General features: G+C 42.2%; 9 protein-coding genes across 9 annotated transcripts; all 9 read right to left on the reverse strand.

Moving 5' to 3' along the window:
- Positions 1-6,142: 6,142 nt before the first annotated feature.
- On the reverse strand, positions 6,143-6,511 carry LOC132225032 (huntingtin-interacting protein M-like). The gene has a single exon (XM_059680239.1). The coding sequence runs from the start codon at positions 6,509-6,511 to the stop codon at positions 6,143-6,145; it is 369 nt and encodes a 122-aa protein (XP_059536222.1).
- A 6,863-nt stretch (positions 6,512-13,374) lies between these two features.
- Positions 13,375-13,743, reverse strand: LOC132225033 (huntingtin-interacting protein M-like). The gene has a single exon (XM_059680240.1). It carries the CDS (start codon positions 13,741-13,743, stop codon positions 13,375-13,377), a length of 369 nt encoding a protein of 122 aa, XP_059536223.1.
- A 6,875-nt stretch (positions 13,744-20,618) lies between these two features.
- Positions 20,619-20,987, reverse strand: LOC132225034 (huntingtin-interacting protein M-like). Its single transcript, XM_059680241.1, has one exon. The coding sequence runs from the start codon at positions 20,985-20,987 to the stop codon at positions 20,619-20,621; it is 369 nt and encodes a 122-aa protein (XP_059536224.1).
- A 6,863-nt stretch (positions 20,988-27,850) lies between these two features.
- On the reverse strand, positions 27,851-28,219 carry LOC132225035 (huntingtin-interacting protein M-like). The gene has a single exon (XM_059680242.1). It carries the CDS (start codon positions 28,217-28,219, stop codon positions 27,851-27,853), a length of 369 nt encoding a protein of 122 aa, XP_059536225.1.
- A 6,880-nt stretch (positions 28,220-35,099) lies between these two features.
- On the reverse strand, positions 35,100-35,468 carry LOC132225036 (huntingtin-interacting protein M-like). The gene has a single exon (XM_059680243.1). The coding sequence runs from the start codon at positions 35,466-35,468 to the stop codon at positions 35,100-35,102; it is 369 nt and encodes a 122-aa protein (XP_059536226.1).
- Positions 35,469-42,345: 6,877 nt separating this feature from the next.
- LOC132224415 (huntingtin-interacting protein M-like) lies at positions 42,346-42,714 on the reverse strand. Its single transcript, XM_059679613.1, has one exon. The coding sequence runs from the start codon at positions 42,712-42,714 to the stop codon at positions 42,346-42,348; it is 369 nt and encodes a 122-aa protein (XP_059535596.1).
- Positions 42,715-49,588: 6,874 nt separating this feature from the next.
- LOC132225026 (huntingtin-interacting protein M-like) lies at positions 49,589-49,957 on the reverse strand. Its single transcript, XM_059680234.1, has one exon. The coding sequence runs from the start codon at positions 49,955-49,957 to the stop codon at positions 49,589-49,591; it is 369 nt and encodes a 122-aa protein (XP_059536217.1).
- Positions 49,958-56,806: 6,849 nt separating this feature from the next.
- On the reverse strand, positions 56,807-57,175 carry LOC132225039 (huntingtin-interacting protein M-like). The gene has a single exon (XM_059680249.1). It carries the CDS (start codon positions 57,173-57,175, stop codon positions 56,807-56,809), a length of 369 nt encoding a protein of 122 aa, XP_059536232.1.
- A 6,874-nt stretch (positions 57,176-64,049) lies between these two features.
- LOC132225027 (huntingtin-interacting protein M-like) lies at positions 64,050-64,418 on the reverse strand. The gene has a single exon (XM_059680235.1). The coding sequence runs from the start codon at positions 64,416-64,418 to the stop codon at positions 64,050-64,052; it is 369 nt and encodes a 122-aa protein (XP_059536218.1).
- Between the last annotated feature and the right edge of the window lie 6,640 nt (positions 64,419-71,058).

Consider the following 71,058-nt stretch of genomic DNA (forward strand, 5'->3'; position numbering starts at 1 on the left):
GATGTTGTTGAGCCTCATTTTTAAGAATCATTTGAAGCCCAGATGTGCTTTTTCTTGGCTGTCCTAGGTGAAGCCAAAGCACCAAGAGATGTTTATTTTTGTTTTGTTTTTTTTTTTATCATTTTCATTTTCCTCTCTACTAATATTGTGTTTCTGCTTTGTTTTTGGTTCATTTATTTATAGCTGATCACAGTCATAAATATGTCTATTCCAAAAGAGAGAATGTAGAAGGAAGAAAGGAGTCTCTGACCCAAGCAACTTCAATATTGAAGCACACAAACCTGCATAGCTTCAAGGCCTGGAAATGATCATTGTTGAGGTGAGGCTCTTCCTTCTGATCCCATGAATTCACCTGGCTCCACAGCTCTGCCCTCTATGTTCTGCACTCAGAATCATCTTTCCTTTTGAATTGAGCACATGTTTGCAGTTGAGTAGTTTATCAGCCCATTTTCTGCTTGTCAACACCTGGAAGTACCACAACCTTCTATCATTTCATCCTCGGTCTATTCTTTCAGTTAAAAATGACATTGTTTCTGTTGATTTAACATATGCAAAAATCCTGTAGTCTCCCATGTATGTCGTGGGGATTCATGTCCTTAGACAAGAAGCTCCTTCCCACATCCCTCTTGGAAAATCTCATCTCTATTTGTTGCTTCTGCTAAGATAGCTGGGAACATCCATGATTCATATCCTATATTGCTTCAAAGAGCCCTCTGAATACTCTGACCTTTTGATTCCTCAGCTGTACTAGCACATGGATGACTAGCTACATCCTTGATTTTATCTCCATGGGACACTTTCCTGACAGTGAATCCTCTCATTTTAATGTCTTTCACAATCTGGATAGGCTGAGAATTTCTTGTATCTTCATGTACTGGTTCTTTTTTGCTTACCAGTTCTTCCCTCGATTTATGTATTTTCTTTAAAATAGCAAGAAAAAGCAATGTCATGCCTTCAACACTTTCCTTGGGAACCTGCTCAGCTACATGTGCATTGTTACAATTCACCTGTGATTTCTGCCCCTAGATAACAAGAATTTCCTCTCCTCCAGATTCCAATATTTTCCCTCTAAATCTTCACCAACAACATCTGATATTCATATGTTTATCAATAGTCTGTTTTTGATGATTAGGTATTCTCTAAGACAGTGGTTCTCAACCTTCCTAATGCAGCGACCCTTTAATACAGTTCCTCATGTTGTGATGACCCCCAACCATAAAATTATTTTCGTTGCTACTTCACAACTGTAATTTTGCTACTGTTATGAATCACAATGTAAATATCTGATATGCAGGATGTATTTTCATTGTTACAAATTGAACATAATTAAAGCATAGTGATTAATCACAAAAACAATATGTAATTTTATATGTGTTTTCCGATGGTCTAAGGTGACCCCTGTGAAAGGGTCGTTCGACCCCCAAAGGGTTTGCGACCCATAGGTTGAGAACCGCTGCTCTAAGACAATAAAGGCCTTTTCAGCTGTGCTCCTCACTTCCTTTTTTAAATTAATCTTTATTAGAGAGACAGAAGATGGCGGCGATATAGGCAGACGCGTCCCAGGTCGTGTCCCGGAGCAAATGGAGTGAGCAGCTGAAACTAGTAACACCCACACCGAATTGGCGAAATTGCTCAGCTGGTGAGACCATTTGCAGCCGGGAAGAGCAGAACTCCCCTGGAAAGGTAAAAAAAAAAACAAAACAAAACAAAACAAAACAAAAAAAAACACAGGGATTTGGGCAGGAAAGTTTGCCAGACCTCTGAGCCAAGAGAGTTGGAGGGAGACCGCGTGGCAGACAGCCGCGTCCCTTGGGACAGGCACAGCCCCTGACTGGGGGAAAGGAGAACCGCGGGATTCCTGGCGCCGCCTGGGGAGTTGAGAGCTGGGTTCTGTGATCACAGAGGACTGAGCCTAAAGGGGGCAGCCTGAAGAGCTGACCAGACCATGCAGTCCTGGTAAGAGAAGAAGCTTACAGAAACCAAGCCTTCCCTGTTTCCGTGGCTGGCATTTGTTTGTTTGTTTTCACTGAATCCTGTTCATGGGACATTTCGGATACAGACACTCACCTGTGCTGAAGAGAGGGAGAGTGTGCAGAGGAGTGGAATCTGGGGAGAGACTGGGGAGAGAGGGGGAGCCGGGAGAGGTGGCAGCGAATTGAGTGCTGAGACACCCCTGAGCCCAGGACTGGGGCAGCCATTCTCTCCGGAGAGTGAGACTCCTCCCCCCAGCCCCCAGGCAAGGAGCACAGCCACACCCAGATTCCACCCTGTAGGAGATCAAGGATTAAAATAACCTGATCAGTCCCTGGGAATTAACAGGGTCTGGCCTATAGAGGGATTTTCAATCCCAGCAACAACATAGCGCCCGTAACTATTACGCAGCCAGCTCTGGGCAGTGAACTTCCACTGGACAGAGAGGCCCTATAGCCTCAGAGGCCAACCCCAGAACACTGCCACCCAGAGGCTGACCCACAAACTGACTCTTTGCTAAACACAAAATAAGGCAGTCTGGGAAACAAATACGACCTGCTTTAAAATAAGGACTGTGGTTTACAACACAGAGGAACAGTGAATTGCAGGGAAACTCAACACTCTCCTGAATACCTGGCAGGTCTAAGGTGAGCCACACTGAAGAATAGAAGAACCGAAGGACCTTCACTACTGCAATTTTTTTTTCTTTTTTCATCTTTTAACTAAGAAACCATTTTTTTTCTTTTTTTTTCTTCTTTTTTTTCTTCTTTTTTTTTCTTCTTTTTCCATCACCTGATTTTACCCTTTTAATTACTACCTTCTTATTTTTAACCAGTATTATTACTGCTACCATTTTACCATTTTTTAAAGTGCCACTTTATTTTCTCTTTATTTTATTTTGGGATTAGTGTTCTCCATTCTATTTTCATCTTTATATTATTGGTTGTTTCTAGTTTGCATTCATCTCCAGGGAGCTGTTGCTGGAATTTGTTGGGATTAGTGGCGGTTCTATAGGAGTCTTCTCCTCATATAAAAAGTCTCTTCCCCTCCTCCACTTCATTCTCTCTTTTCGCTCTTTCTTTTCTTTTCTTTTCTCGCTTTTATTTCCCCCCCTCCTTTTTCCTAATTTCATTTTTGCACTCCTTTTTTTGGTCCCTATGCTTCTTTTCTTTTTTCTCTTTTATCTTATTCTCTTCCTTCTTCCTTATCCCCTAATTCTCTTTATTCGGGTGGTCACCTTTATTTGGGGTTATTAATATCGTGAATATCTTTGTGTATAGTGCCTGGTATGTGGTGCCTTGTTGTGTTGTATTTTGTGCCTTTAAATCAATGCAGCAGATCCAAGCAACAGTAACCTCCTGAGCACCACACCCTCTGCTGAGGAACAGCAGCTGTACATGAAACCTCACCCCACCAGCCAGAAGAGCCACTGCAGCTGTGAACAGCACCCACCAGAGGAGCTGCTGCCAACTGAAGAGCAGCTGCTACCGCAACCGCCCGAAGAGCAACCACAGACCAAGGAGTCACTGCCACCCAGGGAGCAACCACTGAACGACTCAACGTCTAGATATGTCAGTGAGATCAAACATGGGTAGACAAAGAAACCCCCAAAGGAAAGAGAAGGAGGACTCTCCAGAAAAGCAGCTAAGTAATACAGAGGCATGCAACATGACACATAAAGAATTCAGAATAAGGGTCCTAGAGTGCATAAACAGGATAGAGGAAAAAATCAACAACCTCTGCAAGAAGCAAGAAGAAACAGATGAAAAAATCGATAACATATGGAAGAAGCTAGAAGAAACAGATGAAAAAATCAACAACTTAAGTAAGACCCAAGAAGAAATGAAGAGTGATATAGCTGCAATGAAAAACTCCATTGAAAGTATCAACAGTAGACTAGGAGAAGCGGAGGACCGAATTAGTGAATTAGAAGACAAGGAAGCAAAACACACCCAAAATGTACTGCAATTGGAGAAAAAAATTAAAAGACAGGAGGAGAGCCTAAGGGAGCTTTGGGACAACATGAAATGAAACAACATATGAATAATAGGGGTACCAGAACAACAGAAAGATGAACAAGGATTAGAAAACCTATTAGAAGAAATAATATCAGAAAACTTCCCTGAGGTGGGGAAGAAAAAAGTCACACAAGCCCAGAGAGTCCCAAACAAGGTGAACCCGAAAAGACCCACACCAAGACACATCATAATTACCATGGCAAATGTTCAGGACAAAGAGAGAATCTTACAGGCTGCAAGAGAGAGACGGAAAGTTACATACAAGAGATCGCCCATTAGATTGTCAAATGATGTCTCAACAGAAACACATCAGGCCAGAAAAGAATGGACAGAAATTTACAAAGTGATGCAAAGCAAAGGACTGGATCCAAGAATACTCTATCCAGCAAGGCTATCATTCAAACTTGAAGGGGAAATAAGAAGCTTCACAGACAAAAAAAAAGGCTAAGGGAGTTTATCACCACCAAGCCAGCAATGCAAGGAATGCTAAAGGGACTGGTGTAAAAAGAAGAAATAAAAAGCTCAGAAAGAAAACAGCCACACAAAAAAAGAAATGGCTACAAACAAGTACCTTTCAATAATAACTTTAAACGTAAATGGACTAAATGCTCCAACCAAAAGACATCGAGTGGCTGAATGGATAAAAAAACATGACCCATACATCTGCTGTCTACAAGAAACCCACCTCATTAGAAGGGACTCACATGGACTGAAAGTGAAAGGATGGAAAAATATCTTTCAGGCAAATGAAAAGGAAAAGAAAGCTGGGGTAGCAATACTTATATCGGACAAAATAGACCTCAAAGTGAAGGCCATAACAAGAGATAAGGAAGGCCACTTCATAATACTAAGGGGATCAATACAACAAGAAGATATAACCCTGGTAAACATATATGCACCCAATGCAGGAGCACCCAAATTCATAAAAAAAACCTCCTGGAAGATATCAAAGGAGAGATCGACAACAATACAATCATAGTAGGGGACTTTAATGCACCATTGACAGCACTGGATAAGTCCTATAGACAAACAATCAGCAAAGATACAGCAATCCTAAATGACTCACTAGATCAGATGGACTTAATTGACATCTTCAGAACACTTCACCCCAAAGCCAGAGAATATACATTCTTCTCAGGTGCTCATGGGACATCTTCAAAAATAGACCACATATTGGGTCACAAGCAAAGTATCCCCAAATTCAAGAAGATTGAAATCATAAAAAGCATCTTCGCAGACCACGATGGCATAATACTAGAAATAAACTACAATAAAAACAACCCAAAATACTCAAACACCTGGAAGCTGAATAGCATGCTATTAAATATTGACTGGGTTACCAATGAGATCAAAGAAGAAATTAAAAACATTAAGACTTGCTTGAATTTTAAGTCTTAGACCAGAGAGTAGCTTTTATATATTACTGTTTAAAGTAGCAGTATCCACAAAAGAGGACAAAATAATATATTGTAATGGCAGTTAAAGCACTACTTAATAATCCCTGTCTCAAGTCCTTTTTTGTAACGAGGCAGTATATAAATAAATGAAATCAGCGGACTCTAATTCCTTTTATATATGTTTCTTTGTTTTTCCCACCACTCCTCAGTCCTCCTGTAAAGCCCCAATCCCATGAAGTTCATGCCAACTGCTATGCTACCCTCTCTGCCACCCCCGTTGCCACCACTTCCTACGTTTAGACATTCCCAATTAGGAATAAATCCTTTGGCGCCTCAGTCATGGTCTTCAGGCCCACCCCAGTTACCACAATCATTCTGGGAGCCATCCCCGACCCCAGCCTTGACTTGTTCAAAACCCTTGCGAAAGTCTTCTCTTCCCCAACAACCTCCGCCAGTTACTCCCACCAGCGCCCCTCCCCGCGCACCGTCGCCATTAGAAACTGCTCCCTTAAGTCCCTGATTCTACCATTCCCACACTGCCCACACCTTCTACCTTCCAATTCTCCATGAGATATCTCCTGGATGTCTCGCAGCTACTTCTCCCACCAAATGACAGAAACAGCGGAATCAGAAGTATTGCGGTGCTGTTCAGTCCTTTAATGACATTAGTTGACAACAGAACCTGGCTTCCTGAGCTAGGCGACATTTAGCTTGGGCTGCTCCAATGACTCTTGCCAGGCTCGGGGACGCAGGCTTTCAGCCTCTTCTAGATGCACGCTTTGGGTCGAACAGAGTGAACGCTGCATCACGGTAGCGCGGCACTTCATGGCTGTTGGCTGCCCTCTCCGCCTCTGGCTCGGCAGTAGGCGCACTCGGCACACTTGGCGCACTTGGAGCACTTGGCGCACGTTGGTTGTTGACCTCCATGCCCACCATCTCCACGATGTAGTCCGTCAGGGAGTCGAGCATGACCATAACCAAGTCATTTGCGCCGGAACTTTGATCTTGATTCTGTTGATTGTTTTGAAGAAGGCGATCCACGTAGGTCAAAGGAGACTGCAACTCGGCGGTTAAATCGTGGCCTGGAGTCTTGGTGGAGTTCGCAGGGCTTTGATTTTGTGACATGGTTGTTGATTTCAGTCCGATCAGCCCTTCTTAACTGTACGTATAGCTGGACTAGGTCTTTGAAGACACCACCGCTCAGCTCTGCGTCTTAGATCTCTGCACTCTAGCCCCTCATTGGTCAGGGAGCCCTTTATGACATCCTGGACTTTGGGTCGTCATAGGTGTCCATTGTGACCTCATCAGACCTCAGCCTAGAAATGTCCCCTACAGGGACCTGTAACTCTAGCGACTGGCCCCTGACTTTTGAGGGAACTGTCATTTTCTGCTTGACTTTAACATTGTAAAAATAAATGTGTTTCAATAGAAAACTTTTCCCATCTTAAGGACACAATTCCATGCCATCTGATTCTAACCTTACATTGTCTTTAAGGTCCTTTACAACCTTTGATTGGTTGTAGGCTACTGATAAACATGTAAACTGTCTTGTTTAGCAGATATTAAATTGCCCCCCTGTGATGATGTCAGGAAACCAGTTTTACATCCATTTATACATTCATTGAAATGTTCTTGATTAATATTCCCATATCTAAATTTGTTTTCTCTTTTCAACCAGTTATAACACCTTGCCATTCCCTCATTGAGAAAATAGAATCTTTTAACACATGTTCATTTTATATCTGTATGAATGTTTTGGTTTTTTACACCTTTTGAAAAATATATTTTAATCATTTTGGAAGTCACAATGAGTTGCTCAGTAGATTCATCTGTCAGAATCAGGTAGATGTTGTTGAGCCTCATTTTTAAGAATCATTTGAAGCCCAGATGTGCTTTTTCTTGGCTGTCCTAGGTGAAGCCAAAGCACCAAGAGATGTTTATTTTTGTTTTGTTTTTTTTTTTTTATCATTTTCATTTTCCTCTCTACTAATATTGTGTTTCTGCTTTGTTTTTGGTTCATTTATTTATAGCTGATCACAGTCATAAATATGTCTATTCCAAAAGAGAGAATGTAGAAGGAAGAAAGGAGTCTCTGACCCAAGCAACTTCAATATTGAAGCACACAAACCTGCATAGCTTCAAGGCCTGGAAATGATCATTGTTGAGGTGAGGCTCTTCCTTCTGATCCCATGAATTCACCTGGCTCCACAGCTCTGCCCTCTATGTTCTGCACTCAGAATCATCTTTCCTTTTGAATTGAGCACATGTTTGCAGTTGAGTAGTTTATCAGCCCATTTTCTGCTTGTCAACACCTGGAAGTACCACAACCTTCTATCATTTCATCCTCGGTCTATTCTTTCAGTTAAAAATGACATTGTTTCTGTTGATTTAACATATGCAAAAATCCTGTAGTCTCCCATGTATGTCGTGGGGATTCATGTCCTTAGACAAGAAGCTCCTTCCCACATCCCTCTTGGAAAATCTCATCTCTATTTGTTGCTTCTGCTAAGATAGCTGGGAACATCCATGATTCATATCCTATATTGCTTCAAAGAGCCCTCTGAATACTCTGACCTTTTGATTCCTCAGCTGTACTAGCACATGGATGACTAGCTACATCCTTGATTTTATCTCCATGGGACACTTTCCTGACAGTGAATCCTCTCATTTTAATGTCTTTCACAATCTGGATAGGCTGAGAATTTCTTGTATCTTCATGTACTGGTTCTTTTTTGCTTACCAGTTCTTCCCTCGATTTATGTATTTTCTTTAAAATAGCAAGAAAAAGCAATGTCATGCCTTCAACACTTTCCTTGGGAACCTGCTCAGCTACATGTGCATTGTTACAATTCACCTGTGATTTCTGCCCCTAGATAACAAGAATTTCCTCTCCTCCAGATTCCAATATTTTCCCTCTAAATCTTCACCAACAACATCTGATATTCATATGTTTATCAATAGTCTGTTTTTGATGATTAGGTATTCTCTAAGACAGTGGTTCTCAACCTTCCTAATGCAGCGACCCTTTAATACAGTTCCTCATGTTGTGATGACCCCCAACCATAAAATTATTTTCGTTGCTACTTCACAACTGTAATTTTGCTACTGTTATGAATCACAATGTAAATATCTGATATGCAGGATGTATTTTCATTGTTACAAATTGAACATAATTAAAGCATAGTGATTAATCACAAAAACAATATGTAATTTTATATGTGTTTTCCGATGGTCTAAGGTGACCCCTGTGAAAGGGTCGTTCGACCCCCAAAGGGTTTGCGACCCATAGGTTGAGAACCGCTGCTCTAAGACAATAAAGGCCTTTTCAGCTGTGCTCCTCACTTCCTTTTTTAAATTAATCTTTATTAGAGAGACAGAAGATGGCGGCGATATAGGCAGACGCGTCCCAGGTCGTGTCCCGGAGCAAATGGAGTGAGCAGCTGAAACTAGTAACACCCACACCGAATTGGCGAAATTGCTCAGCTGGTGAGACCATTTGCAGCCGGGAAGAGCAGAACTCCCCTGGAAAGGTAAAAAAAAAACAAAACAAAACAAAACAAAACAAAAAAAAACACAGGGATTTGGGCAGGAAAGTTTGCCAGACCTCTGAGCCAAGAGAGTTGGAGGGAGACCGCGTGGCAGACAGCCGCGTCCCTTGGGACAGGCACAGCCCCTGACTGGGGGAAAGGAGAACCGCGGGATTCCTGGCGCCGCCTGGGGAGTTGAGAGCTGGGTTCTGTGATCACAGAGGACTGAGCCTAAAGGGGGCAGCCTGAAGAGCTGACCAGACCATGCAGTCCTGGTAAGAGAAGAAGCTTACAGAAACCAAGCCTTCCCTGTTTCCGTGGCTGGCATTTGTTTGTTTGTTTTCACTGAATCCTGTTCATGGGACATTTCGGATACAGACACTCACCTGTGCTGAAGAGAGGGAGAGTGTGCAGAGGAGTGGAATCTGGGGAGAGACTGGGGAGAGAGGGGGAGCCGGGAGAGGTGGCAGCGAATTGAGTGCTGAGACACCCCTGAGCCCAGGACTGGGGCAGCCATTCTCTCCGGAGAGTGAGACTCCTCCCCCCAGCCCCCAGGCAAGGAGCACAGCCACACCCAGATTCCACCCTGTAGGAGATCAAGGATTAAAATAACCTGATCAGTCCCTGGGAATTAACAGGGTCTGGCCTATAGAGGGATTTTCAATCCCAGCAACAACATAGCGCCCGTAACTATTACGCAGCCAGCTCTGGGCAGTGAACTTCCACTGGACAGAGAGGCCCTATAGCCTCAGAGGCCAACCCCAGAACACTGCCACCCAGAGGCTGACCCACAAACTGACTCTTTGCTAAACACAAAATAAGGCAGTCTGGGAAACAAATACGACCTGCTTTAAAATAAGGACTGTGGTTTACAACACAGAGGAACAGTGAATTGCAGGGAAACTCAACACTCTCCTGAATACCTGGCAGGTCTAAGGTGAGCCACACTGAAGAATAGAAGAACCGAAGGACCTTCACTACTGCAATTTTTTTTTCTTTTTTCATCTTTTAACTAAGAAACCATTTTTTTTCTTTTTTTTTTCTTCTTTTTTTTCTTCTTTTTTTTTCTTCTTTTTCCATCACCTGATTTTACCCTTTTAATTACTACCTTCTTATTTTTAACCAGTATTATTACTGCTACCATTTTACCATTTTTTAAAGTGCCACTTTATTTTCTCTTTATTTTATTTTGGGATTAGTGTTCTCCATTCTATTTTCATCTTTATATTATTGGTTGTTTCTAGTTTGCATTCATCTCCAGGGAGCTGTTGCTGGAATTTGTTGGGATTAGTGGCGGTTCTATAGGAGTCTTCTCCTCATATAAAAAGTCTCTTCCCCTCCTCCACTTCATTCTCTCTTTTCGCTCTTTTTTTTCTTTTCTTTTCTCGCTTTTATTTCCCCCCCTCCTTTTTCCTAATTTCATTTTTGCACTCCTTTTTTTGGTCCCTATGCTTCTTTTCTTTTTTCTCTTTTATCTTATTCTCTTCCTTCTTCCTTATCCCCTAATTCTCTTTATTCGGGTGGTCACCTTTATTTGGGGTTATTAATATCGTGAATATCTTTGTGTATAGTGCCTGGTATGTGGTGCCTTCTGTGTTGTATTTTGTGCCTTTAAATCAATGCAGCAGATCCAAGCAACAGTAACCTCCTGAGCACCACACCCTCTGCTGAGGAACAGCAGCTGTACATGAAACCTCACCCCACCAGCCAGAAGAGCCACCGCAGCTGTGAACAGCACCCACCAGAGGAGCTGCTGCCAACTGAAGAGCAGCTGCTACCGCAACCGCCCGAAGAGCAACCACAGACCAAGGAGTCACTGCCACCCAGGGAGCAACCACTGAACGACTCAACGTCTAGATATGTCAGTGAGATCAAACATGGGTAGACAAAGAAACCCCCAAAGGAAAGAGAAGGAGGACTCTCCAGAAAAGCAGCTAAGTAATACAGAGGCATGCAACATGACACATAAAGAATTCAGAATAAGGGTCCTAGAGTGCATAAACAGGATAGAGGAAAAAATCAACAACCTCTGCAAGAAGCAAGAAGAAACAGATGAAAAAATCGATAACATATGGAAGAAGCTAGAAGAAACAGATGAAAAAATCAACAACTTAAGTAAGACCCAAGAAGAAATGAAGAGTGATATAGCTGCAATGAAAAACTCCATTGAAAGTATCAACAGTAGACTAGGAGAAGCGGAGGACCGAATTAGTGAATTAGAAGACAAGGAAGCAAAACACACCCAAAATGTACTGCAATTGGAGAAAAAAATTAAAAGACAGGAGGAGAGCCTAAGGGAGCTTTGGGACAACATGAAATGAAACAACATATGAATAATAGGGGTACCAGAACAACAGAAAGATGAACAAGGATTAGAAAACCTATTAGAAGAAATAATATCAGAAAACTTCCCTGAGGTGGGGAAGAAAAAAGTCACACAAGCCCAGAGAGTCCCAAACAAGGTGAACCCGAAAAGACCCACACCAAGACACATCATAATTACCATGGCAAATGTTCAGGACAAAGAGAGAATCTTACAGGCTGCAAGAGAGAGACGGAAAGTTACATACAAGAGATCGCCCATTAGATTGTCAAATGATGTCTCAACAGAAACACATCAGGCCAGAAAAGAATGGACAGAAATTTACAAAGTGATGCAAAGCAAAGGACTGGATCCAAGAATACTCTATCCAGCAAGGCTATCATTCAAACTTGAAGGGGAAATAAGAAGCTTCACAGACAAAAAAAAAGGCTAAGGGAGTTTATCACCACCAAGCCAGCAATGCAAGGAATGCTAAAGGGACTGGTGTAAAAAGAAGAAATAAAAAGCTCAGAAAGAAAACAGCCACACAAAAAAAGAAATGGCTACAAACAAGTACCTTTCAATAATAACTTTAAACGTAAATGGACTAAATGCTCCAACCAAAAGACATCGAGTGGCTGAATGGATAAAAAAACATGACCCATACATCTGCTGTCTACAAGAAACCCACCTCATTAGAAGGGACTCACATGGACTGAAAGTGAAAGGATGGAAAAATATCTTTCAGGCAAATGAAAAGGAAAAGAAAGCTGGGGTAGCAATACTTATATCGGACAAAATAGACCTCAAAGTGAAGGCCATAACAAGAGATAAGGAAGGCCACTTCATAATACTAAGGGGATCAATACAACAAGAAGATATAACCCTGGTAAACATATATGCACCCAATGCAGGAGCACCCAAATTCATAAAAAAAACCTCCTGGAAGATATCAAAGGAGAGATCGACAACAATACAATCATAGTAGGGGACTTTAATGCACCATTGACAGCACTGGATAAGTCCTATAGACAAACAATCAGCAAAGATACAGCAATCCTAAATGACTCACTAGATCAGATGGACTTAATTGACATCTTCAGAACACTTCACCCCAAAGCCAGAGAATATACATTCTTCTCAGGTGCTCATGGGACATCTTCAAAAATAGACCACATATTGGGTCACAAGCAAAGTATCCCCAAATTCAAGAAGATTGAAATCATAAAAAGCATCTTCGCAGACCACGATGGCATAATACTAGAAATAAACTACAATAAAAACAACCCAAAATACTCAAACACCTGGAAGCTGAATAGCATGCTATTAAATATTGACTGGGTTACCAATGAGATCAAAGAAGAAATTAAAAACATTAAGACTTGCTTGAATTTTAAGTCTTAGACCAGAGAGTAGCTTTTATATATTACTGTTTAAAGTAGCAGTATCCACAAAAGAGGACAAAATAATATATTGTAATGGCAGTTAAAGCACTACTTAATAATCCCTGTCTCAAGTCCTTTTTTGTAACGAGGCAGTATATAAATAAATGAAATCAGCGGACTCTAATTCCTTTTATATATGTTTCTTTGTTTTTCCCACCACTCCTCAGTCCTCCTGTAAAGCCCCAATCCCATGAAGTTCATGCCAACTGCTATGCTACCCTCTCTGCCACCCCCGTTGCCACCACTTCCTACGTTTAGACATTCCCAATTAGGAATAAATCCTTTGGCGCCTCAGTCATGGTCTTCAGGCCCACCCCAGTTACCACAATCATTCTGGGAGCCATCCCCGACCCCAGCCTTGACTTGTTCAAAACCCTTGCGAAAGTCTTCTCTTCCCCAACAACCTCCGCCAGTTACTCCCACCAGCGCCCCTCCCCGCGCACCGTCGCCATTAGAAACTGCTCCCTTAAGTCCCTGATTCTACCATTCCCACACTGCCCACACCTTCTACCTTCCAATTCTCCATGAGATATCTCCTGGATGTCTCGCAGCTACTTCTCCCACCAAATGACAGAAACAGCGGAATCAGAAGTATTGCGGTGCTGTTCAGTCCTTTAATGACATTAGTTGACAACAGAACCTGGCTTCCTGAGCTAGGCGACATTTAGCTTGGGCTGCTCCAATGACTCTTGCCAGGCTCGGGGACGCAGGCTTTCAGCCTCTTCTAGATGCACGCTTTGGGTCGAACAGAGTGAACGCTGCATCACGGTAGCGCGGCACTTCATGGCTGTTGGCTGCCCTCTCCGCCTCTGGCTCGGCAGTAGGCGCACTCGGCACACTTGGCGCACTTGGAGCACTTGGCGCACGTTGGTTGTTGACCTCCATGCCCACCATCTCCACGATGTAGTCCGTCAGGGAGTCGAGCATGACCATAACCAAGTCATTTGCGCCGGAACTTTGATCTTGATTCTGTTGATTGTTTTGAAGAAGGCGATCCACGTAGGTCAAAGGAGACTGCAACTCGGCGGTTAAATCGTGGCCTGGAGTCTTGGTGGAGTTCGCAGGGCTTTGATTTTGTGACATGGTTGTTGATTTCAGTCCGATCAGCCCTTCTTAACTGTACGTATAGCTGGACTAGGTCTTTGAAGACACCACCGCTCAGCTCTGCGTCTTAGATCTCTGCACTCTAGCCCCTCATTGGTCAGGGAGCCCTTTATGACATCCTGGACTTTGGGTCGTCATAGGTGTCCATTGTGACCTCATCAGACCTCAGCCTAGAAATGTCCCCTACAGGGACCTGTAACTCTAGCGACTGGCCCCTGACTTTTGAGGGAACTGTCATTTTCTGCTTGACTTTAACATTGTAAAAATAAATGTGTTTCAATAGAAAACTTTTCCCATCTTAAGGACACAATTCCATGCCATCTGATTCTAACCTTACATTGTCTTTAAGGTCCTTTACAACCTTTGATTGGTTGTAGGCTACTGATAAACATGTAAACTGTCTTGTTTAGCAGATATTAAATTGCCCCCCTGTGATGATGTCAGGAAACCAGTTTTACATCCATTTATACATTCATTGAAATGTTCTTGATTAATATTCCCATATCTAAATTTGTTTTCTCTTTTCAACCAGTTATAACACCTTGCCATTCCCTCATTGAGAAAATAGAATCTTTTAACACATGTTCATTTTATATCTGTATGAATGTTTTGGTTTTTTACACCTTTTGAAAAATATATTTTAATCATTTTGGAAGTCACAATGAGTTGCTCAGTAGATTCATCTGTCAGAATCAGGTAGATGTTGTTGAGCCTCATTTTTAAGAATCATTTGAAGCCCAGATGTGCTTTTTCTTGGCTGTCCTAGGTGAAGCCAAAGCACCAAGAGATGTTTATTTTTGTTTTTTTTTTTTTTTTTTATCATTTTCATTTTCCTCTCTACTAATATTGTGTTTCTGCTTTGTTTTTGGTTCATTTATTTATAGCTGATCACAGTCATAAATATGTCTATTCCAAAAGAGAGAATGTAGAAGGAAGAAAGGAGTCTCTGACCCAAGCAACTTCAATATTGAAGCACACAAACCTGCATAGCTTCAAGGCCTGGAAATGATCATTGTTGAGGTGAGGCTCTTCCTTCTGATCCCATGAATTCACCTGGCTCCACAGCTCTGCCCTCTATGTTCTGCACTCAGAATCATCTTTCCTTTTGAATTGAGCACATGTTTGCAGTTGAGTAGTTTATCAGCCCATTTTCTGCTTGTCAACACCTGGAAGTACCACAACCTTCTATCATTTCATCCTCGGTCTATTCTTTCAGTTAAAAATGACATTGTTTCTGTTGATTTAACATATGCAAAAATCCTGTAGTCTCCCATGTATGTCGTGGGGATTCATGTCCTTAGACAAGAAGCTCCTTCCCACATCCCTCTTGGAAAATCTCATCTCTATTTGTTGCTTCTGCTAAGATAGCTGGGAACATCCATGATTCATATCCTATATTGCTTCAAAGAGCCCTCTGAATACTCTGACCTTTTGATTCCTCAGCTGTACTAGCACATGGATGACTAGCTACATCCTTGATTTTATCTCCATGGGACACTTTCCTGACAGTGAATCCTCTCATTTTAATGTCTTTCACAATCTGGATAGGCTGAGAATTTCTTGTATCTTCATGTACTGGTTCTTTTTTGCTTACCAGTTCTTCCCTCGATTTATGTATTTTCTTTAAAATAGCAAGAAAAAGCAATGTCATGCCTTCAACACTTTCCTTGGGAACCTGCTCAGCTACATGTGCATTGTTACAATTCACCTGTGATTTCTGCCCCTAGATAACAAGAATTTCCTCTCCTCCAGATTCCAATATTTTCCCTCTAAATCTTCACCAACAACATCTGATATTCATATGTTTATCAATAGTCTGTTTTTGATGATTAGGTATTCTCTAAGACAGTGGTTCTCAACCTTCCTAATGCAGCGACCCTTTAATACAGTTCCTCATGTTGTGATGACCCCCAACCATAAAATTATTTTCGTTGCTACTTCACAACTGTAATTTTGCTACTGTTATGAATCACAATGTAAATATCTGATATGCAGGATGTATTTTCATTGTTACAAATTGAACATAATTAAAGCATAGTGATTAATCACAAAAACAATATGTAATTTTATATGTGTTTTCCGATGGTCTAAGGTGACCCCTGTGAAAGGGTCGTTCGACCCCCAAAGGGTTTGCGACCCATAGGTTGAGAACCGCTGCTCTAAGACAATAAAGGCCTTTTCAGCTGTGCTCCTCACTTCCTTTTTTAAATTAATCTTTATTAGAGAGACAGAAGATGGCGGCGATATAGGCAGACGCGTCCCAGGTCGTGTCCCGGAGCAAATGGAGTGAGCAGCTGAAACTAGTAACACCCACACCGAATTGGCGAAATTGCTCAGCTGGTGAGACCATTTGCAGCCGGGAAGAGCAGAACTCCCCTGGAAAGGTAAAAAAAAAAAAAAAAACAAAACAAAACAAAACAAAACAAAACAAAAAAAAACACAGGGATTTGGGCAGGAAAGTTTGCCAGACCTCTGAGCCAAGAGAGTTGGAGGGAGACCGCGTGGCAGACAGCCGCGTCCCTTGGGACAGGCACAGCCCCTGACTGGGGGAAAGGAGAACCGCGGGATTCCTGGCGCCGCCTGGGGAGTTGAGAGCTGGGTTCTGTGATCACAGAGGACTGAGCCTAAAGGGGGCAGCCTGAAGAGCTGACCAGACCATGCAGTCCTGGTAAGAGAAGAAGCTTACAGAAACCAAGCCTTCCCTGTTTCCGTGGCCGGCATTTGTTTGTTTGTTTTCACTGAATCCTGTTCATGGGACATTTCGGATACAGACACTCACCTGTGCTGAAGAGAGGGAGAGTGTGCAGAGGAGTGGAATCTGGGGAGAGACTGGGGAGAGAGGGGGAGCCGGGAGAGGTGGCAGCGAATTGAGTGCTGAGACACCCCTGAGCCCAGGACTGGGGCAGCCATTCTCTCCGGAGAGTGAGACTCCTCCCCCCAGCCCCCAGGCAAGGAGCACAGCCACACCCAGATTCCACCCTGTAGGAGATCAAGGATTAAAATAACCTGATCAGTCCCTGGGAATTAACAGGGTCTGGCCTATAGAGGGATTTTCAATCCCAGCAACAACATAGCGCCCGTAACTATTACGCAGCCAGCTCTGGGCAGTGAACTTCCACTGGACAGAGAGGCCCTATAGCCTCAGAGGCCAACCCCAGAACACTGCCACCCAGAGGCTGACCCACAAACTGACTCTTTGCTAAACACAAAATAAGGCAGTCTGGGAAACAAATACGACCTGCTTTAAAATAAGGACTGTGGTTTACAACACAGAGGAACAGTGAATTGCAGGGAAACTCAACACTCTCCTGAATACCTGGCAGGTCTAAGGTGAGCCACACTGAAGAATAGAAGAACCGAAGGACCTTCACTACTGCAATTTTTTTTTCTTTTTTCATCTTTTAACTAAGAAACCATTTTTTTTCTTTTTTTTTTCTTCTTTTTTTTCTTCTTTTTTTTTCTTCTTTTTCCATCACCTGATTTTACCCTTTTAATTACTACCTTCTTATTTTTAACCAGTATTATTACTGCTACCATTTTACCATTTTTTAAAGTGCCACTTTATTTTCTCTTTATTTTATTTTGGGATTAGTGTTCTCCATTCTATTTTCATCTTTATATTATTGGTTGTTTCTAGTTTGCATTCATCTCCAGGGAGCTGTTGCTGGAATTTGTTGGGATTAGTGGCGGTTCTATAGGAGTCTTCTCCTCATATAAAAAGTCTCTTCCCCTCCTCCACTTCATTCTCTCTTTTCGCTCTTTTTTTTCTTTTCTTTTCTCGCTTTTATTTCCCCCCCTCCTTTTTCCTAATTTCATTTTTGCACTCCTTTTTTTGGTCCCTATGCTTCTTTTCTTTTTTCTCTTTTATCTTATTCTCTTCCTTCTTCCTTATCCCCTAATTCTCTTTATTCGGGTGGTCACCTTTATTTGGGGTTATTAATATCGTGAATATCTTTGTGTATAGTGCCTGGTATGTGGTGCCTTCTGTGTTGTATTTTGTGCCTTTAAATCAATGCAGCAGATCCAAGCAACAGTAACCTCCTGAGCACCACACCCTCTGCTGAGGAACAGCAGCTGTACATGAAACCTCACCCCACCAGCCAGAAGAGCCACCGCAGCTGTGAACAGCACCCACCAGAGGAGCTGCTGCCAACTGAAGAGCAGCTGCTACCGCAACCGCCCGAAGAGCAACCACAGACCAAGGAGTCACTGCCACCCAGGGAGCAACCACTGAACGACTCAACGTCTAGATATGTCAGTGAGATCAAACATGGGTAGACAAAGAAACCCCCAAAGGAAAGAGAAGGAGGACTCTCCAGAAAAGCAGCTAAGTAATACAGAGGCATGCAACATGACACATAAAGAATTCAGAATAAGGGTCCTAGAGTGCATAAACAGGATAGAGGAAAAAATCAACAACCTCTGCAAGAAGCAAGAAGAAACAGATGAAAAAATCGATAACATATGGAAGAAGCTAGAAGAAACAGATGAAAAAATCAACAACTTAAGTAAGACCCAAGAAGAAATGAAGAGTGATATAGCTGCAATGAAAAACTCCATTGAAAGTATCAACAGTAGACTAGGAGAAGCGGAGGACCGAATTAGTGAATTAGAAGACAAGGAAGCAAAACACACCCAAAATGTACTGCAATTGGAGAAAAAAATTAAAAGACAGGAGGAGAGCCTAAGGGAGCTTTGGGACAACATGAAATGAAACAACATATGAATAATAGGGGTACCAGAACAACAGAAAGATGAACAAGGATTAGAAAACCTATTAGAAGAAATAATATCAGAAAACTTCCCTGAGGTGGGGAAGAAAAAAGTCACACAAGCCCAGAGAGTCCCAAACAAGGTGAACCCGAAAAGACCCACACCAAGACACATCATAATTACCATGGCAAATGTTCAGGACAAAGAGAGAATCTTACAGGCTGCAAGAGAGAGACGGAAAGTTACATACAAGAGATCGCCCATTAGATTGTCAAATGATGTCTCAACAGAAACACATCAGGCCAGAAAAGAATGGACAGAAATTTACAAAGTGATGCAAAGCAAAGGACTGGATCCAAGAATACTCTATCCAGCAAGGCTATCATTCAAACTTGAAGGGGAAATAAGAAGCTTCACAGACAAAAAAAAAGGCTAAGGGAGTTTATCACCACCAAGCCAGCAATGCAAGGAATGCTAAAGGGACTGGTGTAAAAAGAAGAAATAAAAAGCTCAGAAAGAAAACAGCCACACAAAAAAAGAAATGGCTACAAACAAGTACCTTTCAATAATAACTTTAAACGTAAATGGACTAAATGCTCCAACCAAAAGACATCGAGTGGCTGAATGGATAAAAAAACATGACCCATACATCTGCTGTCTACAAGAAACCCACCTCATTAGAAGGGACTCACATGGACTGAAAGTGAAAGGATGGAAAAATATCTTTCAGGCAAATGAAAAGGAAAAGAAAGCTGGGGTAGCAATACTTATATCGGACAAAATAGACCTCAAAGTGAAGGCCATAACAAGAGATAAGGAAGGCCACTTCATAATACTAAGGGGATCAATACAACAAGAAGATATAACCCTGGTAAACATATATGCACCCAATGCAGGAGCACCCAAATTCATAAAAAAAACCTCCTGGAAGATATCAAAGGAGAGATCGACAACAATACAATCATAGTAGGGGACTTTAATGCACCATTGACAGCACTGGATAAGTCCTATAGACAAACAATCAGCAAAGATACAGCAATCCTAAATGACTCACTAGATCAGATGGACTTAATTGACATCTTCAGAACACTTCACCCCAAAGCCAGAGAATATACATTCTTCTCAGGTGCTCATGGGACATCTTCAAAAATAGACCACATATTGGGTCACAAGCAAAGTATCCCCAAATTCAAGAAGATTGAAATCATAAAAAGCATCTTCGCAGACCACGATGGCATAATACTAGAAATAAACTACAATAAAAACAACCCAAAATACTCAAACACCTGGAAGCTGAATAGCATGCTATTAAATATTGACTGGGTTACCAATGAGATCAAAGAAGAAATTAAAAACATTAAGACTTGCTTGAATTTTAAGTCTTAGACCAGAGAGTAGCTTTTATATATTACTGTTTAAAGTAGCAGTATCCACAAAAGAGGACAAAATAATATATTGTAATGGCAGTTAAAGCACTACTTAATAATCCCTGTCTCAAGTCCTTTTTTGTAACGAGGCAGTATATAAATAAATGAAATCAGCGGACTCTAATTCCTTTTATATATGTTTCTTTGTTTTTCCCACCACTCCTCAGTCCTCCTGTAAAGCCCCAATCCCATGAAGTTCATGCCAACTGCTATGCTACCCTCTCTGCCACCCCCGTTGCCACCACTTCCTACGTTTAGACATTCCCAATTAGGAATAAATCCTTTGGCGCCTCAGTCATGGTCTTCAGGCCCACCCCAGTTACCACAATCATTCTGGGAGCCATCCCCGACCCCAGCCTTGACTTGTTCAAAACCCTTGCGAAAGTCTTCTCTTCCCCAACAACCTCCGCCAGTTACTCCCACCAGCGCCCCTCCCCGCGCACCGTCGCCATTAGAAACTGCTCCCTTAAGTCCCTGATTCTACCATTCCCACACTGCCCACACCTTCTACCTTCCAATTCTCCATGAGATATCTCCTGGATGTCTCGCAGCTACTTCTCCCACCAAATGACAGAAACAGCGGAATCAGAAGTATTGCGGTGCTGTTCAGTCCTTTAATGACATTAGTTGACAACAGAACCTGGCTTCCTGAGCTAGGCGACATTTAGCTTGGGCTGCTCCAATGACTCTTGCCAGGCTCGGGGACGCAGGCTTTCAGCCTCTTCTAGATGCACGCTTTGGGTCGAACAGAGTGAACGCTGCATCACGGTAGCGCGGCACTTCATGGCTGTTGGCTGCCCTCTCCGCCTCTGGCTCGGCAGTAGGCGCACTCGGCACACTTGGCGCACTTGGAGCACTTGGCGCACGTTGGTTGTTGACCTCCATGCCCACCATCTCCACGATGTAGTCCGTCAGGGAGTCGAGCATGACCATAACCAAGTCATTTGCGCCGGAACTTTGATCTTGATTCTGTTGATTGTTTTGAAGAAGGCGATCCACGTAGGTCAAAGGAGACTGCAACTCGGCGGTTAAATCGTGGCCTGGAGTCTTGGTGGAGTTCGCAGGGCTTTGATTTTGTGACATGGTTGTTGATTTCAGTCCGATCAGCCCTTCTTAACTGTACGTATAGCTGGACTAGGTCTTTGAAGACACCACCGCTCAGCTCTGCGTCTTAGATCTCTGCACTCTAGCCCCTCATTGGTCAGGGAGCCCTTTATGACATCCTGGACTTTGGGTCGTCATAGGTGTCCATTGTGACCTCATCAGACCTCAGCCTAGAAATGTCCCCTACAGGGACCTGTAACTCTAGCGACTGGCCCCTGACTTTTGAGGGAACTGTCATTTTCTGCTTGACTTTAACATTGTAAAAATAAATGTGTTTCAATAGAAAACTTTTCCCATCTTAAGGACACAATTCCATGCCATCTGATTCTAACCTTACATTGTCTTTAAGGTCCTTTACAACCTTTGATTGGTTGTAGGCTACTGATAAACATGTAAACTGTCTTGTTTAGCAGATATTAAATTGCCCCCCTGTGATGATGTCAGGAAACCAGTTTTACATCCATTTATACATTCATTGAAATGTTCTTGATTAATATTCCCATATCTAAATTTGTTTTCTCTTTTCAACCAGTTATAACACCTTGCCATTCCCTCATTGAGAAAATAGAATCTTTTAACACATGTTCATTTTATATCTGTATGAATGTTTTGGTTTTTTACACCTTTTGAAAAATATATTTTAATCATTTTGGAAGTCACAATGAGTTGCTCAGTAGATTCATCTGTCAGAATCAGGTAGATGTTGTTGAGCCTCATTTTTAAGAATCATTTGAAGCCCAGATGTGCTTTTTCTTGGCTGTCCTAGGTGAAGCCAAAGCACCAAGAGATGTTTATTTTTGTTTTGTTTTTTTTTTTTATCATTTTCATTTTCCTCTCTACTAATATTGTGTTTCTGCTTTGTTTTTGGTTCATTTATTTATAGCTGATCACAGTCATAAATATGTCTATTCCAAAAGAGAGAATGTAGAAGGAAGAAAGGAGTCTCTGACCCAAGCAACTTCAATATTGAAGCACACAAACCTGCATAGCTTCAAGGCCTGGAAATGATCATTGTTGAGGTGAGGCTCTTCCTTCTGATCCCATGAATTCACCTGGCTCCACAGCTCTGCCCTCTATGTTCTGCACTCAGAATCATCTTTCCTTTTGAATTGAGCACATGTTTGCAGTTGAGTAGTTTATCAGCCCATTTTCTGCTTGTCAACACCTGGAAGTACCACAACCTTCTATCATTTCATCCTCGGTCTATTCTTTCAGTTAAAAATGACATTGTTTCTGTTGATTTAACATATGCAAAAATCCTGTAGTCTCCCATGTATGTCGTGGGGATTCATGTCCTTAGACAAGAAGCTCCTTCCCACATCCCTCTTGGAAAATCTCATCTCTATTTGTTGCTTCTGCTAAGATAGCTGGGAACATCCATGATTCATATCCTATATTGCTTCAAAGAGCCCTCTGAATACTCTGACCTTTTGATTCCTCAGCTGTACTAGCACATGGATGACTAGCTACATCCTTGATTTTATCTCCATGGGACACTTTCCTGACAGTGAATCCTCTCATTTTAATGTCTTTCACAATCTGGATAGGCTGAGAATTTCTTGTATCTTCATGTACTGGTTCTTTTTTGCTTACCAGTTCTTCCCTCGATTTATGTATTTTCTTTAAAATAGCAAGAAAAAGCAATGTCATGCCTTCAACACTTTCCTTGGGAACCTGCTCAGCTACATGTGCATTGTTACAATTCACCTGTGATTTCTGCCCCTAGATAACAAGAATTTCCTCTCCTCCAGATTCCAATATTTTCCCTCTAAATCTTCACCAACAACATCTGATATTCATATGTTTATCAATAGTCTGTTTTTGATGATTAGGTATTCTCTAAGACAGTGGTTCTCAACCTTCCTAATGCAGCGACCCTTTAATACAGTTCCTCATGTTGTGATGACCCCCAACCATAAAATTATTTTCGTTGCTACTTCACAACTGTAATTTTGCTACTGTTATGAATCACAATGTAAATATCTGATATGCAGGATGTATTTTCATTGTTACAAATTGAACATAATTAAAGCATAGTGATTAATCACAAAAACAATATGTAATTTTATATGTGTTTTCCGATGGTCTAAGGTGACCCCTGTGAAAGGGTCGTTCGACCCCCAAAGGGTTTGCGACCCATAGGTTGAGAACCGCTGCTCTAAGACAATAAAGGCCTTTTCAGCTGTGCTCCTCACTTCCTTTTTTAAATTAATCTTTATTAGAGAGACAGAAGATGGCGGCGATATAGGCAGACGCGTCCCAGGTCGTGTCCCGGAGCAAATGGAGTGAGCAGCTGAAACTAGTAACACCCACACCGAATTGGCGAAATTGCTCAGCTGGTGAGACCATTTGCAGCCGGGAAGAGCAGAACTCCACTGGAAAGGTAAAAAAAAAAAAAAAAAAAAAAAAAAAAAAAAAAAAAAAACACAGGGATTTGGGCAGGAAAGTTTGCCAGACCTCTGAGCCAAGAGAGTTGGAGGGAGACCGCGTGGCAGACAGCCGCGTCCCTTGGGACAGGCACAGCCCCTGACTGGGGGAAAGGAGAACCGCGGGATTCCTGGCGCCGCCTGGGGAGTTGAGAGCTGGGTTCTGTGATCACAGAGGACTGAGCCTAAAGGGGGCAGCCTGAAGAGCTGACCAGACCATGCAGTCCTGGTAAGAGAAGAAGCTTACAGAAACCAAGCCTTCCCTGTTTCCGTGGCCGGCATTTGTTTGTTTGTTTTCACTGAATCCTGTTCATGGGACATTTCGGATACAGACACTCACCTGTGCTGAAGAGAGGGAGAGTGTGCAGAGGAGTGGAATCTGGGGAGAGACTGGGGAGAGAGGGGGAGCCGGGAGAGGTGGCAGCGAATTGAGTGCTGAGACACCCCTGAGCCCAGGACTGGGGCAGCCATTCTCTCCGGAGAGTGAGACTCCTCCCCCCAGCCCCCAGGCAAGGAGCACAGCCACACCCAGATTCCACCCTGTAGGAGATCAAGGATTAAAATAACCTGATCAGTCCCTGGGAATTAACAGGGTCTGGCCTATAGAGGGATTTTCAATCCCAGCAACAACATAGCGCCCGTAACTATTACGCAGCCAGCTCTGGGCAGTGAACTTCCACTGGACAGAGAGGCCCTATAGCCTCAGAGGCCAACCCCAGAACACTGCCACCCAGAGGCTGACCCACAAACTGACTCTTTGCTAAACACAAAATAAGGCAGTCTGGGAAACAAATACGACCTGCTTTAAAATAAGGACTGTGGTTTACAACACAGAGGAACAGTGAATTGCAGGGAAACTCAACACTCTCCTGAATACCTGGCAGGTCTAAGGTGAGCCACACTGAAGAATAGAAGAACCGAAGGACCTTCACTACTGCAATTTTTTTTTCTTTTTTCATCTTTTAACTAAGAAACCATTTTTTTTCTTTTTTTTTTCTTCTTTTTTTTCTTCTTTTTTTTTCTTCTTTTTCCATCACCTGATTTTACCCTTTTAATTACTACCTTCTTATTTTTAACCAGTATTATTACTGCTACCATTTTACCATTTTTTAAAGTGCCACTTTATTTTCTCTTTATTTTATTTTGGGATTAGTGTTCTCCATTCTATTTTCATCTTTATATTATTGGTTGTTTCTAGTTTGCATTCATCTCCAGGGAGCTGTTGCTGGAATTTGTTGGGATTAGTGGCGGTTCTATAGGAGTCTTCTCCTCATATAAAAAGTCTCTTCCCCTCCTCCACTTCATTCTCTCTTTTCGCTCTTTTTTTTCTTTTCTTTTCTCGCTTTTATTTCCCCCCCTCCTTTTTCCTAATTTCATTTTTGCACTCCTTTTTTTGGTCCCTATGCTTCTTTTCTTTTTTCTCTTTTATCTTATTCTCTTCCTTCTTCCTTATCCCCTAATTCTCTTTATTCGGGTGGTCACCTTTATTTGGGGTTATTAATATCGTGAATATCTTTGTGTATAGTGCCTGGTATGTGGTGCCTTCTGTGTTGTATTTTGTGCCTTTAAATCAATGCAGCAGATCCAAGCAACAGTAACCTCCTGAGCACCACACCCTCTGCTGAGGAACAGCAGCTGTACATGAAACCTCACCCCACCAGCCAGAAGAGCCACCGCAGCTGTGAACAGCACCCACCAGAGGAGCTGCTGCCAACTGAAGAGCAGCTGCTACCGCAACCGCCCGAAGAGCAACCACAGACCAAGGAGTCACTGCCACCCAGGGAGCAACCACTGAACGACTCAACGTCTAGATATGTCAGTGAGATCAAACATGGGTAGACAAAGAAACCCCCAAAGGAAAGAGAAGGAGGACTCTCCAGAAAAGCAGCTAAGTAATACAGAGGCATGCAACATGACACATAAAGAATTCAGAATAAGGGTCCTAGAGTGCATAAACAGGATAGAGGAAAAAATCAACAACCTCTGCAAGAAGCAAGAAGAAACAGATGAAAAAATCGATAACATATGGAAGAAGCTAGAAGAAACAGATGAAAAAATCAACAACTTAAGTAAGACCCAAGAAGAAATGAAGAGTGATATAGCTGCAATGAAAAACTCCATTGAAAGTATCAACAGTAGACTAGGAGAAGCGGAGGACCGAATTAGTGAATTAGAAGACAAGGAAGCAAAACACACCCAAAATGTACTGCAATTGGAGAAAAAAATTAAAAGACAGGAGGAGAGCCTAAGGGAGCTTTGGGACAACATGAAATGAAACAACATATGAATAATAGGGGTACCAGAACAACAGAAAGATGAACAAGGATTAGAAAACCTATTAGAAGAAATAATATCAGAAAACTTCCCTGAGGTGGGGAAGAAAAAAGTCACACAAGCCCAGAGAGTCCCAAACAAGGTGAACCCGAAAAGACCCACACCAAGACACATCATAATTACCATGGCAAATGTTCAGGACAAAGAGAGAATCTTACAGGCTGCAAGAGAGAGACGGAAAGTTACATACAAGAGATCGCCCATTAGATTGTCAAATGATGTCTCAACAGAAACACATCAGGCCAGAAAAGAATGGACAGAAATTTACAAAGTGATGCAAAGCAAAGGACTGGATCCAAGAATACTCTATCCAGCAAGGCTATCATTCAAACTTGAAGGGGAAATAAGAAGCTTCACAGACAAAAAAAAAGGCTAAGGGAGTTTATCACCACCAAGCCAGCAATGCAAGGAATGCTAAAGGGACTGGTGTAAAAAGAAGAAATAAAAAGCTCAGAAAGAAAACAGCCACACAAAAAAAGAAATGGCTACAAACAAGTACCTTTCAATAATAACTTTAAACGTAAATGGACTAAATGCTCCAACCAAAAGACATCGAGTGGCTGAATGGATAAAAAAACATGACCCATACATCTGCTGTCTACAAGAAACCCACCTCATTAGAAGGGACTCACATGGACTGAAAGTGAAAGGATGGAAAAATATCTTTCAGGCAAATGAAAAGGAAAAGAAAGCTGGGGTAGCAATACTTATATCGGACAAAATAGACCTCAAAGTGAAGGCCATAACAAGAGATAAGGAAGGCCACTTCATAATACTAAGGGGATCAATACAACAAGAAGATATAACCCTGGTAAACATATATGCACCCAATGCAGGAGCACCCAAATTCATAAAAAAAAAACTCCTGGAAGATATCAAAGGAGAGATCGACAACAATACAATCATAGTAGGGGACTTTAATGCACCATTGACAGCACTGGATAAGTCCTATAGACAAACAATCAGCAAAGATACAGCAATCCTAAATGACTCACTAGATCAGATGGACTTAATTGACATCTTCAGAACACTTCACCCCAAAGCCAGAGAATATACATTCTTCTCAGGTGCTCATGGGACATCTTCAAAAATAGACCACATATTGGGTCACAAGCAAAGTATCCCCAAATTCAAGAAGATTGAAATCATAAAAAGCATCTTCGCAGACCACGATGGCATAATACTAGAAATAAACTACAATAAAAACAACCCAAAATACTCAAACACCTGGAAGCTGAATAGCATGCTATTAAATATTGACTGGGTTACCAATGAGATCAAAGAAGAAATTAAAAACATTAAGACTTGCTTGAATTTTAAGTCTTAGACCAGAGAGTAGCTTTTATATATTACTGTTTAAAGTAGCAGTATCCACAAAAGAGGACAAAATAATATATTGTAATGGCAGTTAAAGCACTACTTAATAATCCCTGTCTCAAGTCCTTTTTTGTAACGAGGCAGTATATAAATAAATGAAATCAGCGGACTCTAATTCCTTTTATATATGTTTCTTTGTTTTTCCCACCACTCCTCAGTCCTCCTGTAAAGCCCCAATCCCATGAAGTTCATGCCAACTGCTATGCTACCCTCTCTGCCACCCCCGTTGCCACCACTTCCTACGTTTAGACATTCCCAATTAGGAATAAATCCTTTGGCGCCTCAGTCATGGTCTTCAGGCCCACCCCAGTTACCACAATCATTCTGGGAGCCATCCCCGACCCCAGCCTTGACTTGTTCAAAACCCTTGCGAAAGTCTTCTCTTCCCCAACAACCTCCGCCAGTTACTCCCACCAGCGCCCCTCCCCGCGCACCGTCGCCATTAGAAACTGCTCCCTTAAGTCCCTGATTCTACCATTCCCACACTGCCCACACCTTCTACCTTCCAATTCTCCATGAGATATCTCCTGGATGTCTCGCAGCTACTTCTCCCACCAAATGACAGAAACAGCGGAATCAGAAGTATTGCGGTGCTGTTCAGTCCTTTAATGACATTAGTTGACAACAGAACCTGGCTTCCTGAGCTAGGCGACATTTAGCTTGGGCTGCTCCAATGACTCTTGCCAGGCTCGGGGACGCAGGCTTTCAGCCTCTTCTAGATGCACGCTTTGGGTCGAACAGAGTGAACGCTGCATCACGGTAGCGCGGCACTTCATGGCTGTTGGCTGCCCTCTCCGCCTCTGGCTCGGCAGTAGGCGCACTCGGCACACTTGGCGCACTTGGAGCACTTGGCGCACGTTGGTTGTTGACCTCCATGCCCACCATCTCCACGATGTAGTCCGTCAGGGAGTCGAGCATGACCATAACCAAGTCATTTGCGCCGGAACTTTGATCTTGATTCTGTTGATTGTTTTGAAGAAGGCGATCCACGTAGGTCAAAGGAGACTGCAACTCGGCGGTTAAATCGTGGCCTGGAGTCTTGGTGGAGTTCGCAGGGCTTTGATTTTGTGACATGGTTGTTGATTTCAGTCCGATCAGCCCTTCTTAACTGTACGTATAGCTGGACTAGGTCTTTGAAGACACCACCGCTCAGCTCTGCGTCTTAGATCTCTGCACTCTAGCCCCTCATTGGTCAGGGAGCCCTTTATGACATCCTGGACTTTGGGTCGTCATAGGTGTCCATTGTGACCTCATCAGACCTCAGCCTAGAAATGTCCCCTACAGGGACCTGTAACTCTAGCGACTGGCCCCTGACTTTTGAGGGAACTGTCATTTTCTGCTTGACTTTAACATTGTAAAAATAAATGTGTTTCAATAGAAAACTTTTCCCATCTTAAGGACACAATTCCATGCCATCTGATTCTAACCTTACATTGTCTTTAAGGTCCTTTACAACCTTTGATTGGTTGTAGGCTACTGATAAACATGTAAACTGTCTTGTTTAGCAGATATTAAATTGCCCCCCTGTGATGATGTCAGGAAACCAGTTTTACATCCATTTATACATTCATTGAAATGTTCTTGATTAATATTCCCATATCTAAATTTGTTTTCTCTTTTCAACCAGTTATAACACCTTGCCATTCCCTCATTGAGAAAATAGAATCTTTTAACACATGTTCATTTTATATCTGTATGAATGTTTTGGTTTTTTACACCTTTTGAAAAATATATTTTAATCATTTTGGAAGTCACAATGAGTTGCTCAGTAGATTCATCTGTCAGAATCAGGTAGATGTTGTTGAGCCTCATTTTTAAGAATCATTTGAAGCCCAGATGTGCTTTTTCTTGGCTGTCCTAGGTGAAGCCAAAGCACCAAGAGATGTTTATTTTTGTTTTGTTTTGTTTTTTTTATCATTTTCATTTTCCTCTCTACTAATATTGTGTTTCTGCTTTGTTTTTGGTTCATTTATTTATAGCTGATCACAGTCATAAATATGTCTATTCCAAAAGAGAGAATGTAGAAGGAAGAAAGGAGTCTCTGACCCAAGCAACTTCAATATTGAAGCACACAAACCTGCATAGCTTCAAGGCCTGGAAATGATCATTGTTGAGGTGAGGCTCTTCCTTCTGATCCCATGAATTCACCTGGCTCCACAGCTCTGCCCTCTATGTTCTGCACTCAGAATCATCTTTCCTTTTGAATTGAGCACATGTTTGCAGTTGAGTAGTTTATCAGCCCATTTTCTGCTTGTCAACACCTGGAAGTACCACAACCTTCTATCATTTCATCCTCGGTCTATTCTTTCAGTTAAAAATGACATTGTTTCTGTTGATTTAACATATGCAAAAATCCTGTAGTCTCCCATGTATGTCGTGGGGATTCATGTCCTTAGACAAGAAGCTCCTTCCCACATCCCTCTTGGAAAATCTCATCTCTATTTGTTGCTTCTGCTAAGATAGCTGGGAACATCCATGATTCATATCCTATATTGCTTCAAAGAGCCCTCTGAATACTCTGACCTTTTGATTCCTCAGCTGTACTAGCACATGGATGACTAGCTACATCCTTGATTTTATCTCCATGGGACACTTTCCTGACAGTGAATCCTCTCATTTTAATGTCTTTCACAATCTGGATAGGCTGAGAATTTCTTGTATCTTCATGTACTGGTTCTTTTTTGCTTACCAGTTCTTCCCTCGATTTATGTATTTTCTTTAAAATAGCAAGAAAAAGCAATGTCATGCCTTCAACACTTTCCTTGGGAACCTGCTCAGCTACATGTGCATTGTTACAATTCACCTGTGATTTCTGCCCCTAGATAACAAGAATTTCCTCTCCTCCAGATTCCAATATTTTCCCTCTAAATCTTCACCAACAACATCTGATATTCATATGTTTATCAATAGTCTGTTTTTGATGATTAGGTATTCTCTAAGACAGTGGTTCTCAACCTTCCTAATGCAGCGACCCTTTAATACAGTTCCTCATGTTGTGATGACCCCCAACCATAAAATTATTTTCGTTGCTACTTCACAACTGTAATTTTGCTACTGTTATGAATCACAATGTAAATATCTGATATGCAGGATGTATTTTCATTGTTACAAATTGAACATAATTAAAGCATAGTGATTAATCACAAAAACAATATGTAATTTTATATGTGTTTTCCAATGGTCTAAGGTGACCCCTGTGAAAGGGTCGTTCGACCCCCAAAGGGTTTGCGACCCATAGGTTGAGAACCGCTGCTCTAAGACAATAAAGGCCTTTTCAGCTGTGCTCCTCACTTCCTTTTTTAAATTAATCTTTATTAGAGAGACAGAAGATGGCGGCGATATAGGCAGACGCGTCCCAGGTCGTGTCCCGGAGCAAATGGAGTGAGCAGCTGAAACTAGTAACACCCACACCGAATTGGCGAAATTGCTCAGCTGGTGAGACCATTTGCAGCCGGGAAGAGCAGAACTCCCCTGGAAAGGTAAAAAAAAAAAAAAAAACAAAACAAAACAAAACAAAACAAAACAAAAAAAAACACAGGGATTTGGGCAGGAAAGTTTGCCAGACCTCTGAGCCAAGAGAGTTGGAGGGAGACCGCGTGGCAGACAGCCGCGTCCCTTGGGACAGGCACAGCCCCTGACTGGGGGAAAGGAGAACCGCGGGATTCCTGGCGCCGCCTGGGGAGTTGAGAGCTGGGTTCTGTGATCACAGAGGACTGAGCCTAAAGGGGGCAGCCTGAAGAGCTGACCAGACCATGCAGTCCTGGTAAGAGAAGAAGCTTACAGAAACCAAGCCTTCCCTGTTTCCGTGGCCGGCATTTGTTTGTTTGTTTTCACTGAATCCTGTTCATGGGACATTTCGGATACAGACACTCACCTGTGCTGAAGAGAGGGAGAGTGTGCAGAGGAGTGGAATCTGGGGAGAGACTGGGGAGAGAGGGGGAGCCGGGAGAGGTGGCAGCGAATTGAGTGCTGAGACACCCCTGAGCCCAGGACTGGGGCAGCCATTCTCTCCGGAGAGTGAGACTCCTCCCCCCAGCCCCCAGGCAAGGAGCACAGCCACACCCAGATTCCACCCTGTAGGAGATCAAGGATTAAAATAACCTGATCAGTCCCTGGGAATTAACAGGGTCTGGCCTATAGAGGGATTTTCAATCCCAGCAACAACATAGCGCCCGTAACTATTACGCAGCCAGCTCTGGGCAGTGAACTTCCACTGGACAGAGAGGCCCTATAGCCTCAGAGGCCAACCCCAGAACACTGCCACCCAGAGGCTGACCCACAAACTGACTCTTTGCTAAACACAAAATAAGGCAGTCTGGGAAACAAATACGACCTGCTTTAAAATAAGGACTGTGGTTTACAACACAGAGGAACAGTGAATTGCAGGGAAACTCAACACTCTCCTGAATACCTGGCAGGTCTAAGGTGAGCCACACTGAAGAATAGAAGAACCGAAGGACCTTCACTACTGCAATTTTTTTTTCTTTTTTCATCTTTTAACTAAGAAACCATTTTTTTTCTTTTTTTTTTCTTCTTTTTTTTCTTCTTTTTTTTTCTTCTTTTTCCATCACCTGATTTTACCCTTTTAATTACTACCTTCTTATTTTTAACCAGTATTATTACTGCTACCATTTTACCATTTTTTAAAGTGCCACTTTATTTTCTCTTTATTTTATTTTGGGATTAGTGTTCTCCATTCTATTTTCATCTTTATATTATTGGTTGTTTCTAGTTTGCATTCATCTCCAGGGAGCTGTTGCTGGAATTTGTTGGGATTAGTGGCGGTTCTATAGGAGTCTTCTCCTCATATAAAAAGTCTCTTCCCCTCCTCCACTTCATTCTCTCTTTTCGCTCTTTTTTTTCTTTTCTTTTCTCGCTTTTATTTCCCCCCCTCCTTTTTCCTAATTTCATTTTTGCACTCCTTTTTTTGGTCCCTATGCTTCTTTTCTTTTTTCTCTTTTATCTTATTCTCTTCCTTCTTCCTTATCCCCTAATTCTCTTTATTCGGGTGGTCACCTTTATTTGGGGTTATTAATATCGTGAATATCTTTGTGTATAGTGCCTGGTATGTGGTGCCTTCTGTGTTGTATTTTGTGCCTTTAAATCAATGCAGCAGATCCAAGCAACAGTAACCTCCTGAGCACCACACCCTCTGCTGAGGAACAGCAGCTGTACATGAAACCTCACCCCACCAGCCAGAAGAGCCACCGCAGCTGTGAACAGCACCCACCAGAGGAGCTGCTGCCAACTGAAGAGCAGCTGCTACCGCAACCGCCCGAAGAGCAACCACAGACCAAGGAGTCACTGCCACCCAGGGAGCAACCACTGAACGACTCAACGTCTAGATATGTCAGTGAGATCAAACATGGGTAGACAAAGAAACCCCCAAAGGAAAGAGAAGGAGGACTCTCCAGAAAAGCAGCTAAGTAATACAGAGGCATGCAACATGACACATAAAGAATTCAGAATAAGGGTCCTAGAGTGCATAAACAGGATAGAGGAAAAAATCAACAACCTCTGCAAGAAGCAAGAAGAAACAGATGAAAAAATCGATAACATATGGAAGAAGCTAGAAGAAACAGATGAAAAAATCAACAACTTAAGTAAGACCCAAGAAGAAATGAAGAGTGATATAGCTGCAATGAAAAACTCCATTGAAAGTATCAACAGTAGACTAGGAGAAGCGGAGGACCGAATTAGTGAATTAGAAGACAAGGAAGCAAAACACACCCAAAATGTACTGCAATTGGAGAAAAAAATTAAAAGACAGGAGGAGAGCCTAAGGGAGCTTTGGGACAACATGAAATGAAACAACATATGAATAATAGGGGTACCAGAACAACAGAAAGATGAACAAGGATTAGAAAACCTATTAGAAGAAATAATATCAGAAAACTTCCCTGAGGTGGGGAAGAAAAAAGTCACACAAGCCCAGAGAGTCCCAAACAAGGTGAACCCGAAAAGACCCACACCAAGACACATCATAATTACCATGGCAAATGTTCAGGACAAAGAGAGAATCTTACAGGCTGCAAGAGAGAGACGGAAAGTTACATACAAGAGATCGCCCATTAGATTGTCAAATGATGTCTCAACAGAAACACATCAGGCCAGAAAAGAATGGACAGAAATTTACAAAGTGATGCAAAGCAAAGGACTGGATCCAAGAATACTCTATCCAGCAAGGCTATCATTCAAACTTGAAGGGGAAATAAGAAGCTTCACAGACAAAAAAAAAAAAGGCTAAGGGAGTTTATCACCACCAAGCCAGCAATGCAAGGAATGCTAAAGGGACTGGTGTAAAAAGAAGAAATAAAAAGCTCAGAAAGAAAACAGCCACACAAAAAAAGAAATGGCTACAAACAAGTACCTTTCAATAATAACTTTAAACGTAAATGGACTAAATGCTCCAACCAAAAGACATCGAGTGGCTGAATGGATAAAAAAACATGACCCATACATCTGCTGTCTACAAGAAACCCACCTCATTAGAAGGGACTCACACGGACTGAAAGTGAAAGGATGGAAAAATATCTTTCAGGCAAATGAAAAGGAAAAGAAAGCTGGGGTAGCAATACTTATATCGGACAAAATAGACCTCAAAGTGAAGGCCATAACAAGAGATAAGGAAGGCCACTTCATAATACTAAGGGGATCAATACAACAAGAAGATATAACCCTGGTAAACATATATGCACCCAATGCAGGAGCACCCAAATTCATAAAAAAAAAAACTCCTGGAAGATATCAAAGGAGAGATCGACAACAATACAATCATAGTAGGGGACTTTAATGCACCATTGACAGCACTGGATAAGTCCTATAGACAAACAATCAGCAAAGATACAGCAATCCTAAATGACTCACTAGATCAGATGGACTTAATTGACATCTTCAGAACACTTCACCCCAAAGCCAGAGAATATATATTCTTCTCAGGTGCTCATGGGACATCTTCAAAAATAGACCACATATTGGGTCACAAGCAAAGTATCCCCAAATTCAAGAAGATTGAAATCATAAAAAGCATCTTCGCAGACCACGATGGCATAATACTAGAAATAAACTACAATAAAAACAACCCAAAATACTCAAACACCTGGAAGCTGAATAGCATGCTATTAAATATTGACTGGGTTACCAATGAGATCAAAGAAGAAATTAAAAACATTAAGACTTGCTTGAATTTTAAGTCTTAGACCAGAGAGTAGCTTTTATATATTACTGTTTAAAGTAGCAGTATCCACAAAAGAGGACAAAATAATATATTGTAATGGCAGTTAAAGCACTACTTAATAATCCCTGTCTCAAGTCCTTTTTTGTAACGAGGCAGTATATAAATAAATGAAATCAGCGGACTCTAATTCCTTTTATATATGTTTCTTTGTTTTTCCCACCACTCCTCAGTCCTCCTGTAAAGCCCCAATCCCATGAAGTTCATGCCAACTGCTATGCTACCCTCTCTGCCACCCCCGTTGCCACCACTTCCTACGTTTAGACATTCCCAATTAGGAATAAATCCTTTGGCGCCTCAGTCATGGTCTTCAGGCCCACCCCAGTTACCACAATCATTCTGGGAGCCATCCCCGACCCCAGCCTTGACTTGTTCAAAACCCTTGCGAAAGTCTTCTCTTCCCCAACAACCTCCGCCAGTTACTCCCACCAGCGCCCCTCCCCGCGCACCGTCGCCATTAGAAACTGCTCCCTTAAGTCCCTGATTCTACCATTCCCACACTGCCCACACCTTCTACCTTCCAATTCTCCATGAGATATCTCCTGGATGTCTCGCAGCTACTTCTCCCACCAAATGACAGAAACAGCGGAATCAGAAGTATTGCGGTGCTGTTCAGTCCTTTAATGACATTAGTTGACAACAGAACCTGGCTTCCTGAGCTAGGCGACATTTAGCTTGGGCTGCTCCAATGACTCTTGCCAGGCTCGGGGACGCAGGCTTTCAGCCTCTTCTAGATGCACGCTTTGGGTCGAACAGAGTGAACGCTGCATCACGGTAGCGCGGCACTTCATGGCTGTTGGCTGCCCTCTCCGCCTCTGGCTCGGCAGTAGGCGCACTCGGCACACTTGGCGCACTTGGAGCACTTGGCGCACGTTGGTTGTTGACCTCCATGCCCACCATCTCCACGATGTAGTCCGTCAGGGAGTCGAGCATGACCATAACCAAGTCATTTGCGCCGGAACTTTGATCTTGATTCTGTTGATTGTTTTGAAGAAGGCGATCCACGTAGGTCAAAGGAGACTGCAACTCGGCGGTTAAATCGTGGCCTGGAGTCTTGGTGGAGTTCGCAGGGCTTTGATTTTGTGACATGGTTGTTGATTTCAGTCCGATCAGCCCTTCTTAACTGTACGTATAGCTGGACTAGGTCTTTGAAGACACCACCGCTCAGCTCTGCGTCTTAGATCTCTGCACTCTAGCCCCTCATTGGTCAGGGAGCCCTTTATGACATCCTGGACTTTGGGTCGTCATAGGTGTCCATTGTGACCTCATCAGACCTCAGCCTAGAAATGTCCCCTACAGGGACCTGTAACTCTAGCGACTGGCCCCTGACTTTTGAGGGAACTGTCATTTTCTGCTTGACTTTAACATTGTAAAAATAAATGTGTTTCAATAGAAAACTTTTCCCATCTTAAGGACACAATTCCATGCCATCTGATTCTAACCTTACATTGTCTTTAAGGTCCTTTACAACCTTTGATTGGTTGTAGGCTACTGATAAACATGTAAACTGTCTTGTTTAGCAGATATTAAATTGCCCCCCTGTGATGATGTCAGGAAACCAGTTTTACATCCATTTATACATTCATTGAAATGTTCTTGATTAATATTCCCATATCTAAATTTGTTTTCTCTTTTCAACCAGTTATAACACCTTGCCATTCCCTCATTGAGAAAATAGAATCTTTTAACACATGTTCATTTTATATCTGTATGAATGTTTTGGTTTTTTACACCTTTTGAAAAATATATTTTAATCATTTTGGAAGTCACAATGAGTTGCTCAGTAGATTCATCTGTCAGAATCAGGTAGATGTTGTTGAGCCTCATTTTTAAGAATCATTTGAAGCCCAGATGTGCTTTTTCTTGGCTGTCCTAGGTGAAGCCAAAGCACCAAGAGATGTTTATTTTTGTTTTGTTTTGTTTTTTTTATCATTTTCATTTTCCTCTCTACTAATATTGTGTTTCTGCTTTGTTTTTGGTTCATTTATTTATAGCTGATCACAGTCATAAATATGTCTATTCCAAAAGAGAGAATGTAGAAGGAAGAAAGGAGTCTCTGACCCAAGCAACTTCAATATTGAAGCACACAAACCTGCATAGCTTCAAGGCCTGGAAATGATCATTGTTGAGGTGAGGCTCTTCCTTCTGATCCCATGAATTCACCTGGCTCCACAGCTCTGCCCTCTATGTTCTGCACTCAGAATCATCTTTCCTTTTGAATTGAGCACATGTTTGCAGTTGAGTAGTTTATCAGCCCATTTTCTGCTTGTCAACACCTGGAAGTACCACAACCTTCTATCATTTCATCCTCGGTCTATTCTTTCAGTTAAAAATGACATTGTTTCTGTTGATTTAACATATGCAAAAATCCTGTAGTCTCCCATGTATGTCGTGGGGATTCATGTCCTTAGACAAGAAGCTCCTTCCCACATCCCTCTTGGAAAATCTCATCTCTATTTGTTGCTTCTGCTAAGATAGCTGGGAACATCCATGATTCATATCCTATATTGCTTCAAAGAGCCCTCTGAATACTCTGACCTTTTGATTCCTCAGCTGTACTAGCACATGGATGACTAGCTACATCCTTGATTTTATCTCCATGGGACACTTTCCTGACAGTGAATCCTCTCATTTTAATGTCTTTCACAATCTGGATAGGCTGAGAATTTCTTGTATCTTCATGTACTGGTTCTTTTTTGCTTACCAGTTCTTCCCTCGATTTATGTATTTTCTTTAAAATAGCAAGAAAAAGCAATGTCATGCCTTCAACACTTTCCTTGGGAACCTGCTCAGCTACATGTGCATTGTTACAATTCACCTGTGATTTCTGCCCCTAGATAACAAGAATTTCCTCTCCTCCAGATTCCAATATTTTCCCTCTAAATCTTCACCAACAACATCTGATATTCATATGTTTATCAATAGTCTGTTTTTGATGATTAGGTATTCTCTAAGACAGTGGTTCTCAACCTTCCTAATGCAGCGACCCTTTAATACAGTTCCTCATGTTGTGATGACCCCCAACCATAAAATTATTTTCGTTGCTACTTCACAACTGTAATTTTGCTACTGTTATGAATCACAATGTAAATATCTGATATGCAGGATGTATTTTCATTGTTACAAATTGAACATAATTAAAGCATAGTGATTAATCACAAAAACAATATGTAATTTTATATGTGTTTTCCAATGGTCTAAGGTGACCCCTGTGAAAGGGTCGTTCGACCCCCAAAGGGTTTGCGACCCATAGGTTGAGAACCGCTGCTCTAAGACAATAAAGGCCTTTTCAGCTGTGCTCCTCACTTCCTTTTTTAAATTAATCTTTATTAGAGAGACAGAAGATGGCGGCGATATAGGCAGACGCGTCCCAGGTCGTGTCCCGGAGCAAATGGAGTGAGCAGCTGAAACTAGTAACACCCACACCGAATTGGCGAAATTGCTCAGCTGGTGAGACCATTTGCAGCCGGGAAGAGCAGAACTCCCCTGGAAAGGTAAAAAAAAAAAAAAAAACAAAACAAAACAAAACAAAACAAAACAAAAAAAAACACAGGGATTTGGGCAGGAAAGTTTGCCAGACCTCTGAGCCAAGAGAGTTGGAGGGAGACCGCGTGGCAGACAGCCGCGTCCCTTGGGACAGGCACAGCCCCTGACTGGGGGAAAGGAGAACCGCGGGATTCCTGGCGCCGCCTGGGGAGTTGAGAGCTGGGTTCTGTGATCACAGAGGACTGAGCCTAAAGGGGGCAGCCTGAAGAGCTGACCAGACCATGCAGTCCTGGTAAGAGAAGAAGCTTACAGAAACCAAGCCTTCCCTGTTTCCGTGGCCGGCATTTGTTTGTTTGTTTTCACTGAATCCTGTTCATGGGACATTTCGGATACAGACACTCACCTGTGCTGAAGAGAGGGAGAGTGTGCAGAGGAGTGGAATCTGGGGAGAGACTGGGGAGAGAGGGGGAGCCGGGAGAGGTGGCAGCGAATTGAGTGCTGAGACACCCCTGAGCCCAGGACTGGGGCAGCCATTCTCTCCGGAGAGTGAGACTCCTCCCCCCAGCCCCCAGGCAAGGAGCACAGCCACACCCAGATTCCACCCTGTAGGAGATCAAGGATTAAAATAACCTGATCAGTCCCTGGGAATTAACAGGGTCTGGCCTATAGAGGGATTTTCAATCCCAGCAACAACATAGCGCCCGTAACTATTACGCAGCCAGCTCTGGGCAGTGAACTTCCACTGGACAGAGAGGCCCTATAGCCTCAGAGGCCAACCCCAGAACACTGCCACCCAGAGGCTGACCCACAAACTGACTCTTTGCTAAACACAAAATAAGGCAGTCTGGGAAACAAATACGACCTGCTTTAAAATAAGGACTGTGGTTTACAACACAGAGGAACAGTGAATTGCAGGGAAACTCAACACTCTCCTGAATACCTGGCAGGTCTAAGGTGAGCCACACTGAAGAATAGAAGAACCGAAGGACCTTCACTACTGCAATTTTTTTTTCTTTTTTCATCTTTTAACTAAGAAACCATTTTTTTTCTTTTTTTTTTCTTCTTTTTTTTCTTCTTTTTTTTTCTTCTTTTTCCATCACCTGATTTTACCCTTTTAATTACTACCTTCTTATTTTTAACCAGTATTATTACTGCTACCATTTTACCATTTTTTAAAGTGCCACTTTATTTTCTCTTTATTTTATTTTGGGATTAGTGTTCTCCATTCTATTTTCATCTTTATATTATTGGTTGTTTCTAGTTTGCATTCATCTCCAGGGAGCTGTTGCTGGAATTTGTTGGGATTAGTGGCGGTTCTATAGGAGTCTTCTCCTCATATAAAAAGTCTCTTCCCCTCCTCCACTTCATTCTCTCTTTTCGCTCTTTTTTTTCTTTTCTTTTCTCGCTTTTATTTCCCCCCCTCCTTTTTCCTAATTTCATTTTTGCACTCCTTTTTTTGGTCCCTATGCTTCTTTTCTTTTTTCTCTTTTATCTTATTCTCTTCCTTCTTCCTTATCCCCTAATTCTCTTTATTCGGGTGGTCACCTTTATTTGGGGTTATTAATATCGTGAATATCTTTGTGTATAGTGCCTGGTATGTGGTGCCTTCTGTGTTGTATTTTGTGCCTTTAAATCAATGCAGCAGATCCAAGCAACAGTAACCTCCTGAGCACCACACCCTCTGCTGAGGAACAGCAGCTGTACATGAAACCTCACCCCACCAGCCAGAAGAGCCACCGCAGCTGTGAACAGCACCCACCAGAGGAGCTGCTGCCAACTGAAGAGCAGCTGCTACCGCAACCGCCCGAAGAGCAACCACAGACCAAGGAGTCACTGCCACCCAGGGAGCAACCACTGAACGACTCAACGTCTAGATATGTCAGTGAGATCAAACATGGGTAGACAAAGAAACCCCCAAAGGAAAGAGAAGGAGGACTCTCCAGAAAAGCAGCTAAGTAATACAGAGGCATGCAACATGACACATAAAGAATTCAGAATAAGGGTCCTAGAGTGCATAAACAGGATAGAGGAAAAAATCAACAACCTCTGCAAGAAGCAAGAAGAAACAGATGAAAAAATCGATAACATATGGAAGAAGCTAGAAGAAACAGATGAAAAAATCAACAACTTAAGTAAGACCCAAGAAGAAATGAAGAGTGATATAGCTGCAATGAAAAACTCCATTGAAAGTATCAACAGTAGACTAGGAGAAGCGGAGGACCGAATTAGTGAATTAGAAGACAAGGAAGCAAAACACACCCAAAATGTACTGCAATTGGAGAAAAAAATTAAAAGACAGGAGGAGAGCCTAAGGGAGCTTTGGGACAACATGAAATGAAACAACATATGAATAATAGGGGTACCAGAACAACAGAAAGATGAACAAGGATTAGAAAACCTATTAGAAGAAATAATATCAGAAAACTTCCCTGAGGTGGGGAAGAAAAAAGTCACACAAGCCCAGAGAGTCCCAAACAAGGTGAACCCGAAAAGACCCACACCAAGACACATCATAATTACCATGGCAAATGTTCAGGACAAAGAGAGAATCTTACAGGCTGCAAGAGAGAGACGGAAAGTTACATACAAGAGATCGCCCATTAGATTGTCAAATGATGTCTCAACAGAAACACATCAGGCCAGAAAAGAATGGACAGAAATTTACAAAGTGATGCAAAGCAAAGGACTGGATCCAAGAATACTCTATCCAGCAAGGCTATCATTCAAACTTGAAGGGGAAATAAGAAGCTTCACAGACAAAAAAAAAGGCTAAGGGAGTTTATCACCACCAAGCCAGCAATGCAAGGAATGCTAAAGGGACTGGTGTAAAAAGAAGAAATAAAAAGCTCAGAAAGAAAACAGCCACACAAAAAAAGAAATGGCTACAAACAAGTACCTTTCAATAATAACTTTAAACGTAAATGGACTAAATGCTCCAACCAAAAGACATCGAGTGGCTGAATGGATAAAAAAACATGACCCATACATCTGCTGTCTACAAGAAACCCACCTCATTAGAAGGGACTCACACGGACTGAAAGTGAAAGGATGGAAAAATATCTTTCAGGCAAATGAAAAGGAAAAGAAAGCTGGGGTAGCAATACTTATATCGGACAAAATAGACCTCAAAGTGAAGGCCATAACAAGAGATAAGGAAGGCCACTTCATAATACTAAGGGGATCAATACAACAAGAAGATATAACCCTGGTAAACATATATGCACCCAATGCAGGAGCACCCAAATTCATAAAAAAAAAAACTCCTGGAAGATATCAAAGGAGAGATCGACAACAATACAATCATAGTAGGGGACTTTAATGCACCATTGACAGCACTGGATAAGTCCTATAGACAAACAATCAGCAAAGATACAGCAATCCTAAATGACTCACTAGATCAGATGGACTTAATTGACATCTTCAGAACACTTCACCCCAAAGCCAGAGAATATACATTCTTCTCAGGTGCTCATGGGACATCTTCAAAAATAGACCACATATTGGGTCACAAGCAAAGTATCCCCAAATTCAAGAAGATTGAAATCATAAAAAGCATCTTCGCAGACCACGATGGCATAATACTAGAAATAAACTACAATAAAAACAACCCAAAATACTCAAACACCTGGAAGCTGAATAGCATGCTATTAAATATTGACTGGGTTACCAATGAGATCAAAGAAGAAATTAAAAACATTAAGACTTGCTTGAATTTTAAGTCTTAGACCAGAGAGTAGCTTTTATATATTACTGTTTAAAGTAGCAGTATCCACAAAAGAGGACAAAATAATATATTGTAATGGCAGTTAAAGCACTACTTAATAATCCCTGTCTCAAGTCCTTTTTTGTAACGAGGCAGTATATAAATAAATGAAATCAGCGGACTCTAATTCCTTTTATATATGTTTCTTTGTTTTTCCCACCACTCCTCAGTCCTCCTGTAAAGCCCCAATCCCATGAAGTTCATGCCAACTGCTATGCTACCCTCTCTGCCACCCCCGTTGCCACCACTTCCTACGTTTAGACATTCCCAATTAGGAATAAATCCTTTGGCGCCTCAGTCATGGTCTTCAGGCCCACCCCAGTTACCACAATCATTCTGGGAGCCATCCCCGACCCCAGCCTTGACTTGTTCAAAACCCTTGCGAAAGTCTTCTCTTCCCCAACAACCTCCGCCAGTTACTCCCACCAGCGCCCCTCCCCGCGCACCGTCGCCATTAGAAACTGCTCCCTTAAGTCCCTGATTCTACCATTCCCACACTGCCCACACCTTCTACCTTCCAATTCTCCATGAGATATCTCCTGGATGTCTCGCAGCTACTTCTCCCACCAAATGACAGAAACAGCGGAATCAGAAGTATTGCGGTGCTGTTCAGTCCTTTAATGACATTAGTTGACAACAGAACCTGGCTTCCTGAGCTAGGCGACATTTAGCTTGGGCTGCTCCAATGACTCTTGCCAGGCTCGGGGACGCAGGCTTTCAGCCTCTTCTAGATGCACGCTTTGGGTCGAACAGAGTGAACGCTGCATCACGGTAGCGCGGCACTTCATGGCTGTTGGCTGCCCTCTCCGCCTCTGGCTCGGCAGTAGGCGCACTCGGCACACTTGGCGCACTTGGAGCACTTGGCGCACGTTGGTTGTTGACCTCCATGCCCACCATCTCCACGATGTAGTCCGTCAGGGAGTCGAGCATGACCATAACCAAGTCATTTGCGCCGGAACCTTGATCTTGATTCTGTTGATTGTTTTGAAGAAGGCGATCCACGTAGGTCAAAGGAGACTGCAACTCGGCGGTTAAATCGTGGCCTGGAGTCTTGGTGGAGTTCGCAGGGCTTTGATTTTGTGACATGGTTGTTGATTTCAGTCCGATCAGCCCTTCTTAACTGTACGTATAGCTGGACTAGGTCTTTGAAGACACCACCGCTCAGCTCTGCGTCTTAGATCTCTGCACTCTAGCCCCTCATTGGTCAGGGAGCCCTTTATGACATCCTGGACTTTGGGTCGTCATAGGTGTCCATTGTGACCTCATCAGACCTCAGCCTAGAAATGTCCCCTACAGGGACCTGTAACTCTAGCGACTGGCCCCTGACTTTTGAGGGAACTGTCATTTTCTGCTTGACTTTAACATTGTAAAAATAAATGTGTTTCAATAGAAAACTTTTCCCATCTTAAGGACACAATTCCATGCCATCTGATTCTAACCTTACATTGTCTTTAAGGTCCTTTACAACCTTTGATTGGTTGTAGGCTACTGATAAACATGTAAACTGTCTTGTTTAGCAGATATTAAATTGCCCCCCTGTGATGATGTCAGGAAACCAGTTTTACATCCATTTATACATTCATTGAAATGTTCTTGATTAATATTCCCATATCTAAATTTGTTTTCTCTTTTCAACCAGTTATAACACCTTGCCATTCCCTCATTGAGAAAATAGAATCTTTTAACACATGTTCATTTTATATCTGTATGAATGTTTTGGTTTTTTACACCTTTTGAAAAATATATTTTAATCATTTTGGAAGTCACAATGAGTTGCTCAGTAGATTCATCTGTCAGAATCAGGTAGATGTTGTTGAGCCTCATTTTTAAGAATCATTTGAAGCCCAGATGTGCTTTTTCTTGGCTGTCCTAGGTGAAGCCAAAGCACCAAGAGATGTTTATTTTTGTTTTGTTTTTTTTTTTTTATCATTTTCATTTTCCTCTCTACTAATATTGTGTTTCTGCTTTGTTTTTGGTTCATTTATTTATAGCTGATCACAGTCATAAATATGTCTATTCCAAAAGAGAGAATGTAGAAGGAAGAAAGGAGTCTCTGACCCAAGCAACTTCAATATTGAAGCACACAAACCTGCATAGCTTCAAGGCCTGGAAATGATCATTGTTGAGGTGAGGCTCTTCCTTCTGATCCCATGAATTCACCTGGCTCCACAGCTCTGCCCTCTATGTTCTGCACTCAGAATCATCTTTCCTTTTGAATTGAGCACATGTTTGCAGTTGAGTAGTTTATCAGCCCATTTTCTGCTTGTCAACACCTGGAAGTACCACAACCTTCTATCATTTCATCCTCGGTCTATTCTTTCAGTTAAAAATGACATTGTTTCTGTTGATTTAACATATGCAAAAATCCTGTAGTCTCCCATGTATGTCGTGGGGATTCATGTCCTTAGACAAGAAGCTCCTTCCCACATCCCTCTTGGAAAATCTCATCTCTATTTGTTGCTTCTGCTAAGATAGCTGGGAACATCCATGATTCATATCCTATATTGCTTCAAAGAGCCCTCTGAATACTCTGACCTTTTGATTCCTCAGCTGTACTAGCACATGGATGACTAGCTACATCCTTGATTTTATCTCCATGGGACACTTTCCTGACAGTGAATCCTCTCATTTTAATGTCTTTCACAATCTGGATAGGCTGAGAATTTCTTGTATCTTCATGTACTGGTTCTTTTTTGCTTACCAGTTCTTCCCTCGATTTATGTATTTTCTTTAAAATAGCAAGAAAAAGCAATGTCATGCCTTCAACACTTTCCTTGGGAACCTGCTCAGCTACATGTGCATTGTTACAATTCACCTGTGATTTCTGCCCCTAGATAACAAGAATTTCCTCTCCTCCAGATTCCAATATTTTCCCTCTAAATCTTCACCAACAACATCTGATATTCATATGTTTATCAATAGTCTGTTTTTGATGATTAGGTATTCTCTAAGACAGTGGTTCTCAACCTTCCTAATGCAGCGACCCTTTAATACAGTTCCTCATGTTGTGATGACCCCCAACCATAAAATTATTTTCGTTGCTACTTCACAACTGTAATTTTGCTACTGTTATGAATCACAATGTAAATATCTGATATGCAGGATGTATTTTCATTGTTACAAATTGAACATAATTAAAGCATAGTGATTAATCACAAAAACAATATGTAATTTTATATGTGTTTTCCGATGGTCTAAGGTGACCCCTGTGAAAGGGTCGTTCGACCCCCAAAGGGTTTGCGACCCATAGGTTGAGAACCGCTGCTCTAAGACAATAAAGGCCTTTTCAGCTGTGCTCCTCACTTCCTTTTTTAAATTAATCTTTATTAGAGAGACAGAAGATGGCGGCGATATAGGCAGACGCGTCCCAGGTCGTGTCCCGGAGCAAATGGAGTGAGCAGCTGAAACTAGTAACACCCACACCGAATTGGCGAAATTGCTCAGCTGGTGAGACCATTTGCAGCCGGGAAGAGCAGAACTCCCCTGGAAAGGTAAAAAAAAAAAAACAAAACAAAACAAAACAAAACAAAACAAAAAAAAACACAGGGATTTGGGCAGGAAAGTTTGCCAGACCTCTGAGCCAAGAGAGTTGGAGGGAGACCGCGTGGCAGACAGCCGCGTCCCTTGGGACAGGCACAGCCCCTGACTGGGGGAAAGGAGAACCGCGGGATTCCTGGCGCCGCCTGGGGAGTTGAGAGCTGGGTTCTGTGATCACAGAGGACTGAGCCTAAAGGGGGCAGCCTGAAGAGCTGACCAGACCATGCAGTCCTGGTAAGAGAAGAAGCTTACAGAAACCAAGCCTTCCCTGTTTCCGTGGCCGGCATTTGTTTGTTTGTTTTCACTGAATCCTGTTCATGGGACATTTCGGATACAGACACTCACCTGTGCTGAAGAGAGGGAGAGTGTGCAGAGGAGTGGAATCTGGGGAGAGACTGGGGAGAGAGGGGGAGCCGGGAGAGGTGGCAGCGAATTGAGTGCTGAGACACCCCTGAGCCCAGGACTGGGGCAGCCATTCTCTCCGGAGAGTGAGACTCCTCCCCCCAGCCCCCAGGCAAGGAGCACAGCCACACCCAGATTCCACCCTGTAGGAGATCAAGGATTAAAATAACCTGATCAGTCCCTGGGAATTAACAGGGTCTGGCCTATAGAGGGATTTTCAATCCCAGCAACAACATAGCGCCCGTAACTATTACGCAGCCAGCTCTGGGCAGTGAACTTCCACTGGACAGAGAGGCCCTATAGCCTCAGAGGCCAACCCCAGAACACTGCCACCCAGAGGCTGACCCACAAACTGACTCTTTGCTAAACACAAAATAAGGCAGTCTGGGAAACAAATACGACCTGCTTTAAAATAAGGACTGTGGTTTACAACACAGAGGAACAGTGAATTGTAGGGAAACTCAACACTCTCCTGAATACCTGGCAGGTCTAAGGTGAGCCACACTGAAGAATAGAAGAACCGAAGGACCTTCACTACTGCAATTTTTTTTTCTTTTTTCATCTTTTAACTAAGAACCCATTTTTTTTCTTTTTTTTTTCTTCTTTTTTTTTCTTCTTTTTTTTTCTTCTTTTTCCATCACCTGATTTTACCCTTTTAATTACTACCTTCTTATTTTTAACCAGTATTATTACTGCTATCATTTTACCATTTTTTAAAGTGCCACTTTATTTTCTCTTTATTTTATTTTGGGATTAGTGTTCTCCATTCTATTTTCATCTTTATATTATTGGTTGTTTCTAGTTTGCATTCATCTCCAGGGAGCTGTTGCTGGAATTTGTTGGGATTAGTGGCGGTTCTATAGGAGTCTTCTCCTCATATAAAAAGTCTCTTCCCCTCCTCCACTTCATTCTCTCTTTTCGCTCTTTTTTTCTTTTCTTTTCTCGCTTTTATTTCCCCCCCTCCTTTTTCCTAATTTCATTTTTGCACTCCTTTTTTTGGTCCCTATGCTTCTTTTCTTTTTTCTCTTTTATCTTATTCTCTTCCTTCTTCCTTATCCCCTAATTCTCTTTATTCGGGTGGTCACCTTTATTTGGGGTTATTAATATCGTGAATATCTTTGTGTATAGTGCCTGGTATGTGGTGCCTTGTTGTGTTGTATTTTGTGCCTTTAAATCAATGCAGCAGATCCAAGCAACAGTAACCTCCTGAGCACCACACCCTCTGCTGAGGAACAGCAGCTGTACATGAAACCTCACCCCACCAGCCAGAAGAGCCACCGCAGCTGTGAACAGCACCCACCAGAGGAGCTGCTGCCAACTGAAGAGCAGCTGCTACCACAACCGCCCGAAGAGCAACCACAGACCAAGGAGTCACTGCCACCCAGGGAGCAACCACTGAACGACTCAACGTCTAGATATGTCAGTGAGATCAAACATGGGTAGACAAAGAAACCCCCAAAGGAAAGAGAAGGAGGACTCTCCAGAAAAGCAGCTAAGTAATACAGAGGCATGCAACATGACACATAAAGAATTCAGAATAAGGGTCCTAGAGTGCATGAACAGGATAGAGGAAAAAATCAACAACCTCTGCAAGAAGCAAGAAGAAACAGATGAAAAAATCGATAACATATGGAAGAAGCTAGAAGAAACAGATGAAAAAATCAACAACTTAAGTAAGACCCAAGAAGAAATGAAGAGTGATATAGCTGCAATGAAAAACTCCATTGAAAGTATCAACAGTAGACTAGGAGAAGCGGAGGACCGAATTAGTGAATTAGAAGACAAGGAAGCAAAACACACCCAAAATGTACTGCAATTGGAGAAAAAAATTAAAAGACAGGAGGAGAGCCTAAGGGAGCTTTGGGACAACATGAAATGAAACAACATATGAATAATAGGGGTACCAGAACAACAGAAAGATGAACAAGGATTAGAAAACCTATTAGAAGAAATAATATCAGAAAACTTCCCTGAGGTGGGGAAGAAAAAAGTCACACAAGCCCAGAGAGTCCCAAACAAGGTGAACCCGAAAAGACCCACACCAAGACACATCATAATTACCATGGCAAATGTTCAGGACAAAGAGAGAATCTTACAGGCTGCAAGAGAGAGACGGAAAGTTACATACAAGAGATCGCCCATTAGATTGTCAAATGATGTCTCAACAGAAACACATCAGGCCAGAAAAGAATGGACAGAAATTTACAAAGTGATGCAAAGCAAAGGACTGGATCCAAGAATACTCTATCCAGCAAGGCTATCATTCAAACTTGAAGGGGAAATAAGAAGCTTCACAGACAAAAAAAAAAGGCTAAGGGAGTTTATCACCACCAAGCCAGCAATGCAAGGAATGCTAAAGGGACTGGTGTAAAAAGAAGAAATAAAAAGCTCAGAAAGAAAACAGCCACACAAAAAAAGAAATGGCTACAAACAAGTACCTTTCAATAATAACTTTAAACGTAAATGGACTAAATGCTCCAACCAAAAGACATCGAGTGGCTGAATGGATAAAAAAACATGACCCATACATCTGCTGTCTACAAGAAACCCACCTCATTAGAAGGGACTCACATGGACTGAAAGTGAAAGGATGGAAAAATATCTTTCAGGCAAATGAAAAGGAAAAGAAAGCTGGGGTAGCAATACTTATATCGGACAAAATAGACCTCAAAGTGAAGGCCATAACAAGAGATAAGGAAGGCCACTTCATAATACTAAGGGGATCAATACAACAAGAAGATATAACCCTGGTAAACATATATGCACCCAATGCAGGAGCACCCAAATTCATAAAAAAAAAACTCCTGGAAGATATCAAAGGAGAGATCGACAACAATACAATCATAGTAGGGGACTTTAATGCACCATTGACAGCACTGGATAAGTCCTATAGACAAACAATCAGCAAAGATACAGCAATCCTAAATGACTCACTAGATCAGATGGACTTAATTGACATCTTCAGAACACTTCACCCCAAAGCCAGAGAATATACATTCTTCTCAGGTGCTCATGGGACATCTTCAAAAATAGACCACATATTGGGTCACAAGCAAAGTATCCCCAAATTCAAGAAGATTGAAATCATAAAAAGCATCTTCGCAGACCACGATGGCATAATACTAGAAATAAACTACAATAAAAACAACCCAAAATACTCAAACACCTGGAAGCTGAATAGCATGCTATTAAATATTGACTGGGTTACCAATGAGATCAAAGAAGAAATTAAAAACATTAAGACTTGCTTGAATTTTAAGTCTTAGACCAGAGAGTAGCTTTTATATATTACTGTTTAAAGTAGCAGTATCCACAAAAGAGGACAAAATAATATATTGTAATGGCAGTTAAAGCACTACTTAATAATCCCTGTCTCAAGTCCTTTTTTGTAACGAGGCAGTATATAAATAAATGAAATCAGCGGACTCTAATTCCTTTTATATATGTTTCTTTGTTTTTCCCACCACTCCTCAGTCCTCCTGTAAAGCCCCAATCCCATGAAGTTCATGCCAACTGCTATGCTACCCTCTCTGCCACCCCCGTTGCCACCACTTCCTACGTTTAGACATTCCCAATTAGGAATAAATCCTTTGGCGCCTCAGTCATGGTCTTCAGGCCCACCCCAGTTACCACAATCATTCTGGGAGCCATCCCCGACCCCAGCCTTGACTTGTTCAAAACCCTTGCGAAAGTCTTCTCTTCCCCAACAACCTCCGCCAGTTACTCCCACCAGCGCCCCTCCCCGCGCACCGTCGCCATTAGAAACTGCTCCCTTAAGTCCCTGATTCTACCATTCCCACACTGCCCACACCTTCTACCTTCCAATTCTCCATGAGATATCTCCTGGATGTCTCGCAGCTACTTCTCCCACCAAATGACAGAAACAGCGGAATCAGAAGTATTGCGGTGCTGTTCAGTCCTTTAATGACATTAGTTGACAACAGAACCTGGCTTCCTGAGCTAGGCGACATTTAGCTTGGGCTGCTCCAATGACTCTTGCCAGGCTCGGGGACGCAGGCTTTCAGCCTCTTCTAGATGCACGCTTTGGGTCGAACAGAGTGAACGCTGCATCACGGTAGCGCGGCACTTCATGGCTGTTGGCTGCCCTCTCCGCCTCTGGCTCGGCAGTAGGCGCACTCGGCACACTTGGCGCACTTGGAGCACTTGGCGCACGTTGGTTGTTGACCTCCATGCCCACCATCTCCACGATGTAGTCCGTCAGGGAGTCGAGCATGACCATAACCAAGTCATTTGCGCCGGAACCTTGATCTTGATTCTGTTGATTGTTTTGAAGAAGGCGATCCACGTAGGTCAAAGGAGACTGCAACTCGGCGGTTAAATCGTGGCCTGGAGTCTTGGTGGAGTTCGCAGGGCTTTGATTTTGTGACATGGTTGTTGATTTCAGTCCGATCAGCCCTTCTTAACTGTACGTATAGCTGGACTAGGTCTTTGAAGACACCACCGCTCAGCTCTGCGTCTTAGATCTCTGCACTCTAGCCCCTCATTGGTCAGGGAGCCCTTTATGACATCCTGGACTTTGGGTCGTCATAGGTGTCCATTGTGACCTCATCAGACCTCAGCCTAGAAATGTCCCCTACAGGGACCTGTAACTCTAGCGACTGGCCCCTGACTTTTGAGGGAACTGTCATTTTCTGCTTGACTTTAACATTGTAAAAATAAATGTGTTTCAATAGAAAACTTTTCCCATCTTAAGGACACAATTCCATGCCATCTGATTCTAACCTTACATTGTCTTTAAGGTCCTTTACAACCTTTGATTGGTTGTAGGCTACTGATAAACATGTAAACTGTCTTGTTTAGCAGATATTAAATTGCCCCCCTGTGATGATGTCAGGAAACCAGTTTTACATCCATTTATACATTCATTGAAATGTTCTTGATTAATATTCCCATATCTAAATTTGTTTTCTCTTTTCAACCAGTTATAACACCTTGCCATTCCCTCATTGAGAAAATAGAATCTTTTAACACATGTTCATTTTATATCTGTATGAATGTTTTGGTTTTTTACGCCTTTTGAAAAATATATTTTAATCATTTTGGAAGTCACAATGAGTTGCTCAGTAGATTCATCTGTCAGAATCAGGTAGATGTTGTTGAGCCTCATTTTTAAGAATCATTTGAAGCCCAGATGTGCTTTTTCTTGGCTGTCCTAGGTGAAGCCAAAGCACCAAGAGATGTTTATTTTTTTTTTTTTTTTTTTTATCATTTTCATTTTCCTCTCTACTAATATTGTGTTTCTGCTTTGTTTTTGGTTCATTTATTTATAGCTGATCACAGTCATAAATATGTCTATTCCAAAAGAGAGAATGTAGAAGGAAGAAAGGAGTCTCTGACCCAAGCAACTTCAATATTGAAGCACACAAACCTGCATAGCTTCAAGGCCTGGAAATGATCATTGTTGAGGTGAGGCTCTTCCTTCTGATCCCATGAATTCACCTGGCTCCACAGCTCTGCCCTCTATGTTCTGCACTCAGAATCATCTTTCCTTTTGAATTGAGCACATGTTTGCAGTTGAGTAGTTTATCAGCCCATTTTCTGCTTGTCAACACCTGGAAGTACCACAACCTTCTATCATTTCATCCTCGGTCTATTCTTTCAGTTAAAAATGACATTGTTTCTGTTGATTTAACATATGCAAAAATCCTGTAGTCTCCCATGTATGTCGTGGGGATTCATGTCCTTAGACAAGAAGCTCCTTCCCACATCCCTCTTGGAAAATCTCATCTCTATTTGTTGCTTCTGCTAAGATAGCTGGGAACATCCATGATTCATATCCTATATTGCTTCAAAGAGCCCTCTGAATACTCTGACCTTTTGATTCCTCAGCTGTACTAGCACATGGATGACTAGCTACATCCTTGATTTTATCTCCATGGGACACTTTCCTGACAGTGAATCCTCTCATTTTAATGTCTTTCACAATCTGGATAGGCTGAGAATTTCTTGTATCTTCATGTACTGGTTCTTTTTTGCTTACCAGTTCTTCCCTCGATTTATGTATTTTCTTTAAAATAGCAAGAAAAAGCAATGTCATGCCTTCAACACTTTCCTTGGGAACCTGCTCAGCTACATGTGCATTGTTACAATTCACCTGTGATTTCTGCCCCTAGATAACAAGAATTTCCTCTCCTCCAGATTCCAATATTTTCCCTCTAAATCTTCACCAACAACATCTGATATTCATGTTTATCAATAGTCTGTTTTTGATGATTAGGTATTCTCTAAGACAGTGGTTCTCAACCTTCCTAATGCAGCGACCCTTTAATACAGTTCCTCATGTTGTGATGACCCCAAACCATAAAATTATTTTCGTTGCTACTTCACAACTGTAATTTTGCTACTGTTATGAATCACAATGTAAATATCTGATATGCAGGATGTATTTTCATTGTTACAAATTGAACATAATTAAAGCATAGTGATTAATCACAAAAACAATATGTAATTTTATATGTGTTTTCCGATGGTCTAAGGTGACCCCTGTGAAAGGGTCGTTCGACCCCCAAAGGGTTTGCGACCCATAGGTTGAGAACCGCTGCTCTAAGACAATAAAGGCCTTTTCAGTTGTGCTCCTCACTTCCTTTTTTAAATTAATCTTTATTAGAGAGACAGAAGATGGCGGCGATATAGGCAGACGCGTCCCAGGTCGTGTCCCGGAGCAAATGGAGTGAGCAGCTGAAACTAGTAACACCCACACCGAATTGGCGAAATTGCTCAGCTGGTGAGACCATTTGCAGCCGGGAAGAGCAGAACTCCCCTGGAAAGGTAAAAAAAAAAAAAAAAAAAAAAACACAGGGATTTGGGCAGGAAAGTTTGCCAGACCTCTGAGCCAAGAGAGTTGGAGGGAGACCGCGTGGCAGACAGCCGCGTCCCTTGGGACAGGCACAGCCCCTGACTGGGGGAAAGGAGAACCGCGGGATTCCTGGCGCCGCCTGGGGAGTTGAGAGCTGGGTTCTGTGATCACAGAGGACTGAGCCTAAAGGGGGAAGCCTGAAGAGCTGACCAGACCATGCAGTCCTGGTAAGAGAAGAAGCTTACAGAAACCAAGCCTTCCCTGTTTCCGTGGCCGGCATTTGTTTGTTTGTTTTCACTGAATCCTGTTCATGGGACATTTCGGATACAGACACTCACCTGTGCTGAAGAGAGGGAGAGTGTGCAGAGGAGTGGAATCTGGGGAGAGACTGGGGAGAGAGGGGGAGCCGGGAGAGGTGGCAGCGAATTGAGTGCTGAGACACCCCTGAGCCCAGGACTGGGGCAGCCATTCTCTCCGGAGAGTGAGACTCCTCCCCCCAGCCCCCAGGCAAGGAGCACAGCCACACCCAGATTCCACCCTGTAGGAGATCAAGGATTAAAATAACCTGATCAGTCCCTGGGAATTAACAGGGTCTGGCCTATAGAGGGATTTTCAATCCCAGCAACAACATAGCGCCCGTAACTATTACGCAGCCAGCTCTGGGCAGTGAACTTCCACTGGACAGAGAGGCCCTATAGCCTCAGAGGCCAACCCCAGAACACTGCCACCCAGAGGCTGACCCACAAACTGACTCTTTGCTAAACACAAAATAAGGCAGTCTGGGAAACAAATACGACCTGCTTTAAAATAAGGACTGTGGTTTACAACACAGAGGAACAGTGAATTGCAGGGAAACTCAACACTCTCCTGAATACCTGGCAGGTCTAAGGTGAGCCACACTGAAGAATAGAAGAACCGAAGGACCTTCACTACTGCAATTTTTTTTTTCTTTTTTCATCTTTTAACTAAGAACCCATTTTTTTTCTTTTTTTTTCTTCTTTTTTTTCTTCTTTTTTTTTCTTCTTTTTCCATCACCTGATTTTACCCTTTTAATTACTACCTTCTTATTTTTAACCAGTATTATTACTGCTATCATTTTACCATTTTTTAAAGTGCCACTTTATTTTCTCTTTATTTTATTTTGGGATTAGTGTTCTCCATTCTATTTTCATCTTTATATTATTGGTTGTTTCTAGTTTGCATTCATCTCCAGGGAGCTGTTGCTGGAATTTGTTGGGATTAGTGGCGGTTCTATAGGAGTCTTCTCCTCATATAAAAAGTCTCTTCCCCTCCTCCACTTCATTCTCTCTTTTCGCTCTTTCTTTTCTTTTCTTTTCTTTTCTTGCTTTTATTTCCCCACCTCCTTTTTCCTAATTTCATTTTTGCACTCCTTTTTTTGGTCCCTATGCTTCTTTTCTTTTTTCTCTTTTATCTTATTCTCTTCCTTCTTCCTTATCCCCTAATTCTCTTTATTCGGGTGGTCACCTTTATTTGGGGTTATTAATATCGTGAATATCTTTGTGTATAGTGCCTGGTATGTGGTGCCTTGTTGTGTTGTATTTTGTGCCTTTAAATCAATGCAGCAGATCCAAGCAACAGTAACCTCCTGAGCACCACACCCTCTGCTGAGGAACAGCAGCTGTACATGAAACCTCACCCCACCAGCCAGAAGAGCCACCGCAGCTGTGAACAGCACCCACCAGAGGAGCTGCTGCCAACTGAAGAGCAGCTGCTACCGCAACCGCCCGAAGAGCAACCACAGACCAAGGAGTCACTGCCACCCAGGGAGCAACCACTGAACGACTCAACGTCTAGATATGTCAGTGAGATCAAACATGGGTAGACAAAGAAACCCCCAAAGGAAAGAGAAGGAGGACTCTCCAGAAAAGCAGCTAAGTAATACAGAGGCATGCAACATGACACATAAAGAATTCAGAATAAGGGTCCTAGAGTGCATAAACAGGATAGAGGAAAAAATCAACAACCTCTGCAAGAAGCAAGAAGAAACAGATGAAAAAATCGATAACATATGGAAGAAGCTAGAAGAAACAGATGAAAAAAATCAACAACTTAAGTAAGACCCAAGAAGAAATGAAGAGTGATATAGCTGCAATGAAAAACTCCATTGAAAGTATCAACAGTAGACTAGGAGAAGCGGAGGACCGAATTAGTGAATTAGAAGACAAGGAAGCAAAACACACCCAAAATGTACTGCAATTGGAGAAAAAAATTAAAAGACAGGAGGAGAGCCTAAGGGAGCTTTGGGACAACATGAAATGAAACAACATATGAATAATAGGGGTACCAGAACAACAGAAAGATGAACAAGGATTAGAAAACCTATTAGAAGAAATAATATCAGAAAACTTCCCTGAGGTGGGGAAGAAAAAAGTCACACAAGCCCAGAGAGTCCCAAACAAGGTGAACCCGAAAAGACCCACACCAAGACACATCATAATTACCATGGCAAATGTTCAGGACAAAGAGAGAATCTTACAGGCTGCAAGAGAGAGACGGAAAGTTACATACAAGAGATCGCCCATTAGATTGTCAAATGATGTCTCAACAGAAACACATCAGGCCAGAAAAGAATGGACAGAAATTTACAAAGTGATGCAAAGCAAAGGACTGAATCCAAGAATACTCTATCCAGCAAGGCTATCATTCAAACTTGAAGGGGAAATAAGAAGCTTCACAGACAAAAAAAAAAGGCTAAGGGAGTTTATCACCACCAAGCCAGCAATGCAAGGAATGCTAAAGGGACTGGTGTAAAAAGAAGAAATAAAAAGCTCAGAAAGAAAACAGCCACACAAAAAAAGAAATGGCTACAAACAAGTACCTTTCAATAATAACTTTAAACGTAAATGGACTAAATGCTCCAACCAAAAGACATCGAGTGGCTGAATGGATAAAAAAACATGACCCATACATCTGCTGTCTACAAGAAACCCACCTCATTAGAAGGGACTCACACGGACTGAAAGTGAAAGGATGGAAAAATATCTTTCAGGCAAATGAAAAGGAAAAGAAAGCTGGGGTAGCAATACTTATATCGGACAAAATAGACCTCAAAGTGAAGGCCATAACAAGAGATAAGGAAGGCCACTTCATAATACTAAGGGGATCAATACAACAAGAAGATATAACCCTGGTAAACATATATGCACCCAATGCAGGAGCACCCAAATTCATAAAAAAAAAACTCCTGGAAGATATCAAAGGAGAGATCGACAACAATACAATCATAGTAGGGGACTTTAATGCACCATTGACAGCACTGGATAAGTCCTATAGACAAACAATCAGCAAAGATACAGCAATCCTAAATGACTCACTAGATCAGATGGACTTAATTGACATCTTCAGAACACTTCACCCCAAAGCCAGAGAATATACATTCTTCTCAGGTGCTCATGGGACATCTTCAAAAATAGACCACATATTGGGTCACAAGCAAAGTATCCCCAAATTCAAGAAGATTGAAATCATAAAAAGCATCTTCGCAGACCACGATGGCATAATACTAGAAATAAACTACAATAAAAACAACCCAAAATACTCAAACACCTGGAAGCTGAATAGCATGCTATTAAATATTGACTGGGTTACCAATGAGATCAAAGAAGAAATTAAAAACATTAAGACTTGCTTGAATTTTAAGTCTTAGACCAGAGAGTAGCTTTTATATATTACTGTTTAAAGTAGCAGTATCCACAAAAGAGGACAAAATAATATATTGTAATGGCAGTTAAAGCACTACTTAATAATCCCTGTCTCAAGTCCTTTTTTGTAACGAGGCAGTATATAAATAAATGAAATCAGCGGACTCTAATTCCTTTTATATATGTTTCTTTGTTTTTCCCACCACTCCTCAGTCCTCCTGTAAAGCCCCAATCCCATGAAGTTCATGCCAACTGCTATGCTACCCTCTCTGCCACCCCCGTTGCCACCACTTCCTACGTTTAGACATTCCCAATTAGGAATAAATCCTTTGGCGCCTCAGTCATGGTCTTCAGGCCCACCCCAGTTACCACAATCATTCTGGGAGCCATCCCCGACCCCAGCCTTGACTTGTTCAAAACCCTTGCGAAAGTCTTCTCTTCCCCAACAACCTCCGCCAGTTACTCCCACCAGCGCCCCTCCCCGCGCACCGTCGCCATTAGAAACTGCTCCCTTAAGTCCCTGATTCTACCATTCCCACACTGCCCACACCTTCTACCTTCCAATTCTCCATGAGATATCTCCTGGATGTCTCGCAGCTACTTCTCCCACCAAATGACAGAAACAGCGGAATCAGAAGTATTGCGGTGCTGTTCAGTCCTTTAATGACATTAGTTGACAACAGAACCTGGCTTCCTGAGCTAGGCGACATTTAGCTTGGGCTGCTCCAATGACTCTTGCCAGGCTCGGGGACGCAGGCTTTCAGCCTCTTCTAGATGCACGCTTTGGGTCGAACAGAGTGAACGCTGCATCACGGTAGCGCGGCACTTCATGGCTGTTGGCTGCCCTCTCCGCCTCTGGCTCGGCAGTAGGCGCACTCGGCACACTTGGCGCACTTGGAGCACTTGGCGCACGTTGGTTGTTGACCTCCATGCCCACCATCTCCACGATGTAGTCCGTCAGGGAGTCGAGCATGACCATAACCAAGTCATTTGCGCCGGAACTTTGATCTTGATTCTGTTGATTGTTTTGAAGAAGGCGATCCACGTAGGTCAAAGGAGACTGCAACTCGGCGGTTAAATCGTGGCCTGGAGTCTTGGTGGAGTTCGCAGGGCTTTGATTTTGTGACATGGTTGTTGATTTCAGTCCGATCAGCCCTTCTTAACTGTACGTATAGCTGGACTAGGTCTTTGAAGACACCACCGCTCAGCTCTGCGTCTTAGATCTCTGCACTCTAGCCCCTCATTGGTCAGGGAGCCCTTTATGACATCCTGGACTTTGGGTCGTCATAGGTGTCCATTGTGACCTCATCAGACCTCAGCCTAGAAATGTCCCCTACAGGGACCTGTAACTCTAGCGACTGGCCCCTGACTTTTGAGGGAACTGTCATTTTCTGCTTGACTTTAACATTGTAAAAATAAATGTGTTTCAATAGAAAACTTTTCCCATCTTAAGGACACAATTCCATGCCATCTGATTCTAACCTTACATTGTCTTTAAGGTCCTTTACAACCTTTGATTGGTTGTAGGCTACTGATAAACATGTAAACTGTCTTGTTTAGCAGATATTAAATTGCCCCCCTGTGATGATGTCAGGAAACCAGTTTTACATCCATTTATACATTCATTGAAATGTTCTTGATTAATATTCCCATATCTAAATTTGTTTTCTCTTTTCAACCAGTTATAACACCTTGCCATTCCCTCATTGAGAAAATAGAATCTTTTAACACATGTTCATTTTATATCTGTATGAATGTTTTGGTTTTTTACACCTTTTGAAAAATATATTTTAATCATTTTGGAAGTCACAATGAGTTGCTCAGTAGATTCATCTGTCAGAATCAGGTAGATGTTGTTGAGCCTCATTTTTAAGAATCATTTGAAGCCCAGATGTGCTTTTTCTTGGCTGTCCTAGGTGAAGCCAAAGCACCAAGAGATGTTTATTTTTGTTTTGTTTTTTTTTTATCATTTTCATTTTCCTCTCTACTAATATTGTGTTTCTGCTTTGTTTTTGGTTCATTTATTTATAGCTGATCACAGTCATAAATATGTCTATTCCAAAAGAGAGAATGTAGAAGGAAGAAAGGAGTCTCTGACCCAAGCAACTTCAATATTGAAGCACACAAACCTGCATAGCTTCAAGGCCTGGAAATGATCATTGTTGAGGTGAGGCTCTTCCTTCTGATCCCATGAATTCACCTGGCTCCACAGCTCTGCCCTCTATGTTCTGCACTCAGAATCATCTTTCCTTTTGAATTGAGCACATGTTTGCAGTTGAGTAGTTTATCAGCCCATTTTCTGCTTGTCAACACCTGGAAGTACCACAACCTTCTATCATTTCATCCTCGGTCTATTCTTTCAGTTAAAAATGACATTGTTTCTGTTGATTTAACATATGCAAAAATCCTGTAGTCTCCCATGTATGTCGTGGGGATTCATGTCCTTAGACAAGAAGCTCCTTCCCACATCCCTCTTGGAAAATCTCATCTCTATTTGTTGCTTCTGCTAAGATAGCTGGGAACATCCATGATTCATATCCTATATTGCTTCAAAGAGCCCTCTGAATACTCTGACCTTTTGATTCCTCAGCTGTACTAGCACATGGATGACTAGCTACATCCTTGATTTTATCTCCATGGGACACTTTCCTGACAGTGAATCCTCTCATTTTAATGTCTTTCACAATCTGGATAGGCTGAGAATTTCTTGTATCTTCATGTACTGGTTCTTTTTTGCTTACCAGTTCTTCCCTCGATTTATGTATTTTCTTTAAAATAGCAAGAAAAAGCAATGTCATGCCTTCAACACTTTCCTTGGGAACCTGCTCAGCTACATGTGCATTGTTACAATTCACCTGTGATTTCTGCCCCTAGATAACAAGAATTTCCTCTCCTCCAGATTCCAATATTTTCCCTCTAAATCTTCACCAACAACATCTGATATTCATATGTTTATCAATAGTCTGTTTTTGATGATTAGGTATTCTCTAAGACAGTGGTTCTCAACCTTCCTAATGCAGCGACCCTTTAATACAGTTCCTCATGTTGTGATGACCCCCAACCATAAAATTATTTTCGTTGCTACTTCACAACTGTAATTTTGCTACTGTTATGAATCACAATGTAAATATCTGATATGCAGGATGTATTTTCATTGTTACAAATTGAACATAATTAAAGCATAGTGATTAATCACAAAAACAATATGTAATTTTATATGTGTTTTCCGATGGTCTAAGGTGACCCCTGTGAAAGGGTCGTTCGACCCCCAAAGGGTTTGCGACCCATAGGTTGAGAACCGCTGCTCTAAGACAATAAAGGCCTTTTCAGCTGTGCTCCTCACTTCCTTTTTTAAATTAATCTTTATTAGAGAGACAGAAGATGGCGGCGATATAGGCAGACGCGTCCCAGGTCGTGTCCCGGAGCAAATGGAGTGAGCAGCTGAAACTAGTAACACCCACACCGAATTGGCGAAATTGCTCAGCTGGTGAGACCATTTGCAGCCGGGAAGAGCAGAACTCCCCTGGAAAGGTAAAAAAAAAAAAAAAAAAAAAAAAACAAAACAAAACAAAACAAAAAAAAACACAGGGATTTGGGCAGGAAAGTTTGCCAGACCTCTGAGCCAAGAGAGTTGGAGGGAGACCGCGTGGCAGACAGCCGCGTCCCTTGGGACAGGCACAGCCCCTGACTGGGGGAAAGGAGAACCGCGGGATTCCTGGCGCCGCCTGGGGAGTTGAGAGCTGGGTTCTGTGATCACAGAGGACTGAGCCTAAAGGGGGCAGCCTGAAGAGCTGACCAGACCATGCAGTCCTGGTAAGAGAAGAAGCTTACAGAAACCAAGCCTTCCCTGTTTCCGTGGCCGGCATTTGTTTGTTTGTTTTCACTGAATCCTGTTCATGGGACATTTCGGATACAGACACTCACCTGTGCTGAAGAGAGGGAGAGTGTGCAGAGGAGTGGAATCTGGGGAGAGACTGGGGAGAGAGGGGGAGCCGGGAGAGGTGGCAGCGAATTGAGTGCTGAGACACCCCTGAGCCCAGGACTGGGGCAGCCATTCTCTCCGGAGAGTGAGACTCCTCCCCCCAGCCCCCAGGCAAGGAGCACAGCCACACCCAGATTCCACCCTGTAGGAGATCAAGGATTAAAATAACCTGATCAGTCCCTGGGAATTAACAGGGTCTGGCCTATAGAGGGATTTTCAATCCCAGCAACAACATAGCGCCCGTAACTATTACGCAGCCAGCTCTGGGCAGTGAACTTCCACTGGACAGAGAGGCCCTATAGCCTCAGAGGCCAACCCCAGAACACTGCCACCCAGAGGCTGACCCACAAACTGACTCTTTGCTAAACACAAAATAAGGCAGTCTGGGAAACAAATACGACCTGCTTTAAAATAAGGACTGTGGTTTACAACACAGAGGAACAGTGAATTGCAGGGAAACTCAACACTCTCCTGAATACCTGGCAGGTCTAAGGTGAGCCACACTGAAGAATAGAAGAACCGAAGGACCTTCACTACTGCAATTTTTTTTTCTTTTTTCATCTTTTAACTAAGAACCCATTTTTTTTCTTTTTTTTTTCTTCTTTTTTTTTCTTCTTTTTTTTTCTTCTTTTTCCATCACCTGATTTTACCCTTTTAATTACTACCTTCTTATTTTTAACCAGTATTATTACTGCTATCATTTTACCATTTTTTAAAGTGCCACTTTATTTTCTCTTTATTTTATTTTGGGATTAGTGTTCTCCATTCTATTTTCATCTTTATATTATTGGTTGTTTCTAGTTTGCATTCATCTCCAGGGAGCTGTTGCTGGAATTTGTTGGGATTAGTGGCGGTTCTATAGGAGTCTTCTCCTCATATAAAAAGTCTCTTCCCCTCCTCCACTTCATTCTCTCTTTTCGCTCTTTTTTTTCTTTTCTTTTCTCGCTTTTATTTCCCCCCCTCCTTTTTCCTAATTTCATTTTTGCACTCCTTTTTTTGGTCCCTATGCTTCTTTTCTTTTTTCTCTTTTATCTTATTCTCTTCCTTCTTCCTTATCCCCTAATTCTCTTTATTCGGGTGGTCACCTTTATTTGGGGTTATTAATATCGTGAATATCTTTGTGTATAGTGCCTGGTATGTGGTGCCTTGTTGTGTTGTATTTTGTGCCTTTAAATCAATGCAGCAGATCCAAGCAACAGTAACCTCCTGAGCACCACACCCTCTGCTGAGGAACAGCAGCTGTACATGAAACCTCACCCCACCAGCCAGAAGAGCCACCGCAGCTGTGAACAGCACCCACCAGAGGAGCTGCTGCCAACTGAAGAGCAGCTGCTACCACAACCGCCCGAAGAGCAACCACAGACCAAGGAGTCACTGCCACCCAGGGAGCAACCACTGAACGACTCAACGTCTAGATATGTCAGTGAGATCAAACATGGGTAGACAAAGAAACCCCCAAAGGAAAGAGAAGGAGGACTCTCCAGAAAAGCAGCTAAGTAATACAGAGGCATGCAACATGACACATAAAGAATTCAGAATAAGGGTCCTAGAGTGCATGAACAGGATAGAGGAAAAAATCAACAACCTCTGCAAGAAGCAAGAAGAAACAGATGAAAAAATCGATAACATATGGAAGAAGCTAGAAGAAACAGATGAAAAAATCAACAACTTAAGTAAGACCCAAGAAGAAATGAAGAGTGATATAGCTGCAATGAAAAACTCCATTGAAAGTATCAACAGTAGACTAGGAGAAGCGGAGGACCGAATTAGTGAATTAGAAGACAAGGAAGCAAAACACACCCAAAATGTACTGCAATTGGAGAAAAAAATTAAAAGACAGGAGGAGAGCCTAAGGGAGCTTTGGGACAACATGAAATGAAACAACATATGAATAATAGGGGTACCAGAACAACAGAAAGATGAACAAGGATTAGAAAACCTATTAGAAGAAATAATATCAGAAAACTTCCCTGAGGTGGGGAAGAAAAAAGTCACACAAGCCCAGAGAGTCCCAAACAAGGTGAACCCGAAAAGACCCACACCAAGACACATCATAATTACCATGGCAAATGTTCAGGACAAAGAGAGAATCTTACAGGCTGCAAGAGAGAGACGGAAAGTTACATACAAGAGATCGCCCATTAGATTGTCAAATGATGTCTCAACAGAAACACATCAGGCCAGAAAAGAATGGACAGAAATTTACAAAGTGATGCAAAGCAAAGGACTGGATCCAAGAATACTCTATCCAGCAAGGCTATCATTCAAACTTGAAGGGGAAATAAGAATCTTCACAGACAAAAAAAAAAGGCTAAGGGAGTTTATCACCACCAAGCCAGCAATGCAAGGAATGCTAAAGGGACTGGTGTAAAAAGAAGAAATAAAAAGCTCAGAAAGAAAACAGCCACACAAAAAAAGAAATGGCTACAAACAAGTACCTTTCAATAATAACTTTAAACGTAAATGGACTAAATGCTCCAACCAAAAGACATCGAGTGGCTGAATGGATAAAAAAACATGACCCATACATCTGCTGTCTACAAGAAACCCACCTCATTAGAAGGGACTCACACGGACTGAAAGTGAAAGGATGGAAAAATATCTTTCAGGCAAATGAAAAGGAAAAGAAAGCTGGGGTAGCAATACTTATATCGGACAAAATAGACCTCAAAGTGAAGGCCATAACAAGAGATAAGGAAGGCCACTTCATAATACTAAGGGGATCAATACAACAAGAAGATATAACCCTGGTAAACATATATGCACCCAATGCAGGAGCACCCAAATTCATAAAAAAAAAACTCCTGGAAGATATCAAAGGAGAGATCGACAACAATACAATCATAGTAGGGGACTTTAATGCACCATTGACAGCACTGGATAAGTCCTATAGACAAACAATCAGCAAAGATACAGCAATCCTAAATGACTCACTAGATCAGATGGACTTAATTGACATCTTCAGAACACTTCACCCCAAAGCCAGAGAATATACATTCTTCTCAGGTGCTCATGGGACATCTTCAAAAATAGACCACATATTGGGTCACAAGCAAAGTATCCCCAAATTCAAGAAGATTGAAATCATAAAAAGCATCTTCGCAGACCACGATGGCATAATACTAGAAATAAACTACAATAAAAACAACCCAAAATACTCAAACACCTGGAAGCTGAATAGCATGCTATTAAATATTGACTGGGTTACCAATGAGATCAAAGAAGAAATTAAAAACATTAAGACTTGCTTGAATTTTAAGTCTTAGACCAGAGAGTAGCTTTTATATATTACTGTTTAAAGTAGCAGTATCCACAAAAGAGGACAAAATAATATATTGTAATGGCAGTTAAAGCACTACTTAATAATCCCTGTCTCAAGTCCTTTTTTGTAACGAGGCAGTATATAAATAAATGAAATCAGCGGACTCTAATTCCTTTTATATATGTTTCTTTGTTTTTCCCACCACTCCTCAGTCCTCCTGTAAAGCCCCAATCCCATGAAGTTCATGCCAACTGCTATGCTACCCTCTCTGCCACCCCCGTTGCCACCACTTCCTACGTTTAGACATTCCCAATTAGGAATAAATCCTTTGGCGCCTCAGTCATGGTCTTCAGGCCCACCCCAGTTACCACAATCATTCTGGGAGCCATCCCCGACCCCAGCCTTGACTTGTTCAAAACCCTTGCGAAAGTCTTCTCTTCCCCAACAACCTCCGCCAGTTACTCCCACCAGCGCCCCTCCCCGCGCACCGTCGCCATTAGAAACTGCTCCCTTAAGTCCCTGATTCTACCATTCCCACACTGCCCACACCTTCTACCTTCCAATTCTCCATGAGATATCTCCTGGATGTCTCGCAGCTACTTCTCCCACCAAATGACAGAAACAGCGGAATCAGAAGTATTGCGGTGCTGTTCAGTCCTTTAATGACATTAGTTGACAACAGAACCTGGCTTCCTGAGCTAGGCGACATTTAGCTTGGGCTGCTCCAATGACTCTTGCCAGGCTCGGGGACGCAGGCTTTCAGCCTCTTCTAGATGCACGCTTTGGGTCGAACAGAGTGAACGCTGCATCACGGTAGCGCGGCACTTCATGGCTGTTGGCTGCCCTCTCCGCCTCTGGCTCGGCAGTAGGCGCACTCGGCACACTTGGCGCACTTGGAGCACTTGGCGCACGTTGGTTGTTGACCTCCATGCCCACCATCTCCACGATGTAGTCCGTCAGGGAGTCGAGCATGACCATAACCAAGTCATTTGCGCCGGAACCTTGATCTTGATTCTGTTGATTGTTTTGAAGAAGGCGATCCACGTAGGTCAAAGGAGACTGCAACTCGGCGGTTAAATCGTGGCCTGGAGTCTTGGTGGAGTTCGCAGGGCTTTGATTTTGTGACATGGTTGTTGATTTCAGTCCGATCAGCCCTTCTTAACTGTACGTATAGCTGGACTAGGTCTTTGAAGACACCACCGCTCAGCTCTGCGTCTTAGATCTCTGCACTCTAGCCCCTCATTGGTCAGGGAGCCCTTTATGACATCCTGGACTTTGGGTCGTCATAGGTGTCCATTGTGACCTCATCAGACCTCAGCCTAGAAATGTCCCCTACAGGGACCTGTAACTCTAGCGACTGGCCCCTGACTTTTGAGGGAACTGTCATTTTCTGCTTGACTTTAACATTGTAAAAATAAATGTGTTTCAATAGAAAACTTTTCCCATCTTAAGGACACAATTCCATGCCATCTGATTCTAACCTTACATTGTCTTTAAGGTCCTTTACAACCTTTGATTGGTTGTAGGCTACTGATAAACATGTAAACTGTCTTGTTTAGCAGATATTAAATTGCCCCCCTGTGATGATGTCAGGAAACCAGTTTTACATCCATTTATACATTCATTGAAATGTTCTTGATTAATATTCCCATATCTAAATTTGTTTTCTCTTTTCAACCAGTTATAACACCTTGCCATTCCCTCATTGAGAAAATAGAATCTTTTAACACATGTTCATTTTATATCTGTATGAATGTTTTGGTTTTTTACACCTTTTGAAAAATATATTTTAATCATTTTGGAAGTCACAATGAGTTGCTCAGTAGATTCATCTGTCAGAATCAGGTAGATGTTGTTGAGCCTCATTTTTAAGAATCATTTGAAGCCCAGATGTGCTTTTTCTTGGCTGTCCTAGGTGAAGCCAAAGCACCAAGAGATGTTTATTTTTGTTTCGTTTTTTTTTTTTATCATTTTCATTTTCCTCTCTACTAATATTGTGTTTCTGCTTTGTTTTTGGTTCATTTATTTATAGCTGATCACAGTCATAAATATGTCTATTCCAAAAGAGAGAATGTAGAAGGAAGAAAGGAGTCTCTGACCCAAGCAACTTCAATATTGAAGCACACAAACCTGCATAGCTTCAAGGCCTGGAAATGATCATTGTTGAGGTGAGGCTCTTCCTTCTGATCCCATGAATTCACCTGGCTCCACAGCTCTGCCCTCTATGTTCTGCACTCAGAATCATCTTTCCTTTTGAATTGAGCACATGTTTGCAGTTGAGTAGTTTATCAGCCCATTTTCTGCTTGTCAACACCTGGAAGTACCACAACCTTCTATCATTTCATCCTCGGTCTATTCTTTCAGTTAAAAATGACATTGTTTCTGTTGATTTAACATATGCAAAAATCCTGTAGTCTCCCATGTATGTCGTGGGGATTCATGTCCTTAGACAAGAAGCTCCTTCCCACATCCCTCTTGGAAAATCTCATCTCTATTTGTTGCTTCTGCTAAGATAGCTGGGAACATCCATGATTCATATCCTATATTGCTTCAAAGAGCCCTCTGAATACTCTGACCTTTTGATTCCTCAGCTGTACTAGCACATGGATGACTAGCTACATCCTTGATTTTATCTCCATGGGACACTTTCCTGACAGTGAATCCTCTCATTTTAATGTCTTTCACAATCTGGATAGGCTGAGAATTTCTTGTATCTTCATGTACTGGTTCTTTTTTGCTTACCAGTTCTTCCCTCGATTTATGTATTTTCTTTAAAATAGCAAGAAAAAGCAATGTCATGCCTTCAACACTTTCCTTGGGAACCTGCTCAGCTACATGTGCATTGTTACAATTCACCTGTGATTTCTGCCCCTAGATAACAAGAATTTCCTCTCCTCCAGATTCCAATATTTTCCCTCTAAATCTTCACCAACAACATCTGATATTCATATGTTTATCAATAGTCTGTTTTTGATGATTAGGTATTCTCTAAGACAGTGGTTCTCAACCTTCCTAATGCAGCGACCCTTTAATACAGTTCCTCATGTTGTGATGACCCCCAACCATAAAATTATTTTCGTTGCTACTTCACAACTGTAATTTTGCTACTGTTATGAATCACAATGTAAATATCTGATATGCAGGATGTATTTTCATTGTTACAAATTGAACATAATTAAAGCATAGTGATTAATCACAAAAACAATATGTAATTTTATATGTGTTTTCCGATGGTCTAAGGTGACCCCTGTGAAAGGGTCGTTCGACCCCCAAAGGGTTTGCGACCCATAGGTTGAGAACCGCTGCTCTAAGACAATAAAGGCCTTTTCAGCTGTGCTCCTCACTTCCTTTTTTAAATTAATCTTTATTAGAGAGACAGAAGATGGCGGCGATATAGGCAGACGCGTCCCAGGTCGTGTCCCGGAGCAAATGGAGTGAGCAGCTGAAACTAGTAACACCCACACCGAATTGGCGAAATTGCTCAGCTGGTGAGACCATTTGCAGCCGGGAAGAGCAGAACTCCCCTGGAAAGGTAAAAAAAAAAACAAAACAAACAAACAAACAAACAAAAAAAAAACCAGGGATTTGGGCAGGAAAGTTTGCCAGACCTCTGAGCCAAGAGAGTTGGAGGGAGACCGCGTGGCAGACAGCCGCGTCCCTTGGGACAGGCACAGCCCCTGACTGGGGGAAAGGAGAACCGCGGGATTCCTGGCGCCGCCTGGGGAGTTGAGAGCTGGGTTCTGTGATCACAGAGGACTGAGCCTAAAGGGGGCAGCCTGAAGAGCTGACCAGACCATGCAGTCCTGGTAAGAGAAGAAGCTTACAGAAACCAAGCCTTCCCTGTTTCCGTGGCCGGCATTTGTTTGTTTGTTTTCACTGAATCCTGTTCATGGGACATTTCGGATACAGACACTCACCTGTGCTGAAGAGAGGGAGAGTGTGCAGAGGAGTGGAATCTGGGGAGAGACTGGGGAGAGAGGGGGAGCCGGGAGAGGTGGCAGCGAATTGAGTGCTGAGACACCCCTGAGCCCAGGACTGGGGCAGCCATTCTCTCCGGAGAGTGAGACTCCTCCCCCCAGCCCCCAGGCAAGGAGCACAGCCACACCCAGATTCCACCCTGTAGGAGATCAAGGATTAAAATAACCTGATCAGTCCCTGGGAATTAACAGGGTCTGGCCTATAGAGGGATTTTCAATCCCAGCAACAACATAGCGCCCGTAACTATTACGCAGCCAGCTCTGGGCAGTGAACTTCCACTGGACAGAGAGGCCCTATAGCCTCAGAGGCCAACCCCAGAACACTGCCACCCAGAGGCTGACCCACAAACTGACTCTTTGCTGAACACAAAATAAGGCAGTCTGGGAAACAAATACGACCTGCTTTAAAATAAGGACTGTGGTTTACAACACAGAGGAACAGTGAATTGCAGGGAAACTCAACACTCTCCTGAATACCTGGCAGGTCTAAGGTGAGCCACACTGAAGAATAGAAGAACCGAAGGACCTTCACTACTGCAATTTTTTTTTTCTTTTTTCATCTTTTAACTAAGAACCCATTTTTTTTCTTTTTTTTTCTTCTTTTTTTTCTTCTTTTTTTTTCTTCTTTTTCCATCACCTGATTTTACCCTTTTAATTACTACCTTCTTATTTTTAACCAGTATTATTACTGCTACCATTTTACCATTTTTTAAAGTGCCACTTTATTTTCTCTTTATTTTATTTTGGGATTAGTGTTCTCCATTCTATTTTCATCTTTATATTATTGGTTGTTTCTAGTTTGCATTCATCTCCAGGGAGCTGTTGCTGGAATTTGTTGGGATTAGTGGCGGTTCTATAGGAGTCTTCTCCTCATATAAAAAGTCTCTTCCCCTCCTCCACTTCATTCTCTCTTTTCGCTCTTTCTTTTCTTTTCTTTTCTTTTCTTTTCTTTTCTTTTCTTGCTTTTATTTCCCCCCCTCCTTTTTCCTAATTTCATTTTTGCACTCCTTTTTTTGGTCCCTATGCTTCTTTTCTTTTTTCTCTTTTATCTTATTCTCTTCCTTCTTCCTTATCCCCTAATTCTCTTTATTCGGGTGGTCACCTTTATTTGGGGTTATTAATATCGTGAATATCTTTGTGTATAGTGCCTGGTATGTGGTGCCTTGTTGTGTTGTATTTTGTGCCTTTAAATCAATGCAGCAGATCCAAGCAACAGTAACCTCCTGAGCACCACACCCTCTGCTGAGGAACAGCAGCTGTACATGAAACCTCACCCCACCAGCCAGAAGAGCCACCGCAGCTGTGAACAGCACCCACCAGAGGAGCTGCTGCCAACTGAAGAGCAGCTGCTACCGCAACCGCCCGAAGAGCAACCACAGACCAAGGAGTCACTGCCACCCAGGGAGCAACCACTGAACGACTCAACGTCTAGATATGTCAGTGAGATCAAACATGGGTAGACAAAGAAACCCCCAAAGGAAAGAGAAGGAGGACTCTCCAGAAAAGCAGCTAAGTAATACAGAGGCATGCAACATGACACATAAAGAATTCAGAATAAGGGTCCTAGAGTGCATGAACAGGATAGAGGAAAAAATCAACAACCTCTGCAAGAAGCAAGAAGAAACAGATGAAAAAATCGATAACATATGGAAGAAGCTAGAAGAAACAGATGAAAAAATCAACAACTTAAGTAAGACCCAAGAAGAAATGAAGAGTGATATAGCTGCAATGAAAAACTCCATTGAAAGTATCAACAGTAGACTAGGAGAAGCGGAGGACCGAATTAGTGAATTAGAAGACAAGGAAGCAAAACACACCCAAAATGTACTGCAATTGGAGAAAAAAATTAAAAGACAGGAGGAGAGCCTAAGGGAGCTTTGGGACAACATGAAATGAAACAACATATGAATAATAGGGGTACCAGAACAACAGAAAGATGAACAAGGATTAGAAAACCTATTAGAAGAAATAATATCAGAAAACTTCCCTGAGGTGGGGAAGAAAAAAGTCACACAAGCCCAGAGAGTCCCAAACAAGGTGAACCCGAAAAGACCCACACCAAGACACATCATAATTACCATGGCAAATGTTCAGGACAAAGAGAGAATCTTACAGGCTGCAAGAGAGAGACGGAAAGTTACATACAAGAGATCGCCCATTAGATTGTCAAATGATGTCTCAACAGAAACACATCAGGCCAGAAAAGAATGGACAGAAATTTACAAAGTGATGCAAAGCAAAGGACTGAATCCAAGAATACTCTATCCAGCAAGGCTATCATTCAAACTTGAAGGGGAAATAAGAAGCTTCACAGACAAAAAAAAAAGGCTAAGGGAGTTTATCACCACCAAGCCAGCAATGCAAGGAATGCTAAAGGGACTGGTGTAAAAAGAAGAAATAAAAAGCTCAGAAAGAAAACAGCCACACAAAAAAAGAAATGGCTACAAACAAGTACCTTTCAATAATAACTTTAAACGTAAATGGACTAAATGCTCCAACCAAAAGACATCGAGTGGCTGAATGGATAAAAAAACATGACCCATACATCTGCTGTCTACAAGAAACCCACCTCATTAGAAGGGACTCACACGGACTGAAAGTGAAAGGATGGAAAAATATCTTTCAGGCAAATGAAAAGGAAAAGAAAGCTGGGGTAGCAATACTTATATCGGACAAAATAGACCTCAAAGTGAAGGCCATAACAAGAGATAAGGAAGGCCACTTCATAATACTAAGGGGATCAATACAACAAGAAGATATAACCCTGGTAAACATATATGCACCCAATGCAGGAGCACCCAAATTCATAAAAAAAAAACTCCTGGAAGATATCAAAGGAGAGATCGACAACAATACAATCATAGTAGGGGACTTTAATGCACCATTGACAGCACTGGATAAGTCCTATAGACAAACAATCAGCAAAGATACAGCAATCCTAAATGACTCACTAGATCAGATGGACTTAATTGACATCTTCAGAACACTTCACCCCAAAGCCAGAGAATATACATTCTTCTCAGGTGCTCATGGGACATCTTCAAAAATAGACCACATATTGGGTCACAAGCAAAGTATCCCCAAATTCAAGAAGATTGAAATCATAAAAAGCATCTTCGCAGACCACGATGGCATAATACTAGAAATAAACTACAATAAAAACAACCCAAAATACTCAAACACCTGGAAGCTGAATAGCATGCTATTAAATATTGACTGGGTTACCAATGAGATCAAAGAAGAAATTAAAAACATTAAGACTTGCTTGAATTTTAAGTCTTAGACCAGAGAGTAGCTTTTATATATTACTGTTTAAAGTAGCAGTATCCACAAAAGAGGACAAAATAATATATTGTAATGGCAGTTAAAGCACTACTTAATAATCCCTGTCTCAAGTCCTTTTTTGTAACGAGGCAGTATATAAATAAATGAAATCAGCGGACTCTAATTCCTTTTATATATGTTTCTTTGTTTTTCCCACCACTCCTCAGTCCTCCTGTAAAGCCCCAATCCCATGAAGTTCATGCCAACTGCTATGCTACCCTCTCTGCCACCCCCGTTGCCACCACTTCCTACGTTTAGACATTCCCAATTAGGAATAAATCCTTTGGCGCCTCAGTCATGGTCTTCAGGCCCACCCCAGTTACCACAATCATTCTGGGAGCCATCCCCGACCCCAGCCTTGACTTGTTCAAAACCCTTGCGAAAGTCTTCTCTTCCCCAACAACCTCCGCCAGTTACTCCCACCAGCGCCCCTCCCCGCGCACCGTCGCCATTAGAAACTGCTCCCT

Source organism: Myotis daubentonii, chromosome X (assembly GCF_963259705.1).
Source record: "Myotis daubentonii chromosome X, mMyoDau2.1, whole genome shotgun sequence".
Lineage (NCBI taxonomy): Eukaryota > Metazoa > Chordata > Mammalia > Chiroptera > Vespertilionidae > Myotis > Myotis daubentonii.

Excerpts from the sequence above, each read along its gene's own strand:
- LOC132225032 (XM_059680239.1), bottom strand. The coding sequence starts at position 6,511 with ATGTCACAAAATCAAAGCCCTGCGAACTCCACCAAGACTCCAGGCCAC.
- LOC132225033 (XM_059680240.1), bottom strand. The coding sequence starts at position 13,743 with ATGTCACAAAATCAAAGCCCTGCGAACTCCACCAAGACTCCAGGCCAC.
- LOC132225034 (XM_059680241.1), bottom strand. The coding sequence starts at position 20,987 with ATGTCACAAAATCAAAGCCCTGCGAACTCCACCAAGACTCCAGGCCAC.
- LOC132225035 (XM_059680242.1), bottom strand. The coding sequence starts at position 28,219 with ATGTCACAAAATCAAAGCCCTGCGAACTCCACCAAGACTCCAGGCCAC.
- LOC132225036 (XM_059680243.1), bottom strand. The coding sequence starts at position 35,468 with ATGTCACAAAATCAAAGCCCTGCGAACTCCACCAAGACTCCAGGCCAC.
- LOC132224415 (XM_059679613.1), bottom strand. The coding sequence starts at position 42,714 with ATGTCACAAAATCAAAGCCCTGCGAACTCCACCAAGACTCCAGGCCAC.
- LOC132225026 (XM_059680234.1), bottom strand. The coding sequence starts at position 49,957 with ATGTCACAAAATCAAAGCCCTGCGAACTCCACCAAGACTCCAGGCCAC.
- LOC132225039 (XM_059680249.1), bottom strand. The coding sequence starts at position 57,175 with ATGTCACAAAATCAAAGCCCTGCGAACTCCACCAAGACTCCAGGCCAC.
- LOC132225027 (XM_059680235.1), bottom strand. The coding sequence starts at position 64,418 with ATGTCACAAAATCAAAGCCCTGCGAACTCCACCAAGACTCCAGGCCAC.